The 72,089-nt window shown below is 33.2% G+C and overlaps 1 protein-coding gene across 4 annotated transcripts; it reads left to right on the plus strand.

Moving 5' to 3' along the window:
- Positions 1–18,167: 18,167 nt before the first annotated feature.
- LOC146996572 (uncharacterized) lies at positions 18,168–34,354 on the plus strand. 4 transcript variants are annotated; one of them, XR_015042235.1, is made up of 3 exons: positions 18,168–18,441; positions 28,903–29,015; positions 33,024–34,304. XR_015042235.1 is itself a non-coding variant. In XM_085821007.1 (3 exons), exon 1 carries the CDS (start codon positions 19,234–19,236, stop codon positions 24,574–24,576), a length of 5,343 nt encoding a protein of 1,780 aa, XP_085677133.1. In that variant the 5' UTR covers positions 18,462–19,233; the 3' UTR covers positions 24,577–26,208; positions 28,903–29,015; positions 33,024–34,354. The 4 variants fall into 4 exon arrangements, 1 of the variants encoding a protein (XP_085677133.1); XM_085821007.1 differs by lacking the exon at positions 18,168–18,441 and adding an exon at positions 18,462–26,208 and having other exon boundaries at positions 33,024–34,354; XR_015042233.1 differs by lacking the exon at positions 18,168–18,441 and adding an exon at positions 26,230–27,333 and having other exon boundaries at positions 33,024–34,303.
- The last annotated feature ends 37,735 nt before the right edge of the window (positions 34,355–72,089 follow it).

Below are 72,089 nucleotides of genomic sequence, written 5' to 3' on the forward strand. Positions count from 1 at the left end.
ACATTTAATCCTTTGCGGCGCACTGTACGTTAAAGTCGGAATTTCAGCAAGAAACGTTGTATTCAGTCTATTTAGTCCTAAAGAAGTATACAGGTAAAATGTTGCAAAAATTTCACTTACCGTTTTAATTCTGTGGGTGTTCCATGAGGTGGAACACTGCGCCGCCAGAGCTTATAAAAGTGCGCCTAAGCGAGCATTGCAGTGAAGCACGAAAATGAGTAGAAACGTTTGCATAAGAATGAAAAAACTCTGTATTATGGCTGTATACATGGTTTCCTGGATATACACAATATTCTTGAATATATACGGATATATGAGATACGTATCTATATACACAAGTCCTATATACAAAAATGTTTATAAATTTTCCTATTTCTTAGCTTCGTGAAATTGTTCAAAGCAAGTCACACCTTTTTGATGGAAGCACAAACCAACTAAGATTAAAATAATTAACTACGATTAATATTAACAAAAAAGAAAAATAAGCTTATAATATATAGATACACGAAAAATATCTACACAATTATTGAAAATAAACGGGAATGAGACTAAAAAGACAGCAAAAAATTCGCGTAGGTCTAAGTAAAGATGAGTCAAGCTACTAATGAAATTCCCGCCTAAAAACTACCCCCAAAAATTTCGAGATGCCAATATTAATGCTTTCATAACACAAAAACCACCTCGCCCCTCAATGCTGCTTTGTTTGAATTCATTCCCTCCCTCAAAAAAATCAACGGAAACAGGAAACGAAAACAACGGATGTTCTCTCCTAAGAGCACAGATGTTCTGATTAGTAAGAGCATGAGATTGCTAAAGGCGCAGTGTTCCCGCTAATGGAACACCTGGTTTTATTCAATGATTCTGCGTATGATTTTTGTATGAAAGATTAAAAAAATAATTTGGAGTACAGCCAGCAAAATTATGCCTATTTTTTCTCCAAATAAAATTTTTATATCATTAAAAAAATAGAGAAAATTACTTGAAAAAAAACGGATTTTAATAACACATAATAAATTAAAGTTATGTGTCTCTTTGTGATATGCTGCTATCTACGGTTTAAAAAGAAAAGTTCAAAGTATATTATAAAAGCATTTTTATCTATTTACGGTTGAATTTAGAGGCTTTCGAAGCGATTCAATTTGGGTGTTCCATGTAGTGGCACACTGAGACACAAAAGCTTAACCATATTTTAGAATCATTTATAAAAATATATAAATGTAAAGTTAAATATAAAATATTCGTTTCAAAGCGATCGTTGACGATTCCATATCTCTTTAGTCTTCCGTTGTTGCGGTCATCTTAGGGAGACATTGTGAAATACCTATATTTACTTATTTTCTCAGAAACATCGGTCATCTTAGGATGGTAATCGACAAGAGGATTTATTGTACCTATATTTTCTTTTTGTAAAATTCTGCGTTTACATTTTCTAGATCTAGATCTAAATTTAAATTTGATCTTTCTCAAAAAAATAGTGTGAAAATGAATGCATTTCCGTTAATAATCTATTCCGTTAATAACTCTATCTGGCTGCAGTGGTCCAGAAGTAAAGTCGTTGAACGCTGGTAGCTAGACCCAGCACAAGAACACGCTGCTTGAGAATTTTGTGGTTTTTCTAATGTGTAATGTGCGTACGAAACTTTTCCTGAGAAAGTCCTCCCCAAACGTTTCCCTCCCCTTAGTAAAAGAGCCCTAACGTGCTCTTCCAATAATCCAATAAATATAAATACGGTACTGAAATATTACGTAGTTCACCCTGACTTGTGTCATCACAACTAACGAATCGCAACATGCAAAGGATACTTATATAAAAGGATTACTTTGAAGAAGCTGAAGGAAAAAGAACAAAAGAAGTCTTAATTTTATTCAAAGAATATAATATTAGAAATTTCAGACATGCGTAAACCTTTTAAATATATTTAATCTGATGTAAATGCTCCTTTTCCCTTTTTTAATTTTTTAAAAATATATTGTTCATGAAGAACTGCCAATACAACTTTATGAAAGGACTTAATTAAATAATAACGTTTAATAGTTAAGTACATAAATTTAAAATTCTCTTAAAATAAAAAACTGCATAGCACTCTCATACGTATCATTAATTTTCTACTTCCTTTCAACTTTTCAATGCAAGAGTTCCTTCTTGGATTTTTAGCAAAAAATTATTAATAAAAGGAAATATATGAAATATAGAGGTAAAAATATTCCTCATTCTTACTCGCACCTAGAATTCATTACTCGAATACGCACCAGCACCTTTTAAAAGTAGAAAAGATATATCTGCAGAATAATCGTCATGAGATTATTTTATTTACTCTATTTTATAGGAATATATTTTCCACGACGATATTTTTAAACTGCGAAGTTTTGGAACCGCTTTCTTTTTTTCGTCGATGATTGTTTTCTTCGATGATCCTTCGACAAAATAATACCTGGCCCAGTATGGATTTATGCAAATGTACAGAGACGTATAAGATTATGTAGTTCATTTAAAAATGACTTTTGAGTCCACTTTCATATTAGTTTGATTACCATTAAAAACGAACATGAGAAAGGTGTCTAAAAATTTGCGTCTTAAAATTAGGAATTTTTCAATAAGATTACAATCAATTTTTTTTTTTCTAATGGTTGGCACTTGCCTATGTCGGCATCGTCCTGTCCTAAGGCCAGATCGGTAGTCTCTTTATCATGGAGGCGCCTAGTAGGTGGGCCACCATTGCCTCCTGTGAAAGGACAGACAATTTTACATCCATGCCTTCTCCGGGATTCGAACACGAGCCCTTCGGTATCGCACTCAGATTTCCCTAACCACTATAACGCTAAAAAAGTTAGTCATTATAGTCGTTAGAATATTTTATTTTCACAATCAAATATTGTTTTTTTTTGTTAGCTTGTGCAACGATGATTCAAATTTTAGTGTTTTTCCAGCATCAAAGCGGTGCGCACATTGATTACAGACATGTTGTTTAAAAAAATAAAATTTAAGAAAAAAAAAATGCAGATCAATTTTTGAACAGTGGGAATCAATTTTTCGTAACTATTTCAGTAGTGTCAGTTAGGTCAGACTTGTAGAGATTAATATTAAAATATTAAAACTGAGACTCGGTCTTACAGAAAGCCTCACAAGTACTTTCTCTCTTTCCATAACAATGTATGTTATTGTTGTTATGATTGATCAATACCAGTATTTATCTCTGATAACATTTTAAGAAAATCTGTGATAACTCTTTACCGACTTTTAAACAAAGGAATGAAACTTATACAGGGTGAGCTGTCAAGTACTTCAGAAACTGTGTTCTTAAACGTTTAAAAATATTTCATATCTTTTAATGAAATACATCTGACACTGAAGCATGTCTCCATTCGATGATGCCACCGATGCTTGAAATTATATTCACAGTTTCAGATTGTTTATAATAAAAATTGTAACCAATGTGCTACTCACTAGTTTTCTCATATACTCCTGCGCTTTATGTACTTTAAAATTACAAACGGCTACAACTGTGTCTCTGTTCACCTTGTTTATTTAATCAAACTACTTTGTCTTTAACTGACAGAGGGTTGGCTTTATAGTAATATATACTTCTCATACTTCTGCTGCTTTGTTTTCTGCTTAAAATGTTTCTTCAGTTTTATTTGGACTGTAAACGCTTATAGGAAAGTAATTCAGAAATCTGATTTAGAATGTGCGTGTTGATGACTGACTTATTCAGATGTTTGATTATTTTCTGATTAGATCTTATTTGCGTCTGCAAGAAATGCCAATAATTAGGTAATAAATCTATGCAGACTTTTCGTCAGAACTCTTTGGTATGCAAGTAAATAAAATGCTTGCACAAATGAATAAAATACTCCTCATATTACCATTTCGACGTTTCATATACAGATAATTTGACTAAAACCTGATAATAATTTATATTTTCTCTCTCATTGTAATGTTTCTTTATACTTTTATAAACGTTCTTCCAAATAAATGTTTCCACAAAATTATTACAATAGGTTCTCAAGCATTACCCTCTTAATCGCATTCACGTTCACTCGGCTGGAGAACTCAGCAAAGGACTTCTTACCACAATGCCCACAGTTGGATAATCTTCGGCTTCTGGCAAGTACTATCTTAGCTGGTAAAACGCAGCAGACCAACAATAAAGTGCTATTCACATTCAATGTTCCCATGTTTAGCTATTGTCTATTTTGCCTTTCTGCTCACTTTTCGAATATTTGATTTTGAGTGAAACGATCGTTAAGATAGTAAGTGCTTTGAAATTTATAATCATTCATCCTTTGGTATTTAAATAGGAAAATTCTCATCGGAAGACTCAGTGTGAAAGTAATTCAGCTAACAGAGAAGTACTGCTATATGCGGTAGAATTACATTTGCATAAAGGTATGAAACCGGCCCTTTAAAAGAGCTTCAACGTTTTCATATGAACGTGTATTTCTGTTGAAATTCAACTAATTGCAAAAGCACAAATCTTCATAATTTATTTTGAGATGGTGGAAAAACAGTGCTGATGTGTTATCAAGCTAAATGTACACTGCTCAAAAAGAAAAAAAAAAAAAAAAGGGACTGTGCTATATCTCCCGTTCTACTGGGCCGATTGACAAAATTCAAACTGCGTTTTTCATGTCTCGAAAGCGCGACTTAAGAATATATTAGATTTATACATAGCACTATTCTAACATAGGCATTTTGGCACAAAATAGGACTTTTTCTGAAATAATATATCAATATTTTTCCATATTTCTATTCTACGACTCAAATTATCCCAGAATACCAAGTTTTGTAAAAATCGTACAAGTAGTTTTTAAAATATTAGCTCCTCAATGTTAATTTAATTTGGTAAATAATTATTAATATCTCTTTTTTTTATTAAACTTTTATCATTTTTCTTTCACATTTCGAAATTTAGGTTTATTCCAAATAAAATTTACCCATTTTTTGTGTTTTTTTTTAATTTCTGTTTTTAAAGAATTTTTATAAATTTTTCGAAAACTTTTTTAATTATAACCTATAAAATTTTTACCATCACCTTAAAGTAGGTGTGTTTTTAAGCATATCTTCAAAAAATTAGACTTTTTTATTCAAAACTTTCTAAGATATACCGAATCCCTTCTTGTTGCCACACCGTAAAATGCAAGTCCTTATCCTGTTATCTATATTTCACGTTCTTTTTAAGTCACGATCTTTACAAGTCATGATCTTTACAAGTCATGATCTTTACAAGTCCCCCCACAAGAAGCACATTCGTCACCGTAGAGACAATGCTGCTCAGAGTTCATTGAGAGAGAAAGAGTTAACTGCTAACCTTGACATAGCATCAGCATTCCCATGTGAACTTCCTTTGCGGTATGTCTCAGTCTGCCCATTTTAGAGAATCGCCTATCTGTAGATCTCTGGGTGTCCATTGTCGCTGCTCCAGAGTAGCCGCTGGCTACGCATTATTTCCCTCTTATTATCAGTTTAGCTACATTTTGGCAAAAACCGCAGGTTTCGTCTCGCGCCAATATACTTGAAAATTAAATAGAGGCCATCTCTTTCTCAATCTGTCTCATAATTTTAATGCTACTTTTTTTAGTACTGACTTTTGCTATGATTAAAACGCCAGCGATTTTGCACGCTCTTTAAGCTTACCATATTTAATGTTTTTTAATCATAACAAATAAGAATAGATTAATATTTTAGATTTAATGCCCTTCTAGAAAATAGGTAAAACCGCTTTTATCGTTTACTTTCTTTTCATACTTATGAATAATAAGATTTTATTTTGACATTGTTTTGTGGATGCATAAAATCCTTAAGAATGGTTAACTTTTTCAAAGTGCTTCTATTATGTAGGCAAGTTTGTCTGATTTATCAGGAGATAAATAAGAGACAATTGTATGCATAATAGTTTTTGTGATTTTCATTCATTCAGTGATTGCTTTCAATGATTTTCATTGATTGTAAATTAAATAAAATCAATTTATATTTAGACCCTCTTTTAGGATAAGATCTGCCAAAAAGTATTTAAATATCAGTAAAGCTCACGTTACTTCTAAGTTGAATCAAAACATCAGTTACATTGTATAAAATTTCGGCCAGTTTTATTTGCTGGAATTCTTATACTCCTCAAGAGATAAAGGGAATTCAGAAAAGTTAATAAAAAAAATATCTTTAAAAAATGTTGTTATTTTGTCTGTAATAAGGTGTATGTCAACTTACTATTAAATTTATAAAAATTAGGATTGGATTACGGAAAAGAACGCGAACGCTATCTTAAGGGGATGGATGCTTTCGTGTAAACATTTTTAAGAGAAAATTGCTCGCATTTACGTTCCTGGTGGAAAACTCCACATGTAATCAACCCGTTCTTCGGGTTTGATTGGATTAATTTTGTTCACTTACTGAATTACATCAAAGCACACAACAATTACCTGTATAAGGGGAGTTATGCTTTCGCGGAGGACTTTCTAAGAGAAGCTGGCTTGCATTTACGTTACACAAAAACCGTGAATCCAACTATTTAGCCAGGATTCAAACCCAAGCGAGCTACAAGTGTTTAGCCAACTTTACCGCTCTACTCAAGAGCCCGTAAAAATATTCATGAAGGAAAAGTATTGAAATAACCGGTTTAATTTACTAACCTATATTTCTCAATCTACAGTACATAAATTACGCATATGAGGGGGATTATTTGTGAATAAAGAAACTGTATTGCACTTTTCTCCACTATTTCATATTACGATGGAATTATTGCATTTCAAAGTTATTTCTCATGAATTAATTTTGCTCCGTTCATGATTTTTGATATTTTCAAAGAAAAAATTCCACACTTTAAAAAAAAAATACGCGAGAAGATACTTTATGCAAAATTTGGCTTAAACGGTTTTCTTAATTTTGCTTTGAAAATATTCCAGGGTAATCGTTTTCATTACTGGAAGAAATATGAAAAACAGATTTACTACATTGTGTCAACACCCAGTATATCCTTATTCTTTTGAAAACGTGAAAGATTACTCTTTCTAAAATAAATTAGAAAATATATTATGTGCAAATAGAATGTTCGTTGAAAATGAAATAGACTTCAACCTTTGGATATAACGATGGTTTTAGACGAAATTTCTACCTATGAAAAGAAATTGACGTATAATTAATTCTTCATGAACATTTAAAACTGTTCTCAAAATTCTTTTGATGATTGCATGTATAGGTCACGGAATTTTTTTCTCTGCTAACATAAACAAAAGCCAATTTTACAAAGAAAAATTATCGTTAAAGATATAACTTCTTTGCCTGATAGTCCAATGTAATATTTGTTAAAGTTAAATGATTAAACGCAACCAATGTATCTCGGATTTTGATTTTTATATTATAATAACAAAATTATCGAAAAAAGAAGATTTAAATCTCTGTTATTGTTATGTAAAGCTTTATTATTGCTGTAAGTTCATCTCAAAATCTAATTGTATTGAATCTCATTCTAATCACCTAATGGTAATAAGTATTATTATTATTATTATTTCATTAAATTAGTCATTAACATTATTTTATTAATGAAAATATGTTATTAAAAATCGCATTCCAGCATGCAGACTTACAAATCTAGTCCGTATTTACTATATTTTGTTAAATTTTGTTCTCGCTTTCTAATTTCTAATACGAAAATACTCGAATATAAATGAAGAGTTAAAACAAAGTTAAAAAATTCACAAATTATTTACGAGATTGATTAGAAATAGTGAGTGAAACGTAAACATTACATACATTTTGTTCTAAATAAATTGTGCACTGGATATGCCTCCATTACTGCATATTTATTTATGTACTATTTATTTAGAACTTCATTTAAATGAAAGCAAAATAATCAACGAAAAAATTGCAAATCTAGCACAACCTTCACTATGGGACGTAAGCGTCCGACAAACATGTAAATTTTACTTCATCCATAGAGGGGTACTAACGACTTTTCTCATTAGGAAAATGTCAAAGAGGGGGCAAACCTGTTTCTGATCGCGCCGGTCTGTAGGCTACATGATGAGAATTTTGGCCCGGTTTTAGAAGGTTAAATCACACTAATGAGAGTCAGTAAAGAACAACTAATGTCGGCAGTATAGTATTTTCTATGAAAGTTTAGTCTATACAATTCGTTACACAAAGTGTAATTAGCTCCCTAAAGCTACTTGCAATAACAAATTTTAATCTTAGAAAATATTATATACACTACTGTGAACGTTCATGTCTTGTGAGAATAAATTAATGCCATTAGTTTTTATGATTTTAGTTGGATAACTTATAACACAAAATTCTTTTAATATTCACTGAACTATTCCGAAATTAAAAGTTCAAAATCAGAAGTTTCAAAAATAAATTTCTGAATTTTTGATCGAATAGCTTATTTGTCACCCTTTCTATTTCCTCACCTGCCCCACCCCCGTCCGGCCCTGCTGAGAAACAACTTTAATGTTTTTGTTTTTTGCAGCTGATTGCGTGCTTTGTTTCAAATATCATATCCTGTAAATTTGCTTCACTTTTAGCATAATATATTTATAATTGCTACCAAAAACATTTTGGTTTGATTTCAGTGTAGAAAAGCGTCCGTAGGGCCTATGTAACTACCTAGAGAAAGGAATGCTTTCGTGGAAGACGTGTTAAAGACATACAATGTTCTTAAGAGCGTTAACACATCATGAATCATTTACATAATAAGGCATGATCGGGCAATCGTACATAAAGTTTCCCGTTTTGTTTTAATATATAGGGTGAGTGAGCTTCTTGTAAAATTTTGCATTTCATTAGAAGCACTAATCTACCTTTTGTCCCTGTGATTATACAGGGTGATTCTAAATAGTTTTTACAAATTAGGAGGGATTATAGTACTCATCCAGAAGAGCATTAATTACCATAGAACATTGGGTCGCATTCAAAGCTCTGAGGCAGAAAAGAGGAATATTATAATTTCAACCTAATCTTACAACAATATTGGGAAAGTGAATGAACGAGACCATAAGTTGCTTAATGAGTTTAGTGAAAAACTCCCAGAGAGTGCACAAAACGGATAAAACCGAAAACTTGGCGTTCAAGTGTTAATTCGTTCTCAAACTTTGATGACAAACACTCACATACACATCTTTGGTTCATAAAGATCTCAACCTCGCAAACGATTGCAACAAGTTAATTATCTAATCAGGGGCTGAATACCTTGATATCAAAGTATCAGTTTTTGCCCTTTGCCACCTTCTAACTTTTCCTCCTGGACATACTGTTCTGCGCTCATTTTACTTGAAGCACCCTTCTATGGGACACGAAGTTCTGACGGCCGGAACGCGGCTTGAACATTTCATGCTGATCTCGGCATTCAGTGAAAGTTGGAGTAAGTTCATAATATTAAGTTAGTTGGTAATATTCTTCTTAATTTGTAAACGGGGGCTCAATTAATCCATGATCAGTCTAACTTACAATATCGCGGAGCTATAATCTAAATTAATACCCGTTTTAATAATATATAGTTTAGCAGCTGTTAAGAGTTTGGCAACACGATACAGAATAGTACACTGTATAGTGTACAAGTGATAAAGCTTCGACTTCAAATATTGAACCTTGTTGAATGTTCCAAATGAAAGGCCCATTTTAATTACACAAATGTCTCTAAGTTCTAAAAAGAAATGTTATGCCCTAAATGTAGCTTTTAATTCGTGATTACTTAAATACTTGAAGAAAACTGTTATACTGTATTGCTTTTTTTAATATCTTGTGAGTCAAAAAATTTTAAACTGTACAAAAACTCAAGAATTTAATTGTTCATAAATATTACAAACCATAGAAACTAAATTATCACTTAATTGAAAGAAATTAGTCCTAACTCGGACATTATTAGTATTGGAACTGGAAAAATATGGTTTCCTTTCTATTTGTTTTAGTATTTTTGTAGTTATATTTAGTTTTGACTCATTAGTAAAAATGTTAAATTAATAAAAATAATTTGTTTCTATTAAATAAGTATATAAAAGGAATTAAACATTCGTTTAATTCGTTTTGTATGCACAGCCATTCCTAGCACAGTTCCTTAAATATTCCGACTAAACGTTTGATTTATTTTTAAAAAAAATAAAACTGTGTCTTTCTACAGCATATTAAATGCTCTCTGAAATCGAAGCTATTATTTTTTGTCATAAGGGACATTTCCTCCACTGGATAAAGATTTCGAGAATATTTGATGTTGAAAGTGAAGTCGAGAGATAAATTTTGTATAAAATATTTATGCTTGCTTTTAGCTTTATTTGAAATGCTAGTCTAGAGAATTTGAATACTATTGAAGATTCTTGGCATTGCCAATCATCTTCAATAAAAATTAGCATTTGTTAATTAAAATGGCGAAATTGGCAGACAAAGTAAATATATAAAATTCTATTAGAAATCCCAATTTATACTTGGAAGAATTGAATAATAATCTGTACTGCTATAAAAGAGACTTCATTGATTAATCACACCATTTCGCATTAAATAAATTCCTGAATGAAACAAAACTCTGTTTTATGTCTAGCCTGGGAATGATGTCTCCCCTTTCTAAAAATAGATTTCTAAGAAAAGAATGAGTCATCTTTTTCTTGGAAATCTGCTTTAGAAGCATATTGAAACATGTTGAGACCTGATTCGATCCAAAATAGGGGATGTCAAGTTAATTTTTATGATGTCTAAGACATCATAAAAATTAACAAAAAGTTTTTTTTGTTTTTTTTAAATCTGAGCCAGAGAAAATATTTTTCTGGCTGTCAGAAATTTTTTCCCAGCCGACTCGATTTTTCGATTGGCAAGACAGCACCTTTTTTTTAAGAATGAGCTTTTCCTGATCTATTTATTACTTTTTTTTCATTCTGAGCCAGACATACCCATTGATTTTCACAAGTTTTTTCATTTTGCTTCCCATCTCCTCTCTTTTTTTCCTAAACTGTCATACAAACATTGTAGAATCTCATTTTTCCTTCCCTCCCAAAGCTAATACAGAGGTTCTCCAATCAAAAATGTTACTATAAAGGGATTGGTTTGAATGCATTTATCTGCAAATTCTCTAGGATCCTGTTGAGAAGAAGATGTCATATTATTATTATTGTAGAGTCGTTTTTGGAAGAGAAGCCTAGTTTCATCAGAGGGTCTTTTCTGAGGATCGTCCCTACATTGTTTTTCAGTAGGAATGATTTCTGTCGGATCCTCAAGAGATATAGAAGAATCCTGTTTTGAGATATTGAGCGGTCCCTCCTCCTCCTCCTTGAGGGGTCTTGTCAAAGGGAGAAAAGTTTCGGTTCATTATCCTCGGAGAGTCTTGAAAAATCGAGAGGTTTTTCCTCTTCGAGAGATCTTGACAAAAGGAGGGCAGGTCCTTCCTCATTCTTGAGGGGTCTTGACAAAGGGATTGATTTTTCGTTCTCGAAGGGGTTTGACAAAGGAAGGAGATGAATCCGAACAGAATCCTTCGTGTCCTCTTCCTCATGGATAAGGATAGACTTTTTCTTCTTCTGAACAGGTTCCTCCTCATCTTCATCATCATCGGTGAGAGAGATAGGGTAGCTTTTCAACCATTCTATATTTTCTTGCTCGATAATTTTTTGAAAAGTCGTGGTCTCGCTCAGATGATTGTTCTCGAGAATATAATATGGATTCTTCCCAGTCCTCACGATCGAGAGAGTTTCGTGCAGAAATTTGGGCAACCAATCGCTAAAATGAACGAGAATCCCCTTTTTCTTCTGAAGACAATTCACGTTATGGTTCATTTGCGGGAGGGTTAGAAAGGTAGACGTATAATGATATTTGGCTCCTTTCATCGACAAAATTTGTGAATCCAAAGTTGAAATTTTACTAGCCATGAAAATTTTTTCGTCGGCCAGAAAGTAATGCCGCATCTTGTGGTAGCTCCCCACGATATGATATCCCGCACATTTTGAAAAATCGGAGGCTTTCAAGTAAAGAACGGCTTAGATGATATAAAAAGAAAGTTCAAAATTTTTATATTTCATATGGATACATGTGGTGAGCTGGGGATTCTTCATGATGATCGACTTCTCCTCCAAAAAACCATAACAACTGTTTGACTCTCCTTATTCTATTTTATATATAGAGAGAGAGAAAGAGAGAGTTCCCTCCCCCCTTCTTCCTCTCTCTCTATATATCTCTGGACGTCCTTGGGATAGTGAAAGGGTAACTGAAAAAATAAATTCGGGAAGTTCATGGTAAGTTCTTGATGACTTTCACTTCCGCATTCCGACCCACTCAAACTAAAAACAATGAATGAAACTATGATGTCATAGAGATTCTACGTGTGTGTGTGTGTGTGTATATAAGAAGGCGGAGAGCACTGAGCGAGATGAATTTTTTTCCCATTAGGAGCCATGTCGCTGTTCGATGTTTTTCCGACTCAACCCATTTCGGGTAAAGAGGATTTGAAAACGCTCAAGGAAATCACAAACCTGAAAATCTTTCTGGCATGTCATTCTGCCAAATTTATTCCACATCTACCCACTCATCGAGCCATCGTCTCTTTCAAGCAGGATGTCGGATCCTCTGACTTGCTCGTTCAAAACCTGTATAGGAATTTTTTCCAATCTCAACAAACGAAAGAGGAATCACTCATCTCTTGGTGCCGGTGAATCGAGCTTTGAGACGGCCTATTCAAACAGATCGGAGGTATACGGATCCCCGCATGAGTTTTCGATGGAGGAATATTTTTCTCACGAAAAGATATTTTATGTTTGGAGTCAGAACGACGGCCAAGGACGAAGTGCATATTGTTCAGACCACAGCTTCCCCCATCGTCTATTACGAATCCTCGTCGCTCCATCTCTAGGAAAGAAGTTTTAACATAGCCGACAGGACGAAATTTAAGAAAGATGTTTTAAGACCTTTCCAAAACTATGTCATTCTTCCGAAAACGAGCTGCCTCATCCTCACGATCCAGAAGAGCCTCTTTTTCGTGGATTGATGCCCGTGGACGCTTTGGAAACAAATAAAAAAACAGATTCTTTTTCAAACGCCGATGATGTTTCGAGAGGAACCACGGCCACTTTCTCCCATCCCTCCTTTAGATGATAAGTGGAGATGGATCAAACCGTCCTGGCCGGAACGAGTCAACGGAAAGTAATCGAAATCATCACCATTGAAGATGAGGAGGAGGAGGAGAAAGAGGAGGAAAAAGAGGAAGAAGAAGAGAAAAATTACCGATTAAAAACGGTCGACTTATCGTAACATGCCTGACGGGGAAGATTCATCCAAGAACCTGGAATCTTCTTCTTCTTCTCCAACGTGTCCAGAGATTATGGAGGTCGTCCAACTTCGTCCGGCTCCAGAAGTTCCAAAGTGTCCAAAGGTTATGGAAATAGAATCTCAGTCGGGTCCAGAAGCTTCAACATGTCCAAAAGTCATGGAGATAAAATCTCAGCCGGGTCCAGAAGTTCCAACGTGTCCAGAGGTCATGGAAATAGAATCTCAGCCGGGTTCAGACATCGTGGATCCTCCCACTCATCCTAAAGAGACTTCAAGAGTTTCAAGACAAATTGGGGAGGATCCAGCCTTTCCCGTATGGAAAGATTATATGGACTTACAAAGTTGGATCGATCCTGAAGAAGAAGAAGAAGAAGGAAATAATAATACGAATGGGTGGATCAAAAATTGTTTAGATTAATTCTCTTCTTACTGGTAGGGGAGTGATGTAGGCAACAATTATTATTGGCCATAATAACTACAACTACTTCTACTAGATAATAACGACTTTCACTTCACCTTTAGTTTCAGTTTAGTTTCTAAGGTTGTCATGCCTGAAATCAATAAGGAGTTAGTGAGCGCTACAAAGAATGGAACAGCTTTAGTATAGGTCCTTTTGGCGAATTTTTGATTTGGCGACAAAATTTTGTCGCCGAGGCAGACCCGACAATGACGATTGGAAAAAATGGCGGATCGTCAACACAACCGTTCAACGAAAGATATATCTGGACTAAATAACATTCTTAAAACATAAGCTCTTGATTATATACTCCAAAAATTATCAAAGTAAAAATACCGTTTCGGGACTTTGTAAAAATAAACTCTTGATTATATTGCACAAAATATCACATTGACGGGGAGGATCGCCAATGAAACTAAATAACAATCTTAAAAAATTATCTCTTGATTATAATATTGCACAAATTATCACATTTATAGCGGAATGCCAACACAAATTAGATCTATACTAAATAACAATCTTAAAAAATAAACTCTTGATTATAATATTGCACAAATTATCACATTTAATCACGAGTACAATGGAAAGCAAATGTAAACATGAAATTCATCAAATCATACCCCACTAAAGGACATACCTAAAATTCTCCCAATTTACTTCCCTGATAATTTCCAGAAATGCAATAAACGCATTTATATTCTTCTCCTTGCACGAATGCCTAAACATGTACACAGCTAAATAAAACGAGAAGTCATTTTGCCGATTATAAAACGGCAAAGAACTTTTCACATGCCTCCATGTGCTTTCCATTGTGTTCGTGTGACACTCTGTCACAGGATCCTTAAAAATGGATCGAGTGATTCACGTTTAAGTGATCAAAACCTTCCCTTGAAATAACGTCGTATGCCTTCCAGCAGTCACTGTAAATTAGTGTACCCGGTTCTATCCATTCTCTGATTGCATTTAATAATGTATCCTGTGTTCGATCGGGTACTGCAACTAGAAAAATCTTACCTGATCTTCTTTCCACCCCGCCAAAAACCCACTGACCCTCCACCCAATGCCCTCTATGATACTTCCTCTTGCCAAATTTAGATTCGTCAATTTCAACGATCCTGCCTACACCACCTATTTTCTCGGACGTCAGCTCAACGTGATCGAGATTCACTTCATTAACGAACTGACGTAAGAGTAGCTGACGAGAAGCCAAAATCGTCAACAATATCTCACGTTCGGGTCCCCCTAACTATTTCAAACGTTAAATGAAATATCTCTTCCAGCTTCAGCTTACTGCATGAAAACCAAACCATATCTATAGGACTTTTGAGCCCCACAAACCTTTCCTTCGTTAACTTTCCTACAAATCCAAGCACAACCATCTGAAACGGTCTTTTTAGGATCAAGCTTCATAAGCCCTCCACACTTCAAACATACTAAATTTTCACTAAATCAGCTTCCCTCAAAAAGTCAAGAAATACATTCCTGTTGTTATACAAAGCCGTGACAAAATTCCTATTTGGAAACCCCTGTTTCCCTAAAGTTGGATTGTTATTGGAATAAGTCCAACTAACCGTACTCTGTAGCAAACCCTGATACTTAATAAACACACTTAGAACGGAAGGCATACTGACAAAATAGAAAAATCTTACCTGAAATACAAACCATAAAAAATAATAAAAATCCCAATCGAACGATCCCGAGCTCACTGCACAGAAAAAAAAGGGGAGTACTGAACTGAAATCACGGACTCCTGCTTTAGGATTACCATAAATAAACAGTAAACAACAGGGTTACCATAATTTCTCATTAATCGCGCGAAAAGAAGTCGCCAAATAGAATCGCGCCAAAAAGGACTAATACTAAAGCTGTGCCCAAAGAATTATAAAGATGTCATATATGAAAAAAAATACATTCTTGCTTTTGCTTTTTGCCTTTTAAATTATTATAAAAAGAACTTTGCAAGCAACTACACAACTTGGAAGGCCATCTGCGTTGCATATGAATGCAAGGACTCCGCCCAATCCTGATTGAATTCTCGGTTTTCTTTTCAGTTCTCTTTTTTTACCAGCTGCCATGCTGACGGCGAAGCTGAAAAAATGAACAATAGTTCAAATTAACAGTACAGTATTAATGCTCAAATTTATCTCATCACGGTCATGTTAAGCGTAATTAACGATTATGATAAATAGAAGCTATTGAGAAATTAGGTACTTAAAAATATATTTTCTTATTTTTTAAGGGTTTTCATAATAAATTATTAATTTTTCTGTATGGAACTGGAGAGCCGCAACTTTACATCAAAAGAGACGCAGGTTGCCGACCTTTGGGGTAGACGCTTGTGTGTTTTGTTACTACAACTCAGAGAAATCTCGTGACGTGAGTATCGAATGTATCTTTAGTTGCTGTGGTTCAGTTGCTTTAGAACTATGTGAAACTAATAAAATATGTCCTATGTTATAAAAACCTAATTATATTCAGATACACAACTTTCGAACATGTTTGAAATCTATTATTCTAATCAGAATACTTTGTCTACTGAAAACATTGAATCAATATTAGAAATCAAAAGCTAAGTGAGATTAAAGTAGGAAGAGTCATATCGTCTAACCCATTTTAATTGAAGTAAACGGGTGCTTACTTTATCGTAAAGTGAACACCCGTTTTTCAAACAGCGAATGAAAAAAAAGAGCCCACCAGAGCTCGAGCGGTAAAGTTGCTGAGCACTAATAGTTCGGTCCGGGGTTCAATTCCTGGCTAACGGCTAGCTGCACGGGCGTTTTCATTGTTATTCCCGTGTGTAACTTGCATATGAGTCAGTTCTCTTTAAAAAATCCTACACGAAGGCCTCCCTCCCCGTAGGCAATAGCCTAGTGTGCTTTGCTGTAACGGAATAAACCGAAACTGGAAAAAAAAAAGGAATTGGTGGTGGAAGGTAGTTACGAAACGTCGTTTTAGAAGAATGGGCTACATAACCAAATTTCTATCTATACTCTGGTAAACAGTTCATTATTTGCTCATCAAAAGCCTAAATTTATCTAATGCTCGGCTTAGTTCTTAAATTGTAATTTTAGCTACAGCCCCCAAACAAGACGATGTCTGGTATTTTATTTCATTACTTAGTTATTCATCATTAATTTAAGAATTAATTAAATTTTCATTTGTCTTTAAATTTTTATTGAATTATAATAATAATAATTTAATATTCTAGTTGCTAATTATTTTATTATTGTAATAGTTATTTTATTTTTTATTTATTTATTTATTTATTCATCTTTCCTGATGGCCTTCCATAAAGCTCAGCACTTCTAATTTTAAAAATGACTACAACCTGACTACAACCAATGATTGCGAAAATAAAAGTCAAGTAACTTATTTAGTGATAATTAAATAAAATAAAAGCCAAGGCTTTTATTTTCGCCTTACTTGGCTTTTATTTTACATTTATATATATGTGTGTGTGTACTTTACATTTTATTATAAGGACATATATATATGTACTTTACATTTAATTATAAGGACATATATATATGTACTTTACATTTAATTATAATTTATTTGATATATATATACATATTTACGTTTGGTAGTATTACCGATTGCAATAAAAAGGGAGGTGCACATCTAGATGTTATAACGGACCCATATACAAAATTTCAACGTTCTATAACTAACCGTTTTTGAGTTGTGCAACATGCATACATACGTACTTACACATCACGAAAAAAATCCCTTTCAAATATCAACTTAGGCTCATAATCATTAGTCATAAGTATCAGCTTAGAGTAAATGGGATTACATTTAACAATAAGTTTTTTGAAAAAAAAAAAAAAAGAGAGAGAGAGAGTTTTTCATTGTGTTCGTACGTACAGGCGTCAGCCCAAAAAATAATTCACATGCATTCCGTAATCGTCAAAAACAGATATTTTCGTTAAAATATGATACCCAAAAGTTTTCTCGATTACAATAATTGCTGCGATTTTATTGGATACAAGGAAGTAAAGAACCTATATTAACCTACATATTCTTATATAAACAATACCTAAGTGCAGTATATAAATATTTAAAATCAATAAAATCTGACTATGGCACGCTCAAGGAAAAAAAAAAAAAAAAAAAAGATGAATCATCTAAATTTTCAAATTACAAACATAAATAGCAATAGTAAAAAGCAAATACAAAATAACGCTTCACGCTATCAAAATTGCTCATTTTCTTAAATATCAACAACTAAATAGTATTTCAACTAAAACACATAATGTAAACAAGAGTTTGCCCGATGCCCAAAAAAATTCAAAATTATCTATGAAAAATATGAGTGCATTGTGACACAACCGTATCATTCATATTCGAACAGCAACCGCATCATTCGTATTCGCATAGAAACCGCATCATTCGTACTCGAACAAACCGCATCGTATGACAGATGCGAGTAACGAAATGAATTTGTGAGTACCGAATCGGTACTTCGAGTCAACCGATGTACCCGTTACTCAGTAACGAATACATGCGGTTTGCTCCAGCTGTAGTTTTAAGACGTTAGTCCGCTGTAATTGTTGTCTGACGTGATAAGTTTTGTTTTCGTTGAAACTGATTTTATTATTTGAATAATTACCGCAGTTATAGTTTTTTTTAATGAAAGTGGCTGTTTTAAAACTATGATGTGACTCTTCAATTAAAGTTTACTTCATGCTGAATTGTAATTCATGCTGTTTAGTATTCAAAGCTTGAAAGCCGATTACTTTTTTTCCGTGTAAGCTTAAGAGTTGTTACTAAATTTCTAACGTATCATGTAACTACTTTAACCTATAAATCATTGGGTAGCTACTGTACAAAAATTTCAGGTAGTCGTAACATACCATATGTGACACAGTTTTACAAATTCCTGTTTAAACATGTTTATGTGATTGGGCAGGAAGTCTTATTTTTGTGAACTATAAGAAATAAATTTTCAATTAAACATTATTGTGAATGAAGGCATTCTTAAGGTGTCCTAATAGCAAGCACCATATACGTCACATAAATAATTTGTGTTTATCCTTTTACGAAGAAAAATGCGTATTTACATCAGGCGTGAAATGCTAGAATAAACCAACTTAAAACTACTTTTACCGAAATTTCTGTTTAGCAGCCAGTTTTACATTCCTTCAGAGGATGAAATTCACGAGATACGTAGCAAGTTATATTAAGAATGTAATACAGTTATCAATATAGTGCAAATTGCCTGTTTTATGAGGAGCATGTTCTAGGTTCAGGGTTTGTAACAAAGTAACAAATCATGTTGAAGAGGTAATATTTAAAACAGCACGTGCATATCCATGCTGAACAAAAGCCTCGTATGTATGAAATTTGTATGATGTCATTTAGTCGAAAAACCACTTAAAAGATGCATATATTAATTCAAATTGGAAAGAAAGCTCTTATATGTGAGGTATGTAGACATTTAGTTAAAAGACTAATTCAGACAATCATCTGCTTATTCTCACAGGAGAAGAACCTCGTGTATGTGAAGTAGAAATCATTAAGTCAAAAGTTCAGTTTAAACATGTATGTGCTTACTCACGCAGGAGAGAAACCTCATATATGTGAAATATGTAAGAAGACATTTCGCCAGAAGGGTAATTTAAACAGCCATATGCTTATTCACACAGGAGAGAAGCGTCATGTGTGTGAAGTATGTAAGAAGTCATTTACTCTGAAGGCTAATTTCAATGCTCATGCACGAATTCACACAGTTGAGAAACCTCATGCATGTAAAGTATGTAAGAAGTCGTTTAAACAGAAAGAGCATTTAAACACGCATATGCGTACTCACACAGGAGAAAAACCTCATGTGTGTGAAGTATGTAAGAAGTCCTTTAGTCGGAAGTTTACTTTAAAGAGCCATATGCTTATTCACACAGGAGAGAAACCTCATGTTTGTGAAGTATGTACGAAGTCATTTAGTCAGAAGTCTGCTTTAAATACCCATATGCTTATTCATACTGGAGAGAAACCTCATGTTTGTGAAGTATGTACGAAGTCATTTAGTCAGAAGTCTGCTTTAAACACCCATATGCTTATTCATACAGGAGAGAAAGCTCATGTGTGTGAAGTATGTGAGAAATCTTTTAGTGAGAAGTCTAAATGTAGTAGACACATGCTTATTCACACAGGAGAGAAACCTCATGTTTGTGAAGTATGTACGAAGTCATTTAGTCAGAAGTCTTCTTTAAACACCCATATGCTTATTCATACAGGAGAGAAACCTCATGTTTGTGAAGTATGTATGAAGTCATTTAGTCAGAAGTCTGCTTTAAATACCCATATGCTTATTCATACTGGAGAGAAACCTCATATTTGTGAAGTTTGTACGAAGTCACTTAGTCGGAAGTCTGCTTTAAACACCCATATGCTTATTCATACAGGAGAGAAAGCTCATGTTTGTGAAGTATGTAAGAAGTCATTTAGTCTGAAGGCTAATTTAAATGCTCATGCACGTATTCACACAGTTGAGAAACCTCATGCATGTAAAGTATGTAAGAAGTCGTTTAAACGGAAAGACCATTTAAACACGCATATGCGTACTCACACAGGAGAGAAACCTCATGTGTGTGAAGTATGTAAGAAGTCATTTAGTCTGAAGAGTAAGTTAAACACTCATGCAGTTATTCACGCAGGAGAGAAACCTCATGTTTGTGAAGTATGTATGAAGTCATTTAGTCAGAAGTCTGCTTTAAACACACATATGCTTATTCATACAGGAGAGAAAGCTCATGTGTGTGAAGTATGTGAGAAATCTTTTAGTGAGAAGTCTAAATGTAGTAGACACATGCTTATTCACACAGGAGAGAAACCTCATGTTTGTGAAGTATGTAAGAAGTCATTTAGTCTGAAGGCTAATTTAAATGCTCATGCACATATTCACACAGTTGAGAAACCTCATGAATGTAAAGTATGTAAGATGTCGTTTAAACGGAAAATGCATTTAAACACGCATATGCGTACTCATACAGGAGAAAAACCTCATGTGTGTGAAGTATGTACGAAGTCATTTAGTCAGAAATCTGCTTTAAACACCCATATGCTTATTCATACAGAAGAGAAACCTCATGTTTGTGAAGTATGTACGAAGTCATTTAGTCAGAAGTCTGCTTTAAATACCCATATGCTTATTCATACTGGAGAGAAACCTCATATTTGTGAAGTTTGTACGAAGTCACTTAGTCGGAAGTCTGCTTTAAACACCCATATGCTTATTCATACAGGAGAGAAAGCTCATGTTTGTGAAGTATGTAAGAAGTCATTTAGTCTGAAGGCTAATTTAAATGCTCATGCACGTATTCACACAGTTGAGAAACCTCATGCATGTAAAGTATGTAAGAAGTCGTTTAAACGGAAAGACCATTTAAACACGCATATGCGTACTCACACAGGAGAGAAACCTCATGTGTGTGAAGTATGTAAGAAGTCATTTAGTCTGAAGAGTAAGTTAAACACTCATGCAGTTATTCACGCAGGAGAGAAACCTCATGTTTGTGAAGTATGTATGAAGTCATTTAGTCAGAAGTCTGCTTTAAACACACATATGCTTATTCATACAAGAGAGAAAGCTCATGTGTGTGAAGTATGTGAGAAATCTTTTAGTGAGAAGTCTAAATGTAGTAGACACATGCTTATTCACACAGGAGAGAAACCTCATGTTTGTGAAGTATGTAAGAAGTCATTTAGTCTGAAGGCTAATTTAAATGCTCATGCACATATTCACACAGTTGAGAAACCTCATGAATGTAAAGTATGTAAGATGTCGTTTAAACGGAAAATGCATTTAAACACGCATATGCGTACTCATACAGGAGAAAAACCTCATGTGTGTGAAGTATGTACGAAGTCATTTAGTCAGAAATCTGCTTTAAACACCCATATGCTTATTCATACAGAAGAGAAACCTCATGTTTGTGAAGTATGTACGAAGTCATTTAGTCAGAAGTCTGCTTTAAATACCCATATGCTTATTCATACTGGAGAGAAACCTCATATTTGTGAAGTTTGTACGAAGTCACTTAGTCGGAAGTCTGCTTTAAACACCCATATGCTTATTCATACAGGAGAGAAAGCTCATGTTTGTGAAGTATGTAAGAAGTCATTTAGTCTGAAGGCTAATTTAAATGCTCATGCACGTATTCACACAGTTGAGAAACCTCATGCATGTAAAGTATGTAAGAAGTCATTTAAACGGAAAGACCATTTAAACACGCATATGCGTACTCACACAGGAGAGAAACCTCATGTGTGTGAAGTATGTAAGAAGTCATTTAGTCTGAAGAGTAAGTTAAACACTCATGCAGTTATTCATGCAGGAGAGAAACCTCATGTTTGTGAAGTATGTATGAAGTCATTTAGTCAGAAGTCTGCTTTAAACACACATATGCTTATTCATACAGGAGAGAAAGCTCATGTGTGTGAAGTATGTGAGAAATCTTTTAGTGAGAAGTCTAAATGTAGTAGACACATGCTTATTCACACAGGAGAGAAACCTCATGTTTGTGAAGTATGTAAGAAGTCATTTAGTCTGAAGGCTAATTTAAATGCTCATGCACATATTCACACAGTTGAGAAACCTCATGAATGTAAAGTATGTAAGAAGTCCTTTAAACGGAAAGAGCATTTAAACACGCATATGCGTACTCATACAGGAGAAAAACCTCATGTGTGTGAAGTATGTACGAAGTCATTTAGTCAGAAATCTGCTTTAAACACCCATATGCTTATTCATACAGAAGAGAAACCTCATGTTTGTGAAGTATGTACGAAGTCATTTAGTCAGAAGTCTGCTTTAAATACCCATATGCTTATTCATACTGGAGAGAAACCTCATATTTGTGAAGTTTGTACGAAGTCACTTAGTCGGAAGTCTGCTTTAAACACCCATATGCTTATTCATACAGGAGAGAAAGCTCATGTTTGTGAAGTATGTAAGAAGTCATTTAGTCTGAAGGCTAATTTAAATGCTCATGCACGTATTCACACAGTTGAGAAACCTCATGCATGTAAAGTATGTAAGAAGTCGTTTAAACGGAAAGACCATTTAAACACGCATATGCGTACTCACACAGGAGAGAAACCTCATGTGTGTGAAGTATGTAAGAAGTCATTTAGTCTGAAGAGTAAGTTAAACACTCATGCAGTTATTCACGCAGGAGAGAAACCTCATGTTTGTGAAGTATGTATGAAGTCATTTAGTCAGAAGTCTGCTTTAAACACACATATGCTTATTCATACAAGAGAGAAAGCTCATGTGTGTGAAGTATGTGAGAAATCTTTTAGTGAGAAGTCTAAATGTAGTAGACACATGCTTATTCACACAGGAGAGAAACCTCATGTTTGTGAAGTATGTAAGAAGTCATTTAGTCTGAAGGCTAATTTAAATGCTCATGCACATATTCACACAGTTGAGAAACCTCATGAATGTAAAGTATGTAAGATGTCGTTTAAACGGAAAATGCATTTAAACACGCATATGCGTACTCATACAGGAGAAAAACCTCATGTGTGTGAAGTATGTACGAAGTCATTTAGTCAGAAATCTGCTTTAAACACCCATATGCTTATTCATACAGAAGAGAAACCTCATGTTTGTGAAGTATGTACGAAGTCATTTAGTCAGAAGTCTGCTTTAAATACCCATATGCTTATTCATACTGGAGAGAAACCTCATATTTGTGAAGTTTGTACGAAGTCACTTAGTCGGAAGTCTGCTTTAAACACCCATATGCTTATTCATACAGGAGAGAAAGCTCATGTTTGTGAAGTATGTAAGAAGTCATTTAGTCTGAAGGCTAATTTAAATGCTCATGCACGTATTCACACAGTTGAGAAACCTCATGCATGTAAAGTATGTAAGAAGTCATTTAAACGGAAAGACCATTTAAACACGCATATGCGTACTCACACAGGAGAGAAACCTCATGTGTGTGAAGTATGTAAGAAGTCATTTAGTCTGAAGAGTAAGTTAAACACTCATGCAGTTATTCATGCAGGAGAGAAACCTCATGTTTGTGAAGTATGTATGAAGTCATTTAGTCAGAAGTCTGCTTTAAACACACATATGCTTATTCATACAGGAGAGAAAGCTCATGTGTGTGAAGTATGTGAGAAATCTTTTAGTGAGAAGTCTAAATGTAGTAGACACATGCTTATTCACACAGGAGAGAAACCTCATGTTTGTGAAGTATGTAAGAAGTCATTTAGTCTGAAGGCTAATTTAAATGCTCATGCACATATTCACACAGTTGAGAAACCTCATGAATGTAAAGTATGTAAGAAGTCCTTTAAACGGAAAGAGCATTTAAACACGCATATGCGTACTCATACAGGAGAAAAACCTCATGTGTGTGAAGTATGTACGAAGTCATTTAGTCAGAAATCTGCTTTAAACACCCATATGCTTATTCATACAGAAGAGAAACCTCATGTTTGTGAAGTATGTACGAAGTCATTTAGTCAGAAGTCTGCTTTAAATACCCATATGCTTATTCATACTGGAGAGAAACCTCATATTTGTGAAGTATGTACGAAGTCATTTAGTCAGAAGTCTGCTTTAAATACCCATATGCTTATTCATACTGGAGAGAAATCTCATATTTGTGAAGTATGTACGAAGTCATTTAGTCAGAAGTCTGCTTTAAACACCCATATGCTTATTCATACAGGAGAGAAAGCTCATGTGTGTGAAGTATGTGAGAAATCTTTTAGTGAGAAGTCTAAATGTAGTAGACACATGCTTATTCACACAGGAGAGAAACCTCATGTGTGTGAAGTATGTAAGAAGTTATTTAAACAGAAAAATTATTTAAAGAAGCATATGCTTAGTCACACCAGAGAGAAACCTCGTGTGGGAAGTATGTAAGTCATTTAACCAAAAAAATTATTTAAACAGGCATTTGCTTAGTCACACCAGAGAGAAACCTCATGTGTGTGAAGTATGTAGAAAGTCCTTTAGTCAGAAGTCTCATATAAGCAGTCATATGTTTATTCACACAGGAGAGAAACCTCATGTGTGTGAAGTATGTAAGAAATCATTTAAACAAAAGGATATTTTAAACAAGCATATGCTTAGTCACACACAAGAGACGCCTCATGTAAAGTATGTAAGAAGTCATTTGGTCTGAAGGGTAATTTATACCCATGCACTCATGCACATATTCACACAGGAGAGAATGGTCATGTGTGTGAAGTATATAAGATGTCATTTAATCAGAAGAGTAGTTTAAACAGTCATACACTTATTCACACAGGAGACAAGACTTGTGCATAAAGTATGGATAAGTTAATTTTTAATAAAGAATTATTAAGATATGCATATCGACAGAAGAGAGAAATCTGTCATGTATGTAAGAATTCATTTGGACAGCAGAATAATTCAAAAAAATATTTGTTTATCTAAGCAGAAAAGAAGCTCTTTTGAGGAGATGTTAAATTAGTATCAAAATTTTATTTATCAGTGTAGTAAAGATTTGTGTACACAGCAAAGAAATCTGATTTTTTGCGGTCAGGTCAGTTTGAATCACAACAGTTGTCAGTATTAATTGATGGGAGAATTCTTCTTAATAAGAGCCATTCAGTGGCAGAATTTTAGATTTGAAGGTAAATTGGGTGTTGCTGATGCTGTGGAGAGGTTTTTTGAATTGTCATTTGATACTAATAAATCATAATCTAATTATTTTTTTTAAAAAGCAAAAAACTATATTTATGCAAGTTTTTACCTCAATTGCATTTTTAACTAATGCTGACTTGAAGCTACATTTGCTTATCTATCCTATCTTAAAGAGTCTAAAACTGCTTATACCGACCTTGATTGAAGAAGCTGGAATTGTTGTTTTGTTCAGAATATGCCATGATGTGTTTTGTGTTTCTTCCACCTTTTCGGAAATTTGAATTTTTGACCCTTGATATAACTTTTCACAGATTTTCGTATCGCTCATATTCAGTGCTACATCTGTTAGCTAGTTAAATGCACTGTAGGGAACATACGATTGTTACCAATTTGACATACTTCTGAGATGCAATTCTGGAGCAGGACTAAATGCTTCATCCTATATGTGTACTGTAACTTGTATCTTCTTTGTGCTGAAAATATTTCAGAGTTTAACAATCAAAGCTATTGAATTAATGATAGAAATGCCTTTCTTGTACCTGTAATGAAATAATATATTAGGTGATTTCTTTTTTGTGTTAAAATACTAAAGACCTGCAGTCAAATTAGACAGGTCCATTTTTTTACATATTTTTCATCTAATTAAATCTATTATGAGGAAATATTCTCAGTATGACTATCCAGCTGCATTATCAAATGTCTCGAGTGTATAACATTCTAAAGCAGTATACAGTTATTACATATTATAGTGATAAAGGGAAATGAGGTCTTGTAAGATAAAATTCTTTCAAATCCTGAACATATCAAGTAGAGCAGTTCCATGTGTGTAAAGTACCTAAGAAGACATTTGAAAAAATAAATCTGTATTGTGGTATTTCTATGCAGGTAAGAAACTCAAAATATAGTATATATATATTCAGAAACTAGATAGAAGTTAGAATTGGTTGCCCCCTTTTTTTTTTTCTTTTTGCGATTCCTTTTTGATGCTAAGATCGGTGCCAGGAAAGCACAATTTTAAGATGGTCGCAACATACACAAAACCAAAATAAGAAGTCGAAGAATTGCACAAACCTGGTGTCCATGTACACATCGCTTTATTTTCACTTAAGAGAATATTGGAGAATTGCACAAACTAGGCATTGTGCACTGCCTTAGCTTTGTCCATGTACACATTGATCTATTTTCATTTACAAAAATCAGGATGCTAAATCAATCAACGTTAAAACAGTCATGGTAAACAGAAATTGGGTTTCATCGCCAAAATTGAAGAAAATTTGTTGCTAATCAGAGGGCACCAAATTCTACACTAGAGCCAGAAACTGTTCTATGCTCTTTAAGCAGTGTTGAAAGAAACTTGATTTTTAATTTGCAACAGTTGCACACTTTATAAGCATGAACATGTGTGTACAATTTAAAAAAAAAAATCTTCACTTATAACTGTATCATTCTTGGCAAAAATCATCATTATAAGCATCTCGGGCATAAAAATGAAAGTGTCTTAAATGGTTCCCATAATAATGCAAATTCGGAACGGAATAGAAACTAGCGATATATGGCACTTTGCCACTATTTTTATAATTTCTAATTCAAGGAAAACCTTTTTCTGGAAGCTATAAGATGTGCTTGTAAAGCAGGACTCTCATAGAAATTTGCTATGTTACTTTAAAATTTTATTTCATGGAATTTATTGAAGTAACTTTGCTGTTCTTCAACCTGTTGATTTAATAAACTGTATTTTTTAATAAAATTATAATCATAAATGCTCTTTTATAGTTTAATTAGTCTTAAGGGTAAAATGGTAAAAAATACTAAAATTATGAAGATATTAAATTAAAATTTTTTCGGCAGTTTTCAGATAACCGGCGCTTGGCGAAATTTCGGATTTGTTTACATCGGAAGTGAGCGTATGTGCGCCAGAATATGGTAACCCTGATAATTGTTGCAACCCACACAGGGAATTTTCCTGAAGGAGGAAAAGGGAAATTTTCTGTTTACTTTTCGAACATTACGGTAAGAGAAAATAAAGTTTGAAAATCGCAAATCATTATTAGTTCATATTTTCGCAAAACGTTTATGGGGTTTTGGGAGTTAAAAAATAAAGTTTGGAAGGAGGAAAAGGGAAATTTTCTGTTTTTATTTTTCGAACATTACGGTAAGAGAACAGTTACTTATAGTATGTAATTTTCCAATGCAGCAAATTATTATTATTAACATAACAAAAAGTTCAGCTTTTTTAGGTATTATATATGTTATACATATTGCCATGGCCATGAAGACGAACTGGGCAAAGTTAAAATGAAACCAACAACAGCATTTAATTTATTATAGCTTTGTTCTTACTTTTACTAGAATTCTAATGATAAAATGATTAGTGTATTTAAATACATATTAAATGAAAATATTAAAATAGATAAGGAGATGCATTAAATATCATTTGGACTAATTTAATTATGTATTATTACATATATAGCTATGCACATTTAATTTTTCTCAATAAAAATAATTAAGCTATCCTTATTATTTTTATATGTCTATACATTTTTTAACTCTGCACATAGCTACTCAGAAAGAAAGATGTATGAGTAGGATATAAGAAGATAAAAATTATTAATCTTCCCTTCAAAGTCAAATGGATAGCTGTAGTATACGATTTCAAAAACAGTAAATCATTAGAATATTAAGCTGAAAATATAAGTCTGAAGCAAAGAGATTTTTCTTAAATTCAAACTGTGCACAAAACATTTCAGACGCATTCAAACTCTGAACTGGAACAAGTTAATTTACTGTTGTGGAACTAATATGAAAATAATATTGTTGACAGTATAGTAGTGTACCACCAAAGAATTTATGCTGGGAGAAGAAGCAAAGCTACCACAAAGCCAAATGATAACTGGCTTAATTTTTACTCTTTTTATGCATAAAATGTCATAGTTGTTAGTATCTCGTTAAAATGTATTTTCTAATAATATAATGATTTGCAAATGATGGAAATTTACTTGTCATTAAAACATTTTGTTCTAAAAATGCTTATCAAAGAAGTTAAAGCTATTCCAACCTATCCCTCATATTAAAGTTTTTTTGATTAAATCAGGTTCATGTCTAATGCATCAAAAATATAAATAAACCTTCTTTAGTATTTCTCAAACATCAGTTCTCATGGCTTTAAATTGGATGCAAGATTTATTTCACAAAGTTATGTTTTCACTTATGGGGCAAAACTTTTAAATTTGTTATTTGAATCTGTTACATTAGTCTTTATTTTAAAGAATATATTGTATGTCATATGGCCATGAAGGCAACCTGGTTAAAGTAGAAATGAAATCAAACTTTCTAATTAATGTGATTTGAAGCCATTGTTCTATACTTTGAGGAATATGTTATATGGTAAATACTTTACGTGTGCTCATGTTTTTCCTGGAAAGTGCATTTTTTTATTGAAATAAATTACCAACTTAAATCTATTGTCATGGCAATTAAATTTTTCTGAAAGAGCAGGATTATTTATAAGCCGAGTGCTAAACCTTTATATTGTTACCCTGATCATGAAATTTTAAATGGTGATTTAATTTCTTTTTTCAGGTTGAACTGCCCTTCAATGAAAGCTTTTGCTCGATGAAAATGAAAGCTTTGTAATAGCAATAAATGGGACTTTTGTGAACTGAAATCTGTTAGGCTTTCCAAAATCCAGAAAGGTAAAGTTTAACTTTTTATTTAAGCCTAATGTTCTTAAAATACAGGGTGATTATAATTAAAGTTTAAGTTTAAAAACGCTATAAAAAAAGAACCACTGATGAAAATGATGTGAAATTTGAAAGGAATGTTATTGAAGAAGGCGGAAAGCGTATGGCAGAAGAAAAAAATTAGTTTCGAAAGTTAGCCACAGATGGCGCTGTAAGCGGCAGAATCACGAGGAGAAATGATTCGTAAAACAATGGCTAAGGTGGAAGTTACACATTAAAACGTATTGACAAATTAGAATTGTTGAATAATTTTATTTGCATGACTGTACATATCACATCGAAAGGGACAAATCGGTTTCAAGAGTTTTGCGGCGACGTACCGCATAAGAACCATTCATCAAAGAAGTTCGGAACTGGCGCAAAACATGTTCAATATGGTGTCCACCATTGTGTGCAACAAGTTGAAAGCGACAAACAGCATGTTCCACAACGGATCGCAGTGTCTCCGGGGTGATGTTCAGAATGTGTTGTGAAATGCGTGCCTTTAATTCCGCTAATTTGCAATTGGAGCACGGAACACAACATCCTTCAGATATCCCCACAGCCAGAAATCACACGGAGTAAGATCAGGCGATCGGGACGGCCAGGCTGTAGGGAAATGACGGCTGATAATTCGAGCATTTCCGAAATGGCGCCTCAGCAGCTGCTTCACGGGATGTGCAATGTGCGGAGGAGCGCCATCTTGCATAAAAATGATTTCATACACACATCCATGCTGTTGCAGAGCTGGAATCACGTGGTTGCGCAAAAGAGACGCATACCTCTGACCACTGACGGTTGCGATAACAGGACCGGAAGCACCCGTCTGCTCGAAAAAATATGGTTGTAGGATGAATGATGCCATAAAGCCACACCATACCACGACCTTTTCAGAATGAAGTGGTACGGGGTGCGTTGCCAATGGATTTTCTGTTGCCCGTATTCGACAATTCTGGGTATTCACGTATCGTGTCAGATAAAAATGGGCTTCATCTGTCCACAAAATTTTCCACGGCCATTCATTATCCACTTCCATGCGAGCCAGGAATTCTAACGCAAACGTCTCCCTAGCTGTCAGGTCAGACGGAAGCAACTCCTGCACATATCCAATTTTGTACGGATAGCATTGCAGGATGTTTCGTACAATTTTCAGCACCGTGCTCGTAGGCCTGTCTAATGTTCGGGCAATTCCTCGTGCACTGCACGGTTGCACACCACCGGCCAACCCCTCCTGTAATGCTGGGGCCACTTCTTCAACTACCGTCGAATGCACTCGTTTTCTCCCTCTACCAGACTGCGCATCAAGCGAACCTGTCGTTTCGAATTTTTGCATCATTTTCTTTAGACCTACGACACTCATTGGACCAATGCCTTCTTTTATACCCTTCAGTGTCCTGAATTTTTGCAGAGCTACTCTTGCACAATCATCATTCTTGTAATACAGCTTTACCAGCAGAGCGCGGTCCTGCAGTGAAACACCCATGGCGAACGTCTGAGACGCAAAATGAGGAACAGCCTGGTACCTGACGGCTTTATAACACTGAAATTTAATTAACATTTTAATTTACGTCTTCTTCCGCTTGCAGCGCCATCTGTTGCTAACTTTTGAAACTAAATTTTTTCTTCTGCCATACGCTTTCCGCCTTCTTCAATAACATTCCTTTCAAATTTGACGTCATTTTCATGAGTGGTTCTTTTTTTATAGCGTTTTGAAACTTAAACTTTAATTATAATCACCCTGTATATTAGAATATCCATAGGTGACATTTCATTATTGTTTAATAAAGACACCATAACAAAATAAGCTGATTGAATCGCCAAATTTGTAACTTGTAACTTTTAAATATATCCAGACTCTGTCTGCTTTAACAGGAAAGTAACATACAGTGCATATATAGTAGTGTTTTTTATCATTTATCATTTTATTCTGTTTTAAGTATGAGTTCAGCAATGCTCCAACATAAGGTATTCCAATTTATATGAGCTTGAAGTCATACAGCTCCTTATTTTATTTTGCATATTTATACTTGTTTTGAAATTGTCAATAATTCATAAAATGCTGATGAACAAAACATTACTATGCCTATCTATAAGAATTAGCTTTAATGAAATAAGAAGCATCAAAGTATATGCTAATTGCGCTAAAACTCCATACTCTTCTTCAAAACAGTACTTCAGTTATAATTGTGTTAACAGACGATGCAGTTGTTCAACATTTTTATACACTGTGCTGTTACTTTCATACTTTGGTTCAGGAAAGTAAATGGGATTTGATATTCTATATTTCTCCTTTTTTCCCCACATTATAATTATGAATTGAGTTATCAGAAAAGAATGATTAATTTTATGAAACCATTAGCATCAGAATAACTTCATTTCTTGCACATGTACTTTTTTTTTCCAATGGCGGGCGCTTGCCTATGCCTGCATTGGCCACGCCCAAGGCCAGATATGGTGGTCTCTTTATTATGGAGGCACCTAATAGGCATCCCACCTTTGCCTCTTATGAAGGGACAAACAATTTACGTCCATGCCTTGTCCGTTATTTGAACCCGGGTCCCTCGGTATTGTACTCAGGCTTCCCTAACCACTATACAATCCGGGCAGCTATGAATTTACTTTAATATGCTATTTTGTATCGATACGTAATAGGAAAACTACATTTTTTATTATGTATTTTTAAAACAAGTGCTTTTTAGTCATTGGTTCTATTTAACTAGAATTCACATGTATTGTTTTATATGCAAAATAAATACGACCCAGACTAATTGGGATCTGACTTCAGAGCTTTCACTCGTTGCATCTGTCACATAGCTTCAGAGCTATAACTGTGTTATATTTAATCTTTAGTACAAATATTAATTATTTTAACAAATATTAATTTGTTAAAGTTAAAAACTAATAAAGCTGAAGAATGTAAATGTGATATATTTCTTAACAATAATGTGCAGTAGTCCCTCTTTAATAATGGTTTTGATTATCTGCAGACACTGAAAATTGAGAAAGTTATGAAAATTAGATTATTTTGTTGAATTCAAATTGGCCAAATGATATAGATATACTTGCATATAAATCACTTCTGCATATGATTGAAGCTTTACAATATGTGCTTGTTAACTTCAGTTGTCTATAGTACTATTATTATGACAGTTTAACACTGGATATTTGCACCACATTACCTCAGATTGGAACTATAGGATAAAATGTAGTTGAAAACTTTGGGAGGTTATAAATGAAATAAACACAGAAGAAATTAACTCAAGCCATTACCATTGTGAATGAATAACAGAGCAGCTAGAAAATTTATTATAATTCAGAATTAATGTTTAATACTGGCAAAGAGAAAGTGAACAGTGTATTAAGTCAGATAGTTTTCACAATAGAAATATTAACTGAAATAAAAAGTAACAAAACTATAAATTTCCCCTCATTAATTATGAATATTTTTATTCAGTTATGTTTCATTATTAAACATGTTTATTACTTCTGTATCCTGCCAAATAGACTAGCTGCATGGAAGTTTTCATAATTTTCTCTATGTGTGACATGAATTTATGCATCCAAAATACTAACCTTTGTATGCAACACTCACTCATTTCTAATGCTTTAAAGTCCCAATACCATGGGCGTAGCTAGAGGGGGGCATCTGTCCCCTGGTGCAGAATCCAAGGGGCGCCAAACTGATGTTACGACATTTTAGAATTAAATGTTTTCCATCCTTGGCGAGCAGTAGGTTTCACGAAATCTTCAGTTGTCCCTGGGCGCTGAAAACCCTAGCTACGACTCTGCCCAATACTCGTTTAATTTATCATTTGCAGTATCAGTATTGTTACACTATGAGTATTACTAATATTTTAATTCAGTGCTGCTTTTTAATTACTTTAACATTTATTTTATTCAATAAATAAATTAACTAAAATATAAAATTTATTGTGAATTGATTTTGTAATTATTTATGTTTATAATTTTTATCCCTTCCAGCTGATTAGGTGTGCAGAAGCAGCAGACTTGTAAATGTGAAGGAGCTATTTGCTTAGTTATGCAGTAAAATTCACCACCCTGCGGCAAGCTTCATTTTAGTGTCATTAAGCTGTGAACAGCCAAGCTAACCATCTTCAGGGCAAGTGGCTGCATCAAGCAAACCCAGTTCCAGTTTATTTTGACTGACATTCCTCTTTGGAATAAATCTCGGAAAATCAGACAATTAAGCCACAAATCTTGTGACCAATTTTCCAGTTGCTGTGCTTAGTGCCATAAAGTTAGATGCCAATAAACTGAAAAGCTATGGGAGGTATTCTATTGGACCCTTTAATGAAATCAATTTAAAGCAAGCTTATCATATGATAAGCAAAATGATTGCATCATTGGATATGAAGACTATGGTAATAATTGCATTACTGGGTATGCAGGCTGTGGCCAAATGTAATATCTCAGTATGCTGTGACTATTAAAATTATAACTTATGTATTATTACTTCATATTGGTCATATTAGGTTCCAAAATGGATGCTCTTTTTATATAGAACTATATAAATGTAGAAAATCTGAGAAGTTAATTTTATATGGAAAGCCTTCATGCAAAATTAATAGCATCTTGTTAATTTCATATATGTTTTGTGAAAGTAATTGCTGCTGAATCTGGAATTAATGCATTATCTGAGATTTGAAACAAAATACGTTAAATTAGAAGATAGTAAAATAGATAAATAGGAAATGAAACATGAAATTTATATATTTAATATTGAAATAAATATCTCAGTAAAGTGGCTGTATGTAAAGTATAATGATGCAATTTTTATAATTTTTTACTAAAATGCTAAAATTATGTGCTATGAAAATTTTATTTTCATTAATATTTATAATTTTTCCCTCGCAAATTTTTATCCAAGGTGTGTAAGTTTTAGCTATTTTAGATTTTTCCGTTTTAATGTTAAAAATGTCTTCTTTATCAGCATTACATTAAAATCCATCTCATAATCATTTGAAAACGAAGGAAATTTCATTCTTTTCAATAGTTTAAGAATATTTTCATAAAACATAATTATAGAAAATATGAACTGATACATTTATAGTTATATATATATGTAAAGAAAAATTTTTTAGAAGGATCCTTTTTTCTATACCAGAAACATTTCATGAGTTATATTAGTTGACCTAATATGTAAAAGGAATGTTTAATCAAATTATTTTGGTTATGTTTTTATAAATATCACTATAATTTTAAAAGTTATTGAATTTTAAAGAAAAGGCTATAGTTATTTCCAGATTCTTTAATAAAACAATTCTTTATTCTTGTATTCTCGTATGAAAATTTTCTGTGTATTTAACATAAAATTGTATGCATGTAAATAAATTTTTTAATTTATTATTATTATTCTGTTAGCTTCAATTTTATTCTCAATAAATTTGATACATGTATTTAATATTCAGCTAAGTTTTATTAACCGTAACTTTAATTCAGGGCTTAATTTCTAAGATTAGAAGTACCGGAGTCCTATGGAAGATTGTCAGCAAAGAGGAACAAGAGTAAATAAATAAATAAAATGACTATTAAACTCATTAATAATTTTAAAATTAAAGAGTTAATTATTATCAAATTAATTATAAATTGTTATTTAATCAATAATTATTATATAATTAATTAATTATAATTTAATTGTAAATTATTAGATAATTATTATTTATTGAAATAATTAAAGATTAAAGTAATTAAATAATTAAAATTATATAAAATGTAAAGAGATAAGTTAAAATTTAATATGCGAATGGTTTTTATGCGAATGGGGTTTTCATTGGCATTGCAGATGAATTAATTAATGATGCAGGGGATGGAATTAATTTTCGGCACTTTTGTGAAAAACAAGATCTTTCTACGGAAACGCTTGTCACACATTTCTCAAAGGGTACATTTATACAAAGTCCAGTGAAATGAATTTGCATAAAGGTGCCGAAGATTTATTTGATCCTTTGCTTAATTAATTAGTCAGCAGAGGCTTAGCTAGGGTTTTCGGCGCCCGGGGACAACTGAAGATTTTGCGCCCTTTCTCTGTGTCAAGAACGGAAAACATTTCATTCTAAAATTTTGTAACATCAATTTCACGCCCCCTGAATTCTGCGCCCGGGGATAGATGTCCTCCCTTGCCCCACCCTAGCTACTCCACTGTTAGTCAGTAATGAAAACAAAAATTGAACTTACATAAGGATGCACTTTTATGAAGAGTGCTTTTCTGAAGTTAGTAAATGATACTCATCAGGGACGTTCGTCTTCAAGGCAGGCGCATTTCTAACAAGGTTTCTTTAGGTAACAAGGATTATCAAACAACCACGATTTGCACAGGTGTGCAAGTATCTTTATGATGCAGGGCCGTTCCTAGTGAGGGTGGAGAGCGTAAAAGTAAGCGGGCTTCGAAAATCAGGGGCGGCCGGACTTTCGCGATAACTAAATATTTCAAATTCATTGTAAATACTTCTCATATGTCAGTACTTGTTATACAATTTGTCATATGTAAGTACTTAGTGAATATGAAATATAAATTTTATTAATCATTGAGCATTTTGTTTTAAATTTGGGGGGGCGGCAATCTCGAAAGTACTCGGGCATCTAATGGCCTAGGAACGGCCCTGTTATGATGTACTCCTTATCAAACCATCTTGATTCAAGGCAAACTAGATATCTAGTTGGCTTGCTTGATTCTTTTAACAGAGCCCTTGTGATCTAGAATTTCGAAGCTGTATTTATAGATGATAAAGTCCAGTAAAGTGAATTTGCATAAGGTGCCGAAGATTTATTTGATCCTTTGCTTAATTAATTAGTCAGTAATGAAAACAAAAATTGAACTTATATAAGGATGCACTTATGTAAGGTCAATTTTCCTCCTTTCTTATAAAAAGGTCTTCGAGATCTCAGCGCAGACTGTGGATCCAGATGAACTCACTGCTACTCAGTCCCATGTTGCTTAACACCGCTTCGCCATTTAATATGTAAGTGGATGACTGTTTACTGAGCCTATACCTACTACTACCCAAGATGGGAGAGTAAGATTTTTGTAGGCGAGATTTCACATGATTTCTGAAGATAATCCCATGACTCTGAGCCACTGTTTATGATTCCAACCCGAGTAGCTCCAGCCCATTACGTCATTCATGCATGTGAGTATTAAGTGAAATTTTGTAAAGCAATGGGTTGGGGCATGATGAACCTCTGTCGAAGCTCCTGTACTCACATGAATTATTTAGCACGAATTCCTTTCTGAGGAAGACACAGAGCTAGATTTAGACTTGATAAGGCCCTAGGCTGTTTGAAATATGGAGTCCTTTATAAGTCTGTTATACTATATCTTAATTTTAGGGGGGGGTGAAGAAAGTGGGGGCACTAAGCTATATGTAATAGTAGCTTATATGTGTAGCTGATACTTAAATCCAGCATTGGAAAGACACTTAAGACCAATGTGCATTAAATGGCTGTTGTTTCTGATGTAGGGCTGGCTGGAATAACTGCAAAAGTGGCTACTATTAAGCTACGAAATTGAAGGTGCCTTTATAAATATTTGGCAATCCATGTGGCGTTAATGACGGGGATGCATTACAGAAAATTAGCTGAAATTTGAAACATCGTTTTTAAAACCCTATTATGCGACTACAATTTTTCTTAGCTGGTCTTTTTACGTTTATTCAATCGGGTCAAAACTCTATTTATACTGTTACTAATGTTTGATAAGCCAGTAATAATATTTGATGCACTGTGATAATACTGATAAGTAAACTGGAACCATTCTAGCTAATAAATGAAGCTTTTAAAAAAGTTACATTTTCATTAAAAAAAAGTTTTTTAGTCTTGAATTTAATTTTTCTTACCAAAAATGTAATTTAGAATTGTAAATAGGCAGACAGAAGAGCATCATGGATGATTAATAACTGCTCGGCGCTAAATTCTCAAATGTACATAAATAAGTATATTTAGTATAATTGTTTGCAGCGAAATAACCTATACCATTCTGTTTGAAATAATTTACTGTATTTTATTTTAATCAAATTAGAAAGCAGTATTATTAATTATACATTCTGAACTGTAAAAACAAGACCTTAAATATAATCAAATGTAGATTGTGACTAAATATAAGAGTAGGAATATAAGAAAAATTATACTACATAACAAACATTTTATATTTGTTTATTTCATATTTGTTTTTATATTTGTTTATTGGCAGTAAATAGCAGTTCTAATTTCAATAATTCTATTTACAAAAACTTACAGAACTTCTTAATAAATTTTACCAAAATTATTAACTTAACGATCCGAGTTCATCGTTCACTGCAACCATAACTAGTAACTGTAACTTTGGGCGTGCGTGCTAATTTGTTATTAATACAATTTAATATTATTATTTAATATATATTATGATCTAAATTAACTTTAATTTCATATATTGTCAGAGGATGCTAACGAGAATAAAGTAAATTCTTAATTTAACACGATTGCTCTTATGCTTCCATTCAGTCATGTTTAGCCTTTTTCATATAAATTATAATAATTAAAAAGTATTATATGAAATTAGCCTTTCATCTAAATTAAAACATCAATGTTAGATAGTTATTTACTATTATACTTCTTTTCTTGCCACAGTTATTAGGGTTGCTGCAATTATTTTTGGCAGCATTATCATCGACAATAGTTTGGCAATTTTTTACGGCCCTCGAAACCGAATAGTACCTTTGATTATAATGCAAAACAGAAAAAATTCAATAATAATATTAAAAAGTATCACCATTGTCCTTGGATGGTAATGTGAAAATATTTTTTATTTTCTTCTGGTTTATTTACATTATACAGCACAAAGTCTTTAATCTGGTCTTTAAAGACTTCGTGATTCTGGATTAGGGTTTTTTCCGGATTATAGATCATCAATTTAAATCTGGTAAGATGGCATGCAGAAATGATAAAATTAAAAATATAAAACAGTAATTTATGAAATAAAGAGCAATTATGATCTAAAGCAAGGATGTCAAACTCGCGGCCCGCAACAAATATTTTTGCGGCCTGGCCAATATATCGGCAAATAATAATATAATAACATGTCGACGAAGAAAAAAATTAAATGTTTACTGCTAAGTAATTAATGATAATTTATTCAGTGTTGTTAGATTACTCACAGCGAGCTGACACACACACTACTTAAATTACAAATGCGTGTGAGTAGCTTGTGTTCAGCTACCTTCGGCTTTTGGGGAACACGTGCACTCAGAACTTGTACGCATCCCCCGATAGCCGAATGTGGCCGAACTCATGGTCTGTTTTCCAATCATAGTTTTGTACGATATATTGGTGCATGCATGTGCATGCACTTTGCTTTATTAATAATTATTACTTAATTCATATTGTTACGGATTTCATAGTTATTTATTTATTTACTTTTTTTTATTTAGAATTGTAATTAGATTTGATTTGCTTCATGTTGCCGTACAGATGCGTGGTACTACCACAGGAGAAGATATATTTACTTGTGTTTTTGGACTTCTGCAGAAATACAATCTACCTTTGGCAAAATTAAATTCTGTAGCTACAGATGGCGCTCCATCAATGACCGGGAAAAACAAGGGCTTCGTAGCATTACTAAGAAAAAACTTAGTGAAATTCACGGTTCAAACATTCATCATATCCATTGTATTATACATCAAGAAGTTCTATGCACGAAAGTAATAAATATGGAGAATGTTTTGTCATATATAAAAAAAGTTATAAATTTTATAAGATCTCGAGGTTTAAATCAGCGTCAATTCACTGCTTTGTGAAGTGAGTTAGATAGTGAATATTCAGGTTTGTCCTACTATACCGAGGTACGCTGGATATCTTGCTCCAAGATTCTCAAACAATTCTGCGATTTGAAAGAAGAAATATGTCAGTTTTTAAAAGTGAAAAATCAAGACATAAGTTTGTTTTACGATCCAATATGGATACAAGATTTATCTTTCTTGGATGATATAACCAAACACTTAATCGATTTAAATTTATCGTTACAAGGAAAAGATCATATCATTACGAACATGTTTGACATAATTAAAGCATTCAAATGTCAACTACTTCTTTGGGAAAAACAACTTAAAAATGAAGATTTGATGCACTTCCCGACGTGTAGCATGAACAAATCAAGTTTAGATGATACTTGTTCGTATCAAAAATACTCAGAAAAAATTGCAAATTTAACAACTGAATTTGAAACGAGGTTTAATGATTTTAGTTCTCTCGAAGACAAATTTTTTTTTTGTTTTCTTCGATTTTCTCAATAAGTATTGACTCAGTACCCAGCCATATGCAAATGGAGGTGATCGAGATTCAATGCAACTCAAATTTGAAAGCAAAATTCATTGAAGTGGGCGTGCCTGAATTTTACAAATATTTACCAGCCAGGTTTGAAAATACTCGAAAATTCGCATATGAAATTATTTCCATGTTTGGTAGCACTTATCAGTGCGAGCCGTTATTTTCAGTCATGAAAGGTAATAAGTCTCCTATTAGAAACCGTATTAATGATGCTCACCTTGGGCCAGCGTTGAAAGTTATCACTGCAAACAAAATTCCTCCGAAATAGGAAAGATAATAGCAGAGAAGAGATGTCAAGTATCTGGACATAAACATTAAATTTTTCTTGTTCTATTCTATATAAATTATATATATATGTTTATTATTGTATTATTCGAAATAAATCTACGTTTCTATGAATATTGATTTTTTTTTTTTTGTTTTTTTTTTGTGGTTTAACTTAAAAAAATGGATAAAGGCATGAAGAAAGTGACTTTTTTTTGAAATTTTAAGTTAAACCTTGTTTGTTTGACCCAAGTGTACCTATGAGTTTGACATCCCTGATCTAAAAAGGGTATCAAAATTTACAAAAGCTTAATATTTATTTGTTTACTTTTTAAACATTTCTTTCAATGTAAGTTGTTTAAGTTGCTTCGTTTCATGTGTTAATACTTTCTCTTTAGTTCTATAAACAGGCATAATTTCTTGTTCAGTAACAAAGTTCGGCTGATCTTTAGAATATGGTAACTGGTAGTTTGGCGACATTTTGGAGGCGATAAAGGTTACTACCTGGAACTTCGGGTAATAATGTGAGCAGTACTCAGTTCCGATTACGCATTATTTTGTGTGAGGGAAATGAGAGATCATGGGATATGTCATGTGATATTAATGGACGAATTACGGTTCTTTAATCGGAAAAGGGGGGAATTTGGAAAAATATATGTGGCTGTATATTATTTTGTATTAAGCTTCATTGTGTGTTGTGTGAAGTAGGGTTGAATAATTTTGGGATTGTATGGCGCTGTCTAAGGTGAAAAATCGTATGAATGTTTGAAAGATGAAGGTTTTAAACATCTTGCTGTGAACCACAAATATTATTTTAAAGATCCGGAAACAGGTGCACATACCAATACAATAGAGGGCACGTGGAGTGCTATAAAAAGCGCCATTCCGAGGCATTGTGATAATTTTGCTTTTTATTTAGCGGAGGAAAAATTCGCAGAAAAAATCGTTCAATAATTGTATTGAATACATAATAAAAGTGTATCCACCATGTAAGCAAGATTCTGAAGAAGATTAGGTAAGTTAGAATTTTTAATTATTTGAGGATATTATTTTTATGCATGTAAATGTAAGGTGGAAGTAAAGTAATTTGGTATTATTGGGAAAATTGTTATTAGCAATGATTTAGTTTAAACTAATTAGAATTGTAAGCTAATTTTTATTAATTTAATGTATGTGCTTATTTATATTTCAAGTAGTGTTTTTGAATTTAATTTTATTTTAATTAAATGATAGTTATTTTGTGAATTTTATGTTTGTAGGAATTTGGTATACGTTTTAGTTGAAGTAAACGTGCATGGAAATAATTTAAATATTTGACACTAAGTATTTGTAATGTTTGCGGTATGAATTCGTTGGTGACATTTATAATATAATAGATGATGTAGAGGTAAAAGTTTTTGGATATTTTATTTATTTTATATGTGGAAATGTTCATATTTATACTTTATCCCGATCAGGTAATTTCATATATGTTCTTTTTACCGGGTTTAAAGATTCAGAAAATTGTCATGCATTTTCGTGAAATTTTTCTAATTTATGAGAAAAAAGCAGTGTACATGGATATGGTGAAGAGTGTGCGCAATGCCATTTTTGTGCAATTCTGAGATTTTTTTTTAAGTAAAAATAAGTCGACGTGTACATGGTTTAGTGATATTTTAATTAAATGATAGTTATTTTGTGAATTTTATGTTTGTAGGAATTTGGTATACGTTTTAGTTGAAGTAAACGTGCATGGAAATAATTTAAATAGTTGACACTAAGTATTTGTAATGCTTGCGGTATGAATTCGTTGGTGATGTTTATAATATAATAGATGATTTAGAGGTAAAAGTTTTTGGATATTTTATTTATTTTATATGTGGAAATGTTCATATTTGGAAAGGGTATATACTTTTTCGCGATCAGGTAATTTCATATATGTTCTTTTTACCGGGTTTAAAGATTCAGAAAATTGTCATGTATTTTTGTGAAATTTTTCTAATTTATGAGAAAAAAGCAGTGTACATGGATATAGTGAAGAGTGTGCGCGATGCCATTTTTGTGTAATTCTGGGATGTTTTTTTTAAGTAAAAATAAGTCGACGTGTACATGGTTTATGTGTATGTGTTATTTTGAAAAACGCGTAAGGAGTATGGTATTGTGCACTTTTTCCCAATTTTGCAGTGAATATTTGTCATGATTAAGCAGTTTTGTTAGATAAAATTTCTAGCATAAGTGTAATTCGGCTAGTAGATTGTTGGAAGAAGTGTTCTGGAGATAAAAAGAAAAGAAACATGTCTTTACTTCGTGAAGACAAAATGGCGGCGGGGGAAAAAAAATAGAGGGTTGCTGTAGGAGAGTTGGTCGCCAAATTTTCGCCAAAAAATCGCCAAGTTACCATAATCTAAAGATGACCCAAAGTTCCTTTGTTCAAGTCTTGTAATTGCTGTGCCGAGAATACCGACTAACTTGTCAATCTAAATTTTTTTGTTTTTGTTTTTGTTTTCACTAACCTCTTTGTCACTTTCTTCATGCCTTTATCCATTTTTTGCAGCAATTCCACTTTTTGTTTGATGGACATCAAAACATGCTTTCGCTTTGTATATCCTTTCGCAGCTCCAGAATCGTAAATTTTTTTTGACATAATCGAAAGTTCAAGCTTACTTTTTATAAAATTGCTCTAACTGTCTGCAAAAAATAATGAGCCGGATCCAATTAGAAGATTAAGGAACAATGCAATCTGCAACATTAACTGAAATAAATAATTAGATAATTTTAGCCTAGCTTATGCCGTCCGTTATCCGCGATTCAATTCACCTATAGATGGCGTTTCACACATTAGTATGGCGGATAAAACTCGGTATTTTGATTTGTGATCTGACTTCGTACATTCAAAAATGGAGTTACTTAGCTCTTCTGAAATGTTTGATTTTGTTCAAGGAGGCGTAAATTCTCGCTGTAATACTGAAGCAGAGAGCATTTTAAAAAGCTGATCATTTGGTAATGCACGGAATTTTACTTGAAATCCAATGTACAAGTTTTGGCTTTCTATTTAAGGATAAGTTCTATAGCGTCCTGATCGCATGAAATCGAAGGACATTTCACTGTTCAAAAAGGAAAAATAAAAATTAAAAAAAAAAAAAAAAATTCTTGTTCATGTAAAGGAGGAACTGCTGGCTGTTGTAGGAAATTGTGTCGCTGTTTTATTGTATTGTGACAGGTAGCTGATTTTAACGTTCACTGATTGTAAACAAATGATTTCATATGTGTTTTACTTGGGATTTCTAGAAAATCTGTGCAGTCAAAAGTGTCTTTTTTTCCCATAAAAATGATATTGAATCATTATGTGTATACTAAAATATATTGATCTATTATATGCATCTATTGTATTTATTATACACATGATAGCACTAATCATCAAATGCAATTTTGAGAATATCAACAAGCAAAGCACTTAAAAATTAAAAAAAAAGATACTTGTTATAGAACTATTAATATTCTGTATGTATTATAGAAAATACATGCAATGAATAATACCATGACCAAACATTTCAAAAAAAAAAAAAAAAAAAAAAAAAAAAAGCAGATTAAGTATGAGAAAGCAATCCTGGCATATAACATGCAGATAACTTTTGATTACATGATTTTACAAGCATTTTATTTAGTTTTGTCCTACAAGTGGTTTAAACAACTCAATACTGGTAGTTTAATCTCAGCTCAAATCCTGGTGAACAAGCTGGCTGTGCAGTTTTTATTTTTTTGCATGTGTTTTGTAAATACGAACCAGTTTTCCCTATAAAGTCCTTCAGGCTGATAACCAATGTGCTTAGCCATATTCAAATAGCCTAATCTAACCTTACCTTTTCTTTAGATTCTATATTCACATGTTATATCTTTATCTGTTAAGATTTGTTCATAACAGGATCACCAGGCTTCTACCAATCTGGCAGGAGCATACTCAAAACATGTCAAAACCATGTGATTTATAACAAAATCGATCATGTTGTCCTTGCAAACCTTTATAAATGTTCCAAATTTTCTTAATAATCTTATTATTTAGAAATGTGTTTATTGTTGTTTTTATATGAACAAAAGCATTTAAATATATCAATTTTAAAAATAATGGAAGTGTTCTTTTAATCAGTTTTGCTTTTCTAATGCTGTTTGTAATTAATAACTTTATATCTGAGCTAAAAATTCAAGAATAAGTCTATTAAAAAGGTCTGTGTGATAAGTCTATTAATTAATTACATTGTATGAACTTCAACATCTTTGAATATGAAACACCGAACTAACACTTTGAATATGAAACATTCTATATGAAAACACCGAGTCCATTCCAATCTAATAGAACAATAAATTATACTTACGAATTCACAGTACGAGCTTCTCTGTATTATATTACACAAAGATTAGAAACCAAGTCTCCACATAGGAAATCTTACACTGATATGATGGTCTTGTATTGAAACAGAATTGTAGCAACATAGATGATGTGAATTACATTATGCCAAAGAATTATTTCATCCTAAATAAATTATAGCATTTAGTTTAACCAAAGACTCACAAAACAAAATTTCAGATTTGGGTTAATCTTTGGATTATGGTAACTTAACGATTTTTGGCTAAAATTTGGCGACCAACCCTGCTACAGCAACCTGCTAGTTTTTGTTCGGACGCCGTTTTGTATTCACGAAGTAAAGGCAGGTTTTTTTTTTTTACTCAACATTTCCAACATTTTTTTCCAACAGTCTGCTAGCCGAATTACGCTTATGCTAGAACTTTTATGGAACAAAAGTGCTTAATCATGACGAAGATTAGGTGCGAAATTGGGACAAAGGGCAGAATAGCCCACTGCTTGCCGCGTTTTTACGAATTGCATATACACGGTATCATCCATGTACACGTCGACCTATTTTCACTTAAAAAAACATCCCAGAATTGCACAAAAATGGCATTGCGCACACTCTTGACTGTATCCATGTACACTGCTAAAGTCCTAACTAGTAACCTTTATCACCTTACCAAAATGTCGCAAAACTACCTGTTACCATATTCCAAAGATTAGCCCAGATTTGTTGTAAAATTGGTGTCATGTTTTTCCCTATGCTATAATAACTCCACACATTATCTACATATTTTCTTGTCAGTCAAGAAGATTGATGGAAATATTGTCCTTTCAAAAATTATTGTAACAGATATTTCTTTTTAAGTTACTCAACAGAAACTATAGAGATATAGCATATAAAAATACCTTGAAAAATTATTTGTGGAAATTTGGGAGGAACAGATGCTATTTATTTGGTTAGATAATCAACAGATAAAAGTGGTTTATTAAGGATTTCTCAGTGTTATATGAAACCACCAAGAATTTATGAGTATGTTTTGATATCATGCTTATCTATTATTGGGGCTAATGTACATTGTTATCAGTTTTTGTTTGCCAAAAATGGTCGAAAGTAGAGTAAAAATATTAGGAGTTTGACGATAATCATCAGTATACCATAATGTATTTGCATAGAAATATAATACCCAACAGCCAAAAATAAATTAAACTTATCAAATGAATTTTAGTATGCCATAATGGTTTTATAAGAAAATATAACATACCTCTTAAACAACTACAATCATTATATACAACAGCCATTTCATTATAAAAAAAAGGCATAAATTATTTTAATCAGATAAAATTTTTTATAAGAGCTTCACTATCTGGTTATAATTCTTAAGCAAACAAGAAGCCATTTCCAGTACCATAATATAATTTTCATAAGAACTATCCCATTCCATCGCAGAATATTAAAAGCGTTTTGGTAGAAACAAGAAATTTTATGGTAATTTTCCAACCATATTCTAATATTCAGATTGTAGATTTTAAAATTTTATCATTTAAAAAGTACAATTTCATAGAATGCAAATTTTGGTACATTTCCGTTTCGCCAGCGCAAATCTCGCCAAGCAGACTTTATTAGCGACAACACACAGTATACACATAAAAAATATAGACAAATGTTAGTTCTAAGAATTTTTTATTTTAAAGGTATAAACATTTAAATGTCATTTAAAATTTTGTAAAAAAGCCAATAAATTTTCAAAAAGACATTAATTTAAGAATTTACTATGCTTTCATGGTAAAACATCCTGATTCGCCGGTTCACATCACATGACCCCAAGTGATCTCATTTCACGTAAAGTACCCTATAAAAATTCAATTCTCTCAGTAATTATCTACATTAACTTCAAGTTAAATCTTAATTTGGAATACAAGTTTAAATGCAAGAATTATTTCAGTTTGTACGATTTCAATAGCTTAATCAGAAATTATGTAAAACCACAGTGCTTTAATTTGCTAGTGCATTCTGATTAGAATTAATGAATTTAACCTTTGACTTTGCCTTTTCTATATTTTTGCCATCGGGTGAGCGGTATGATAGCATCCTAATTCACATAATTACCACCCGCGAAGACCACCAGCGGCCGAGCGGTAACGCCGCTGAACACTGGTAATTCGGTCCAAGGTTCGAATCCTGCGAACGGGCTGGCTGCATGGGTGTTTTCGTGGTTTTCCCCATGTGTAACTTGTATACGAGCCAGTTTCCCTTATAAAGTCCTCCACAAAGGCATCCCTCTCTTAAGGCATATAGCCTCCAACTAAGTTCTTAGAATGAAGATCTTCATTTTTTTTAGATAAAATGTTTGTCATTTTTTTATTATTAATTTCTTAAAAATAAAGTTTCACTACATTTAAAAAATATTTTATATAATTTTTTTACAAATAGATTATAGATCTTATTATTAAAGTCTCATTCAGAAAGTTTACTTTTAATTAATGGATAGAGCCCTATTTCAATGAAAATCATAAATATACGAACACTTTGGGAACCACTGTAGTTCTATTAGCAACTTGAAATATATATTGTGATATATTCTAAAAGCAAAATCATGTAAAACATAATGATATAAATTAAATGTATATAACAATTATATAAAGCTCTATAATGAATAATGATCATAACCGTATAATAAATGTGAACACACGTTATATCACGGTAAATAACACTGCTGTGAAATGAAGAATATTTCATTAGAAATTTACCTTTTATATATATTTGATAACAAACTGTTATGAAAACAGGTTATGCAACTTAAGAAACAAGTTATATGAAATGCCCGTTAAATTACTGCAATATCATGACACCATAAATAAGCATATCATAAGACATATTACCAAGATAAATATAATTTGTTCCTTCTTTTACATCAATAGTAAGTTTTTCTTTAAAAATTTTAGCACTAAATGCCAAAACAAATTTATTATCGGTGCCTTTGATGCAAGGTCACACGGAGATAAACTTGATTTAGCAAATTTCTGAAAACATTAAAATCAAAAGTGTTAAATTACAGCAACATCTATTAAACTATTTTTTTAAGCAATTGCCTGGTAAATTTTAACTTTTATATAAAAACTGAATTAAATTACGAATAAGTGACTAAGCTTGTACAGTATTCAGGTTCATACATTGGAAATAAATTGCACTTAAATGAAAGAGCTGGAAATATAGTCTGCATGATGCATAAGATATGATCAAATCTATTTGTTAAATATTTGAATGAATGCTTACTTTCAGGGATGTAGCTAGAGAAGGACAGTTTTATATATCACTAGCGGGCAAGTCCGCTACATGAGGGAAGGGATGCTTTTGTGGAGCGCCCGCTTTATTCACGTTAGGTCACTTGATTTATGTATGCAATCACAAGATATACGCTAGCTCGCATGATTGCTAGCAGGTAAGCCCACCATTTGAGCGGCCTGAAGCCTGCTTTCGTTGGCCTTTATTCGAAAGTTGGACTGAACCACCAGTGAAGCCCGCTTTCATTCGACGGGATTTGAAATTTGAAGGAAACTACCAGTGTTCAGCGATTTTTTTTCCTGGGCTGCGCCCGCTGTATTCACATATGCATCCACAATTTCTGGACAGTACGCCGGGATTCAAAAGTTGGACCAAACTACCAGTATTCAGCGATTTTACCTGGGCTGCACCCGCTTTATTGACGTTATGCATTCACAAGATACTGCCAACATGTTACACATGCAGAAAATCACGAAAACACCTATGCAGTCAGTCCGCTTGCCGGGATTCGAAAATGGACCGAACTACCAGATTTACGCTTTATTCACGTATGCATACAGAAGATAGTGCTTAAACGATACACATGTGTAAAATCAAGAAAACACCCATGGAGTCAGCCTGTTCGCCGGGATCGAAAGTTGGACGGAACTATCAGTGTTCATCGGTTTTGCACGAATATGCATCCAGAAGACACTGCATACACGATACACATGCAGATTTTTATATATCATTCTAAAAAATAACTTAAGATTGATTTGCAACACTTGGTATAAATATATTTTTACCAAAGAATTAATATTATTTTCAGACTTTTTACTGTCGCACTAAATGTAGAAGCTGGACAATTTGAATATTTCATCTAGCCTCTTCATTTAATGATTTAATGTATTTTTACTCCTCCGAAATATTTTAATGACAAATTTATTCATTCATTTACAATGTTTATCAGATAATATCAAATCAATATGTATATCTGGTGTCACCAAAGGTTTTATTATCCTTAGCATTTTTTATATGTACTTTAATTTTCTTAGTAAAAGTGCTGTATGCAAACAATTACATACTGGCAATGAAAATTTTAAGATTGTGCCAGAAAAAAAAAAAAAAAAAAATCGCTAAATCTTCTTAGCACTGATGAGGCATCCAATATGCATATATTTTCGATGAGGCTTATAGTTACAGGTATCAACACTGCATAGAATCGACAGCAATTCTAGTTACGAACATATAAGCAACACGATAAAATCAAAATTTTTTTAATGACATAATAATAGGTAAGAGAATTAATGCATACTTGCCCCAGAAATACAACTAAGATAGAATATGTTTGAGATAATAAATATGGTTGCATCTTTAAATAACTATGCAAAATCTTATTTCTTGCAACTAAAAGGCTGTGTATTCATGTATTATTCTTATTCTACTAAATGTTCTACACATTCTTATTCTACTAAATAAAAGCTTGTTATAAATAAAACAGGAATACATAAACAATCTAATAAATTACTGAACTGATCCAAATCCACTGTCTTTTCTTTTATTTGCTAACCTGTATATCTGTATACACATGTCTGTGCACGCTGTTTAATTTACTCCAAAGTTATTTAGTTATATGCAATCATATTTTGAATAATGGCTGAGAAATTAAATTACTTAAAAGTCTCTCTCCCCTATCAATATTTATCACTGAACAAATACTTGGGTGTTTTACATTACAGAACAACAGATTTTCTCGAAAAAGATACATGTGCCCGTTTGATACTTCAAGTGAGAAAAAATACTTTTATCATTAGCTAATTTTCACCATGGATAAATTTTTTTAAGCTACTTTAGAAACTTTTTATTACTAATACTTACTTCAAAACGAACACTGCTATAAAAGATAAGAAAAAACATTTAACTGTGCTCAGCGAGTAACAATGGTATGTATATCATTTTATAAGAAATTGTTTGGTGCATGCTATTCTATAGTGGAAAAGATTTGATATCTGTAATACTTTTTATACTATTACTCATACTAGATCATCATACCTATTTTCTGAACTGGAAATTTTTTATGCTAACTATCCTGAACCACTGTAAACAGTTCTAAATAGTTTAACAGGAAATGACTCACACACAGAAGTTCATCATTAACGTTAAAATAATTAATTTTTACTTTTATATATGTCATTCTATAAATTTTCATTTAAATCATTGCTAACATAAACTGAAACACAATTTAAATTTCTGCAGGTAAAATATGCAGGAAAGCATAATTGTATATGTATTAATAATATTTAAGAGATTAATGAGCTATAATGATTTATACTTCAATACACAAATATGCATGTTTACTTTCGAAGAATACACATACACGTTTATATGTATGATACACGAGAAAGAAAGTTTGCATATATAAAGAAAACTTTTCTTACGAGAAAAAATGTAATCAGTTTTTTTTTTTTTTTTTTTTTTTTTTTTTTTTTAAATGCTTAGAACGCACGTTCATATAATGTCCCACTTTCTTTCCAATTCGAAATACGCGAATCCACCCTCTTCGCTTTGCTATCTCGTTTGATATTTTTCGAACCAAAAATGCGATAGAAGCATAATAACTCAGGTTCCTTGCAAGCTCGTGATTTACACTTATGTACACAACAAAACATGCGGTCTGTACTTCTTTTTAAGTTATACATATGCCCACAACAATAAAACATAAAACGTTTAATTACTTTTCTATTACAACACGCTTCACAAACTAGGTAGCATTGTCAAACGTAAATACCGAGCTTTAATGTTTCCACCTTTTAGCCACTAGATGGCGTATCAGAGCGCTGGAATTGCGGATACATTAAGGGCGCATGCATAAAGGTATTATGCGGAAGCTTTCAATTCTGGATTATGGACGTCCGGATTAAAGACTTTGTACTACATAATAATATAGATTCATGGACTAAAATTTTAAAATGATAGTTATTCATTTTTAAACATCTTTTCTTATAGAATTCTTAAACCTGCTTTTTTTTTTATGTTATAAAGCTTCTCTTTATTTTTAAGCAACAAAGTAGGTATCTAAAAATAAAACAAACTGTAGGCACATATTTTTTGCACTCTTTTTCTGTTTAAGAACAAAGGCATGTTGATAAGTAGAACTGAGATATTGTACTAAATTGAAGGAATCATTAGGAGCTCTAAAGAGCCCTTGGGGATAAACTAAGAGGGGTCCAGCCAATTTGATCATGAGAAAGTGATATGTTACGGATCGGATCTAACGTCTTCGAAAGTTACTATGTTTCTTACAAATTTTACTGCGTGTTGTCTAATTGGAAGTAACACTTTAATTTGTGTTGAGTTCGCTTAAATCGCTAAATATGGGAAGCCTGGAAAAGATGAATTAGAAAAAAGTGGAAAATTAGTGTAAAAAAATTTCAATTATTGCAAGTTTTTCCTGGATTATAACTTATTTACAAGACTATCAACGCTGAAATCGTACTCAAGAGCATTTAACGTGCAAGTGTTATTACTCAAGAGCATTTAACGTCCCTTCATCATCTTCTACAGAGAGATTTTTTTTCCTACATACTTGCCCCCGAAACCAGTTGCGAGGCGACCTTGAACTGTATCTGTATGTCCCATGGAGGTAGGAAGTAAGAAGGAGTCGCCCTAAACAAGTTTCTCCGTACCCTGCTCTGAAGCACCGGCGATCCCTACGTGGTGACCAAAACATTGGGTCATTTACCATTGAGTTCTATGGGATTTGACGCGTTCGGGTGTAAATATTTTGTAATTACGTCGCAAATATACATATAAATGTATATATTTTCTTTTTCTACAACACTTCAGAGTCCTAAGTATGTGAAAACAACATATTTTTAAACAACATTTCATTCTGAACGGAATTAAATGCTATACTTTTCACAGGACAGTTTTCTCAGAATGGTTTAATTTGAATGAAATATTTTCACAAGTTTTCGTTAATTACATTAGAAAAAAAAATTAAGGTAATTCGATTTTATTCGGTTAAGGTACAAAAATTAAGATCAAAGTTTATTGCATTATTAATATTAAAATTATGCATTAATTCTTTTCTATTTATAGAGCTTCTTCCTAAAATACTTTCTTAAATATGACATGATTTTTTGGCTTCTTTTAAATCGAAAAATGTAAGTCAATTTATAATTAATGCTCTATTCGGTTCATTTTAAATTAGAGAATTATTAGGAAAATAGTATTTGACTTTCTCTGAACATTTCTGAAAGGGAATAAAATAAGTTTTTTTTTTTTTTTTTAAGTATTATTTAAAACTTGTAACTGAGTTATTATAAAATGTAAAGGGAATAATTCTTTTAATTATACTTATCAGATTTTTTTTTACCCTTCATTTCAACAATACATATTCCAAAACTCTTTATTACGTTCTTAAGTGCGCATCTCATAGCATTTGCTTTACAATACCTTTTAACAAATCGCTTTCCGATATGAACAATTCTTGCTTAAATAGTTTTATAACGTATTTGTCAACAGGATTTCAATTTATGTTTACAATTCAATATTAAGATTATTATATATTTAGATAACATTTATAATCATTATAAATTAGATACATTTAATCATTAGATTTCTTCACAGTACTATCACAGTTGTTTATAAGTGAATAAATTCTTCATTTCAAATACATTTATAAATAATTTAATGAATATTTAAGTATTTTGTCAAAGGCAGATACATGCTTTTTGCAAGCACATGCATAAATACCCATACATATTTCCTATTTATCATTTCCGGCATGTGCAAATCTTTAATTTCTGTGCATTCACTATATTTTTCGTGTAAAGTAATTTACACTAATTTAGCATACACCCGAAAGTTTTACATAAAAAATATATATGAATATAATTTGAATGAAAATTATAAGTATTATTTTTAATACCCACTCAAAGGTCAGTTTTTCTTCAAAATTCCTCCACGATGGCATCTCTCTCTTTAGGCAGATAGCCCTTGCATGCGTTACTCTATTTAATAAAAACTTAATCTGACCTATGTGCCTAATTACAAATATTTTAACATACATAATTTTATATTTACATTTAGCCATCAAGTTTCAAACTTTTCAAATCTTCTAGAAAATAAATTTTGGCAGATCTCTTTTAGCAATTTTCTTAAAATCTATATTTTTGTAGTGCAGCTTAGAATTTTATAAAACAAATTCATAACCAAAATCGCTGTTGTTAGTTATCGAAAAATAACCAAGATGTGATTTTTGCGTAAATGTCAGTAAACTATACAAATTGCTATTATCCATCACACTATGAATGTTTCTTTCATGCGAGAGTGTCCCTTTTTCGATTTCTATGGAACTGTCGTGTGTCGAAATACTATCAGAATTTTGTCAAGCGAGCTTCTGAATGTAAACAAAAAACACCCCGTCTGGTGACCCAAGCTTCAAAGCAGTGCTTCACTTCTAGCGCGGAATGGCCCCTCCTCCCTTTCCTACCTCCATGGTATGCCCACGACCGTGCTCTATTGTTACAGTTCTAAGAAGAACAGCGCCCTTTTATTGCACACGGCTTTCTCAGTTTCATCGGCGGAGAATTTTTGCCCAATTTCAACAATTGTGTTTTAAATCTTTAACCAAAGTTCTAAAAGGATAAAAGCACTGAATGAAACGGGCTCAAATACTGCATGTTCACAGATCATCACATTATTAGTTTGATACCATGCGCTTATCTTTCAATTAATTAATTCTTGAATCACTATTTTTATTCACTTGCAAGCAGAACTCTGCACAGTTTACCAGTTTTCACGGTATATTTATTAACTCCTGCAGTCTTGGACTTTAGGAAAGAATATACTTTTTTTTTAATTCTTTTTTAATATTATTTTATTTTCACTACAATTATTGTTATTATTATTATCTGGTATTTAGAATCGTATGTACATGTGTTAATGTAACTAGTGTGTCTTTTCATACTTATTTATACTCTCCTAACCTATCACATTGTGTTTTGTGTGTTTTGCATAATTCTGAAAAGTTTCTACATACTGGTGTATCTGTTTTCTAAGTATAATACTGATTACTTAACACTCACTTGCAGAAATACCTGTCTGAGTAAGGTTTAGAATTCCTCTTAACGACTTAATACAATGTATGTCTGACAACTCACAGTTATTTAATTAATTAACCTTTGGTTAAGACTTGACATAATATAGTATTGTCAACAGATAATTCTTTATTTTTATTTATTTTTTGTTTCTTTCTTTACATATATATTCTTTTTCCTAAGAAACATTGGAACTGTATAACACCTGAATTTAGAATTATTTTTGTCAGACTTTATGTGAGTAATAACATTTATTCTAATAAGCAATTATTCATTACTATTTACTTATTTATTTATTTTTGTTAACTTCATGTACTAGAAATTTTGTGCTCTGATTATGAATAGCTTCTGATTTATTGTCATTTTTGTTTTATGTGCGCTATGAAATTGTAAACTCTTATCGACGGCTTCTAAAGATAGGTCTTCCTCACCATCATTATTAAACATCTTCCATTCATTAACTAGCAATCCTGAAAATGCTGACTCCTCCAGATTGAATGATATTCTACAAATTGCTGATAAAATTAAAGATCTTCTAAACATTGACAAAATTAGAAAACTTAATACTCAAGAACATAAAGATATTTCTGGCCATTTAACAGCTCTTCGTCAAATAGTGGAGACCAAGAACTTACTCTAGCGAAGCACGAAGGTACAATTTCGGAACTGAGAGAACAACTGTCTCTTCAGCGTTCAAATACTATAGTTATTTCTGAAGTGAAGGAACATTTGCAGCAACAACATCATGAAGTTAAAAAATTATTCGAAACAAAGTTTCTAGAACAAACCCCCAATTCTTACGCTGTTGCTGCCGCCAAAACCATTTCTTTGAAACAGACTAGAAAAAGTCAAATCAGAGATCATATTCTACTCCTGAAACCTAAAGATTCAGAGAGAACACCTGAAGATATCAGACACCAACTAAGTTCGACACTTAATCCACAAAAACTGGGTATTCATATCAATAATATTCGTACAGTCGGTCACAAAAGTATTCGAACACCGGCACCCATTCAGAAAATTTACTTTTCCATTGAGAAACAAAATTGTCTCCAGAGTCTATCTTGGTTCGATAGAAAAAAAAACAAAAGGATGGCTCATGTCCAAACTTGGCTAGGTGCATGAAACAAAATACAACATGACTTATCTGGGTGAGATGGGAAACAAAATTTCTGCTCACGTGATCCATTATTGCACTCAGAGAAAACGCAAAGTGTGGCTGTGGCTCGTCTCGGTTCGCGAAGAGTGAAAACCCAAAACGGTCTGCAGTGTCTATCTTTGTTGGATGAGAAAACAAAAGGATGGCTCATGTCCAATTTATTTAGGTGTGGGAAAAAATATAACGTGACCTATCTGGATGAGATGTCTCCAGCGATCCAGTATAGACTATTTCCACATCTGCAATAGGTGACATCTATAAACAATTTCATTGAAATCTCCTCGAAATATAAGAAACAGCTAGCTCGTGAAATTGTAAGGTATTCCCAAAAAATTCCACTTCTTGAAGAAGGAAAAACATCCTAGCTGCAGATGAGGTAGAGAGAGAGAAAAAGCATGTTGCACCATGGAGAGCCCGCACGGTTCTGAACAGAAAACGTGGAATGCTTTTATAGAAAAGAGTTGAAAGTGAAAGTAAAAGCCGATTGGAAATTTTTCACTTGGTTGCCGACTGGGAAAAAATTTTCAGAGCTCAGAAAAAAAATTGTGAGATGTTAAAAAAAAAAAAAAAAAAAAAAAAAAACTTTTTGTTAATTTTTATCATGTCTTCTAGACATGATAAAAATTAACCCTACCACCCTTTTGTGTGGGAATGTTGTCTCGCTGTTTCTAAAAATAGACCATGACTCATTCTAGGAATTATATGTTTTAGAAAGAATGAGTCATAGTCTTTGGGTTTCTCCATTCCTAAGTAAACAAAGTGAAGACATGAATTTAATAGAAAAAAAGGAAGAGTTTTTTTTTTTTTTTTTTTCAGCTTTGGAAATATTTTTCCCATTCAACAGCCAAGAAATATTTCCAGCCAATACAATTTCATTTTTACTTTCACTTTCAATTCATTTCTTATATCTATAAGAACATTTCATGTTTCTGTTCAGATCAGTGTGGGTTATTCAAGATGCAACATCTTTACTCCATCCCACAACCAGGAAAAAAAGATGTTCTTTCATGATGAATTCTTTTGGCTTTCGAAAATAATGATGACATGATGATTGTAATACATTTCTGTTCTCATGTCCCATGATTGAACTCAGAATTATTTCCAGAACTCTGAGAATTTTTCCTAGTCAGCTCGATGAACCAAATTTCGTATATTTATTTTTTAAGCCACTCGAGTTTCGACTTCCCATCCGTGTGTGCTGTGCATTCAACCTAGACACACATTCCCTGAGCTCTAAGAAAATGTTTCCCAGCCCACTCAATCGCTGAAATGAATTAAAAACAAATTCTTTCATACATTTTTAAAGCTCAAGCGTGTTAGCTGTCATGGAAAGAACCTTTTTATCCCTGAGCTCTAAGAAAATGTTTCCCAGCCCACTCAATCGCTGAAATGGATTAAAAATAAATTCGTTCCTATATTTTTAAAGCTGAAGCATGTTTGCTCTCATGAAAAGGGCCTTTTTTTCCCCAGCCCACTCAATAGCTGAAATGGATTAAAAAGAAATTCTTTCATACATTTTTAAACCGCAAGAGTGTTAGTTCCCATGGAAAGAGCCTTTTTTTCCCCTGAGCTCTAAGAAAATGTTTCCCAGTCCACTCAACCGCTGAAATGGATTAAAAACAAATTCTTTCATATATTTTTAAAGCTCAAGCGTGTTAGCTGTCATGGAAAGGGCTTTTTTTTTTACCCCAGCCCACTCAATCGCTGAAATGGATTAAAAATAACTTCTTTCATACATTTTTAAAGCTCAAGAGTGTTAGCTGTCATAGAAACTGAAATTTATGTCATGGTTTGTGTCTCACACGTCGTCAACGTTATGGTTTGAAGTGAAAATTGAAAACCCGGTATGAAAAATCTCTTTAAGTTCACTTTAGAAGAAGCTGTGGGATAGAGAGATTTCGTCATGGAAAAATGTCTTTCAATGTCTTTCAATGTCCGTCATGGAAAAATGTCTTTCAATATCATGACATCTCCTTTCAAATAGGATTGAAGGATTTTTCTGAAACTATGTTGAAATCTTTTTGCATCCAAACCACGGATGGGAAATTCTGATTCATGGATGGATCATCCAATTTCGCTAGAACCTGATAAACGGTTGCTGATGAAATCCAAACGAGGGGTCCTAGCTTTTCAAAAGGGAAACATTTTCCCCTAAACAGAAGAATGATTTCTATTCTGTGAGACATTAAAAAGTGGAAAGAAACTTGTGTTCACAGAAGCTCTTTCTAGAAGAATGTTCCTGGGTCCAGATGAGATAGAGAAAGAGAAAAAGCATGCTGCACCTTGGATAGCCCGCGCAGTTCTGAATAGAAAACGTAGAATACTTTTATAGAAAAGCGATGAAAGTGAAAGTAAAAGCCAAATCGTCTTGGCTGGAAAATTTTCACTTGGTTGCCGACTGGGAAAAAATTTTCACAGCTCAGAAAAAAAAATCTGAGATGTTAAAAAAAAAAAAAAAATTTTTGTTAATTTTTATCATGTCTTCTAGACATGATAAAAATTAACCCTACCCCCCTTTTGTGTGAGAATGTTGTCTCACTGTTTCTAAAAATAGACCATGACTCATTCTAGGAATTATATGTTTTAGAAAGGATGAGTCATAGTCTTTGGGTTTCTTCATTCCAAAGTAAACAAAGTGAAGACATCAAATTAATAGAAAAAAAGGAAGAGTTTTTTTTTTTTTTTTTTTTTTTTTCAGCTCTGGAAATATTTTTCCCATTCAACAGCCAAGAAATATTTCCAGCCAATACAATTTCATTTTTACTTTCACTTTCCGTTCGTTTCTTATATCTATAAAAACATTTCATATTTCTGTTCAGATCAGTGGGGGTTGTTCAAGATGCAGCAACTCTACTCTACCCCACAACCAGGAAAAAAAGATGTTCTTTCATGAGGAATTCTTTTGGCTTTCGAAAACAACGATGACATGATGATTGTAATATATTTCTGTTCTCATGTCCGATGCTTGAACTCAGAATTATTTCCAGAGCTCTGAGAAATTTTTTTAGTCACTCGATGACCCAAATTTCGTATATTTATTTAAGCCACTCGAGTTTCGACTTCGCATCCGTGTGTGCTGTGCATTTAACCTGGACACACATTCCCTGAGCTCTAAGAAAATGTTTCCCAGCCCACTCAATCGCTGAAATGGATTAAAAATAAATTGTTTCATACATGTTTAAAGCTCAAGCGTGTTAGCTGTCATGGAAAGAGCTTTTTCTTTTCACAGCCCACTCAATCGCTGAAATGGATTAAAAATAAATTCTTTCATACATGTTTAAAGCTCAAGCGTGTTAGCTGTCATGGAAAGAGCTTTTTCTTTTCACAGCCCACTCAATCGCTGAAATCGATTAAAAATAATTTCTTTCATACATGTTTAAAGCTCAAGCGTGTTAACTGTCATGGAAAGAGCCTTTTTTTCCCCAGCCCACTCAATCGCTGAAACGGATGAAAAATAAATTGTTTCATACATTTGTTTAAACCTCAAGACTCTTAGATGTCATGGAAACTGAAATTTATGTGACGGTTTGTGTGTCACACGTCGTCAACGGTATGATTTGAGGTGAAAATTGAAAACCCGGTATGAAAAATCTCTTTAACTTCACTTTAGAAGAAGGTGTGGGATAGAGAGATTTCGTCATGGGAAAATATCTTTCAATGTGCGTCGATGAAATCCAAACGAGGGGTCCTAGCTTTTTAAATGGGAAACATTTTCCCCTAAACGGAGGAATGATTTCTATTCTGTGAGACGTCAAAAATTGGAAAAAAGCTTGTGTTCACAGAAGCTCTTTCTAGAAGAGTGGTCCTGGGTCCAGATGAGGTAGAGAGAGAAAAAGCATGTAGCACCTTGGACAGCCCGCACAGTTCTGAACAGAAAACGTGGAATACTTTTATAGAAAAGCGATGAAAGTGAAAGTAAAAGCCAAATCGTCTTGGCTGGAAAATTTTCACTTGGTTGCCGACTGGGAAAAAATTTTCAGAGCTCAGAAAAAAAAATCTGAGATGTAAAAAAAAAAAAAAAAATTGTTAATTTTTATCATGTCTTCTAGACATGATAAAAATTAACCCTACCACCCTTTTGTGTGAGAATGTTGTCTCACTGTTTCTAAAAATAGACCATGACTCATTCTAGGAATTATATGTTTTAGAAAGGAGGAGTCATAGTCTTTGGGTTTCTCCATTCCAAAGTAAGCAAAGTGAAGACATCAAATTAATAGAAAAAAAGGAAGAGTTTTTTTTTTTTTTTTCAGCTCTGGAAATATTTTTCCCATTCAACAGCCAAGAAATATTTCCAGCCAATACAATTTCATTTTTACTTTCACTTTCCGTTCGTTTCTTATATCTATAAAAACATTTCATATTTCTGTTCAGATCAGTGTGGGTTGTTCAATATGCAGCAACTCTACTCCACCCCACAACCAGGAAAAAAAGATGTTCTTTCATGAGGAATTCTTTTGGCTTTCGAAAACAACGATGACATGATGATTGTAATATATTTCTGTTCTCATGTCCGATGCTTGAACTCAGAATTATTTCCAGAGCTCTGAGAAATTTTCCTAGTCACTCGATGACCCAAATTTCGTATATTTATTTAAGCCACTCGAGTTTCGACTTCGCATCCATGTGTGCTGTGCATTTAACCTGGACACACATTCCCTGAGCTCTAAGAAAATGTTTCCCAGCCCGCTCAATCGCTGAAATGGATTAAAAATAAATTCTTTCATACATTTTTAAAGCTCAAGAGTGTTAGGTATCATGGAAAGAGCTTTTTCTTTCCACAGCCCACTCAATCGCTGAAATGGATTTAAAATAAATTGTTTCATACATTTTTAAAGCTCAAGAGTGTTAGGTGTCATGGAAAGAGCCTTGTTTTCCCTGAGCTCTAAGAAAATGTTTCCCAGCCCCCTCAATCGCTGAAATGGATTAAAAATAAATTCTTTCATACATTTTTAAAGCTCAAGAGTGTTAGGTATCATGGAAAGAGCTTTTTCTTTCCACAGCCCACTCAATCGCTGAAATGGATTTAAAATAAATTGTTTCATACATTTTTAAAGCTCAAGCGTGTTAGCTGTCATGGAAAGGACCTTTTTTTTCCCAACCCACTCAATCGCTGAAATGGATTAAAAATAAATTCTTTCATACATGTTTAAAGCTCAAGCGTGTTAGCTGTCATGGAAAGAGCTTTTACTTTTCACAGCCCACTCAATCGCTGAAATGGATTAAAAATAAATTCTTTCTTACATGTTTAAAGCTCAAGCGTGTTAGCTGTCATGGAAAGAGCTTTTTCTTTTCAGAGCCCACTCAATCGCTGAAATCGATTAAAAATAAATTCTTTCATACATGTTTAAAGCTCAAGCGTGTTAGCTGTCATGGAAAGAGCTTTTTCTTTTCACAGCCCACTCAATCGCTGAAACGGATCAAAAATAAATTCTTTCATACACTTGTTTAAACCTCAAGACTCTTAGATGTCATGGAAACTGAAATTTATGTGACGGTTTGTGTGTCACACGTCGTCTACGGTATGATTTGAGGTGAAAATTGAAAACCCGATATGAAAAATCTCTTTAACTTCACTTTAGAAGAAGGTGTGGTATAGAGAGATTTCGTCATGGGAAAATATCTTTCAATGTCCATCGATGAAATCCAAACGAGGGGTCCTAGCTTTTCAAATGGTAAACATTTTCCCCTAAACGGAGGAATGATTTCTATTCTGTGAGACGTCAAAAATTGGGAAAAAGCTTGTGTTCACAGAAGCTCTTTCTAGAAGAGTGGTCCTGGGTCCAGATGAGGTAGAGAGAGAAAAAGCATGTTGCACCTTGGACAGCCCGCACAGTTCTGAACAGAAAACGTAGAATACTTTTATAGAAAAGTGTTGAAAGTGAAAGTAAAAGGCGAATCGTCTTGGCTGGAGAATTTTCACTTGGTTGCCGACTGGGAAAAATTTTTCAAAGCTCAGAAAAAAAAATTAAGATGTAAAAAAAAAAAAAAAATTTTTTTTTGTTAATTTTAATCATGTCTTCTAGACATGATAAAAATTAACCCTACCCCCCTTTTGTGTGGGAATGTTGTCTCACTGTTTCTAAAAATAGACCATGTATACCAATATACTACAAACGGACTTGAACGCCAAATTTGAAGGTAAAATTAAAAAAAAGACATCTTTTTGGGGAAAAGGGAGTAAATTTGTATAGGAATATACTACAAACGGAATTTAAGGCCTGTTTTCGGTATATAGCTATACAAATTGGAAGGTAAAAAAAATAAAAAAAGACATCTTTTTTTTTTCGGGGGGAAGGCTATGAATTTGTATAGGAATATACTACAAACGGACTTTAAAGCCTGTTTTCAGCATATAGCTATACAAATTGGAAGGTAAAAAAAATAAAAAAAAAGACATCTTTTTTTTCGGGGGGGGGGAAGGCAGTCAATTTGTATAGGAATATACTACAAACGGACTTTAAAGCCTGTTTTCAGCATATAGCTATACAAATTGGAAGGTAAAAAAAAATTAAAAAAAAGACATCTTTTTTTTTCGGGGGGGAAGGCAGTGAATTTGTATAGGAATATACTACAAACGGACTTTAAATCCTGTTTTCAGCATATAGCTATAAAAATTGGAAGGTAAAAAAATAAAAAAGACATCTTTTTGCTGGGAAATTAAGTGAATTTGTATAGGAATATACTACAAACTGACTTTAATGCCTGTTTTCAGTATATAGCTATACAAATTGGAAGGTAAAAAAAAAATAAAAAAAAGATATCTTTTTTGGGGAAAAAGAGTGTATTTGTATAGGAATATACTACAAGAACATCAAGAAAAGAACATCATGGGTCCAAGAATTGAAACTGAAAGTCCAAAAACGAAATGTTAACGACTGGGAAGAAAATTTTCAAAGCTGAAAAAAGATTTAAAAAAAAAAAAAAAAAAAAAAAAACTTCCTTTTTCTTTCTTAATTTGATGTTTTCATTCTTTTGACCTTGTAGAAATAAAAAAAGTAAAGACATCAAATTAAGAAAGAAAAAAGAAAGTTTTTTTTTTTTTTTTTTTTTTTTTTTAAATGTGTGAAAATTTTTCCAGAGCTCTGAGAATTTTTCCCAATCGGTTTCTAGAAGCAACTCGTTAATGTATTTAAACCACTCGCGTTTCAGTTTCAGATCAGTCTGTGCTGTGCACTCAACGTGGATACACGCTTCTCACTCTCCTGGGAAGAGCTTCTGTGAAGGTATGTGAACATTTTTTTCTTACTCTTTTGTATTTCATAGACTACAAATATTTATTGAGTCACCCATTTTATAGAAATGTATTCTTATTTCTTTTCAATACTTTGAGGTAGGGTAATATTTTCCCCCCTGCTACTGTTTTTGTTTTTCAAGGCTAGAAATGTTTTACTCAATAGCTGTTTTTTATAGAAAACATGCTATTATTTCGTATACTGATATATTTTGTGAAACTTTAACAAATCCTTTTCAACAAAGCAAGATCATGTGATCCACAGCTGGCTAGACACGTCAGTGTAATCGGATCACGATTGTTCCACCCTATACTGATATATTTAGTGAAACTTTAACAAATTCCTTTCAAGAAGCCAAGATCTCATGATCCACAGCTGGCTAGACACGTCAGTGTAATCGGATCACGATTGTTCCACCCTATACTGATATATTTTGTGAAACTTTAACAAATTCCTTTCAAGAAGTCAAGATCTCGTGATCCACAGCTGGCTAGACCCGTCAGTGTAATCGGATCACGATTGTTCCATCCTATACTGATATATTTTGTGAAACTTTAACAAATTCCTTTCAAGAAGCCAAGATCTCGTGATCCACAGCTGGCTAGACCCGTCAGTGTAATTGGATCACGATTGTTCCATCATATACTGATATATTTTGTGAAACTTTAACAAATTTCTTTCAAGAAGCCAAGATCTCGTGATCCACAGCTGACTCCATTAGTCAGGAAAAACGGATCACGATTTTATCAATCGTATACTGATATATTTTGTGAAACTTCTTTAACAAATCCTTTTCAAGAAGGCAAGATCTCGTGATCCACAGCTGGCTAGAGCAGTCAGTATAATCGGATCACGACTGTTCCCTCGTATACTAATATATTTTATGAAATTTTAACAAATGACTTTCAAGAAGGCAAGATCTCGTGATCCAGAACTGACTCAATCAGTCAGGATTAACGGATCACGATAGTTCCATTGTATACTGATATATTTTGTGAAACTTCTTTAACAGATGACTTTCAAGAAGGCAAGATCTCGTGATCCACAGCTGACTCAATCAGTCAGGATTAACGGATCACGATAGTTCCATTGTATACTGATATATTTTGTGAAACTTCTTTAACAAATGACTTTCAAGAAGGCAAGATCTCGTGATCCACAGCTGACTAGACACGTCAGAATTAACGGATCACGATAGTTCCATTGTATACTGATATATTTTGTGGAACTTTAACAAATCGTTTTCAACAAGGCAAAAGATCCCATGATCCACAGCTGACTCCATCAGTCAGAATAACGGATCATGATGGTTCCATCGTATACTGATATATATTTTGTGAAACGTTAACAAATGACTTTCAAGAAGGCAAGATCATGTGATTCAATAGAATTGTTCAATCGTATACCTGGCATATTCTGATAAAACAACAGAATGATCCAATTTTGAATACGATCCCAATATGTTTTTATAAAATCCATTTCATATTTTGTTAAACGTGAACGACTGACTTTGAAGCTGGCTGCATGGGTGTTTTTTTTCGTGGTTTTTCCCCATGTGTTACGTGAATACGAGCCAGTTTCCCTTCCAAAGTCCTCCACGAAGGCATTTCTCAAGGCAAATAGCCCTCAAATACTTTGCCGTCATCCGAATCGACTTAACCTTTCTCCAATTTCCACGGTGTCATTTGAAATCCATTGAACCAACCCATCAAGACCAGTATGAAACGAAACACACACACACACACACAAAATCTGTGGCCACTTTCCCGAATAAGGAAACGTGGGGAGTCCACAGCACAGACTGAGCCGAAGTGAAACAAGAAATGCTTCCAAAGATAACCGAAAGTTCAGTCTGAAAAAATAGAAGGGTGTCTCATCGATCGAGTCGGTTGTTGGAAAAAAATGTCTGACATCTGAAAACAATATCTCCACACACCTTCACAAAACCTCTTTCCAGGAGGAAGAAGGGTGTATTCAGCTCCAGTGCACAGTACAGACTGATTTAAAGCTGAAACGCGAGTGGTTTAAATAGATGAGAACCCTTTATAGAAATAATTTGAATATATCTGGTTTTGTGAATCAAGCCGACTGGGAAAAAATTCTCAGAGCTCAGAAAAAAATTCTGAGATGTAAAAAAAAAAATCTTTTTGTTAATTTAACATTAACTCCCTTCTCTTTTTGTCTGGGAATGTTGTCTCACTCTTTCTAAAAATAGACTATGACTCATTCTTGTGGAATTCTGTTGGGATTTTACTTTCGATTGGCTTTTGACTTTGTTTCAGTTCCCCAGTTATCTATAAAAGCATTCCGCGTTTCACTTCAGATCCGTGTGGGCTGTGGAAGAGGCAACACGTCTCTCTCTTTACCCAATCTCATGATATTCCTTAAGAATTTCTTAGCCATTTGTCAAAGAAGGGGACTATAATTGAAGAATTTATGAATTTGGGAACATGTCACCCATGGCAAATCTAAAATCTTGGCACTGGATACTGGAAAGCCCCGCTCTGATTATAATTCTGAGTTCTAGCATGGGACATTTTTTAAATCAATAAGTTAAACTATTTTTCTAGTCTCATATTCTCTCGTGACTAGGGTTCTAGATTTGGGTAGAGAGAGACATGTTGCCTCATCAACAGCCCGCACTGTTCTGAACAGAAACGTGGAATGCTTTCATAGAAAAGTGAAGAGTTGAAAGTGAAAGTCGAAAAACGAAATGGGATCGGCTAGGAAAAATTTCTCAGAGCTCAGAAAAAAAAATTCTGAGATGTAAAAAAAAAAAAATCTTTTTGTTAATTTTTATCATGTCTTCTAGACATGATAAAAATTAACTCCCTTCTCTTTTTGTCTGGGAATGTTGTCTCCCACTTTCTAAAAATAGACCATGACACATCCTTTCTAAAGAATAGAATTCCAAGAAAAGATTGGGTTCTGGTCTATTTTTAGAAACGGTAAGACAACATTCCCAGATAAAAGGGGGATGAGTTAATTTTTATCATGTCTAGAAGACATGATAAAAATTAACAAAAAGGTTTTTTTTTTTTTTTTTTTACATCTCAGAATTTTTTTCTGAGCTCTGAAAATATTTTCCCAGCCGATCTCATTTCGTTTTTCGACTTTCACTTTCAACTCTTCTCTTTTCTATAAAAGTATTTCGAGTTTCTGTTCAAAATACTGTGGGCTGTTGAAAAGGTAACACGTCTCCCTCTCTACATTAATGGGGAATCGAAGATGTTCTAAAGAAGAATTCTTTGAGAATCTCTTAACCTTTCTGAACTTTAGAAGAGCTAGCTGGATATTTCTTCATTTCTTTTTCAAGTATGGGTTCAAAGGATTCTTTTAAATAGTTGCAAGTAAGACGTTGTATCATTTTCTGTTGATCATGAATCTATTAAAAAAATTTCAATGCCTAGTTTTAGGGCTACCTATACCCAACATGATTCATATGTTTTACTCTACGTTTTAGATGAGACCCTCTCTTAAAAACATGATTTTCCGATTCAAAGTTGAAATGAGTTTCCAAAAGCTTGATCCTTTAAAAAAAACATGTGTGTTTGTGTAGGTGTGGTGGGATGGTTAGCTTTCTTTCTTACGAGATAGTCATCTCCACGAGATGTGTTTTGGATATCTTCTCCAGTCTCTCTCTTTACCCAATCTCATGATATTCTTTAAGAATTTCTTAGCCATTTGTCAAAGAAGGGGACTATAATTGAAGAATTTATGAATTTGGGAACATGTCACCATGGCAAATCTAAAATCTTGGCACTGGATACTGGAAAGCCCCGCTCTGATTATAATTCTGAGTTCTAGCATGGGACATTTTTTAAATCAATAAGTTAAACTATTTTTCTAGTCTCATATTCTCTCGTGACTAGGGTTCTAGATTTGGGTAGAGAGAGACATGTTGCCTCATCAACAGCGCGCACTGTTCTGAACAGAAACGTGGAATGCTTTTATAGAAAAGTGAAGAGTTGAAAGTGAAAGTCGAAAAACGAAATGGGATCGGCTAGGAAATATTTCTCAGAGCTCAGAAAAAAAATTCTGAGATGTAAAAAAAAACAAAAAAAAAAAACAATCTTTTTGTTAATTTTTATCATGTCTTCTAGACATGATAAAATTAACTCCCTTCTCTTTTTGTCTGGGAATGTTGTCTCCCACTTTCTAAAAATAGACAATGACTCATTCTTTCTAAAGAATAGAATTCCAAGAAAAGATTGGATGAGTCATGGTCTATTTTTAGAAAGTGGGAGACAACATTCCCATACAAAAGGGGGGGTGAGTTAATTTTTATCATGTCTAGAACACATGATAAAAATTAACAAAGAAATTTTTTTTTTTTTACATCTCAGAATTTTTTTCTGAGCTCTGAAAATATTTTCCCAGCCGATCTCATTTCGTTTTTCGACTTTCACTTTCAACTCTTCTCTTTTCTATAAAAGTATTTCGAGTTTCTGTTCAGAACACTGTGGGCTGTTGAAAAGGCAACACGTCTCCCTCTCTACATTAATTGGGAATCCAAGATGTTCTAAAGAAGAATTCTTTGAGAATCTCTTAACCTTTCTGAACTTTAGACGAGCTAGCTGGATATTTCTTCATTTCTTTTTCAAGTATGGGTTCAAAGGATTGTTTTAAATATTTGCAAGTAAGACGTTGTATTATTTTCTGTTGATCATGAATCTATTAAAACATTTCAATGCCTAATTTTAGGGCTACCTTTACCCGGCATGATTCATATGTTTTACTCTACGTTTTAGATGAGACCCTCTCTTAAAAACATGATTTTCCTATTTAAAGTTGAAATGAGTTTCCAAAAGCATGATCCTTTTAAAAAAAACATGTGTGTTTGTGTAGGTGTGGTGGGACGGTTAGCTTTCTTTCTTACGAGATAGTCATCTCCACGAGATGTGTTTTGGATATCTTTTCCACCCTCTCGTGGTCACTGAAATCTCGTGATGGCTCTCAAGTGAAAAGGGTTCGTTTATTTTGACTCACAACCACGTTATATTTTTTTGGATATCTCCTCCAACGACTCGTGGAACTCTTTTCCCCAGGTATGTTTAGCAAGCCCTCTGAAGTGAAGCTCGGAATACTTTGACAAATCCTGTCGAGTGGATTCTGAAACCATTTTTAAAGGATCTCAGAGAAACACCTATGAAGACAATACCAACGTGTCTTTTTTTCGTAAAGGATGAAGCAGGCTCATGGTGAGAGATGTTGCTGTAAAATGTTTTTTTTTCTTAGAAATTTGAAAAAAAAAATAGAGAGTAGTAAGACACAGTCTCTTTTTTCGAAACTGAGTAGGAGGGTCATTTTGAGATGAGCTGGAAAATATTTTCTGATAGATTTAAAAAAAATTTTAAAAAATTAAAAAATATATATATTATATAATATATATATTATATAATATATATTATAAATACTTTTTGTTCATTTTTATCATGTCTTCAGACATGATAAAAATGAACGACATCTCTCTTTTTTCTTTGAAACCTCTTTCAACCTATGTCGTTCTGTTTCTCAAGTAACATTTCTTTCCTGAAAAGCTAATTTCTTTAGAAACCTAAGACAACTCCTTTCCTGAAAAGTTAATTTCTTTAGACACGTAAGACAACAGGTAGAGACATACTTCGAACCAAAAAGAGAGTAGAGATCCTTTTGAATAATGTCGAATAGACAAAAGACGAGTAGCCATTTCCGTTCTATGCTTTTTCCTAGGGACGATCCACGAAGGTTCCTCTTTTGTTCACGACCCGTGGTTAACCCATGAATTAAACACGTAGGCTCGAAACTTTCTAACATCTCTACCTCCACGGTGCAGTTTCAAAGGAAGGTGACCCACCCATCACCCCAGCTATGAAATGAAACGTCAAAACAGTGCACACGTTCTAGAATAAGAACCCTTGTAGACATTTGGGGGCTCTACAGCACAGGCTCAACAGAAACAAAACGATAAAATCTTTCATAGATCCCAGAGACTGGATGCTTGAAAATAAGGTGATGTCTCGTCGATCAAATCAGCTGTAAATAAATGTCTAAGAGCTGTGAAGAATGGATGGCCTACCTTCACAAAAGCTCTTTCTAGGAGGGAAAAGTATGTATCCAAGCAGAATACAGAGCACAGACTGATGTTAAGTCGAAACTGGAGCGATTTCAATACACAAGTATGAATTCGTTCTAACCCTTTAGATAGGTCTTGTTTGACTCATCGAGTCGAGGGGGAAAACATTGACGTGTTGCTTTTCCAACAGCCCACACTGTTCTGAACAGAAACGTAGAATACTTTTATAGATAAAAGAAGAATTGAAAGTGAAAGTAAAAAAACGAAATCGGATCGGCTGGGAAAATTTCTGAGCCGAGAAAAAATTCTGAGTCAGAAAATAATAATAATAATAATAATAATAATAATAATAACCCTTCCTTTTTTCTTTATTAATTTGATGTCTTCACTTTTTGACATTCTACAAGGTTGAAAGAGTGAAGACATCAAATTAATAAAGAAAAAGGAAGAGTTTTTTTTTTTTTTTTTTTTTCAATCTCATAATTTTTTCTGAGCTCTGAAAAATTTTTTCCCAGTAGATCCCATTTCGTTTTTTGACTTTCACTTTCAATTCTTCTCTTTTCTATAAAAGTATTCCGCGTTTTTGTTCAGAACAGTGTGGGCTCTTGAAAAGGTAACACGTCTCCCTCTCTCTTTACCCAAATCTGGAACCCATGATGATCTTAAGCAGAATTCTTTAAGAATTTCTTACGATTCTTGAACCTTAGACAAGCTGAATGTTTCTTTTTCGTATTTCGAAGCTATTGATGGATCAAAGAAGAAGATTTCAATGGAATGACTTCATCGTTCTAGGATAGAATATTTTTTCGAAATCTCTTCCTACTTTCGTCTACACAGAAATGCTTTTCACGAAAGTTTGGTCCTCTTTTACATTTACTTTTTAAATAGTTGTTCAAAGGGATTTTCGTTCTGCTGATTCAGGTTTCCCGCGCTTCACGCTACCCATCCTCACCCATTTCTAAAGGATCTCAGAGAAAATTAAAAGGCAAAGAAATAGCCTCCAGTGAACACAACTCCAACAACGACAGTGGATAGTTTTTTTCTGTCCTTCCAGACATATCACCGGTGACCGATAGGTTGTTCAGCCACACGGGTGTCGTGAAAAGGCACACCATGCCTGTTTCCCTCCCAAAAATGTTTCTTCGGAAAAGGGAAAGTTTTTTTCCCACCCCTTTGGAGATTCCTTTTCCGCATCGAAACCCAAACCCATCGGCCAGAAAAATAAATTTTTTTAAGAACCTTTCTACTCTTGAAACCCAATATAAGATACGTATTCATTGTAATATTTTTAATAAATTATGCATACATGTATTTTACGAGCTTATCTATTATTTCTTACAATGCTTCGTCAATCTTACGTAAAGTAGCTTGGAAGAACCGTATTATTATTTCTTTCTTCTAACCTCTTACAACTATATTGTTTAAAATTTCTAAGGAATTTCTAATACATTGTATATACAATTTAGCTAAAACCTGTGATAAGATGAATTTAATTCCCCCCTCAAAAAACAATTTATATACAGTTAGTTTGAGTTAGCTGGATCCGTGTAAATAGTTAGATAATACTTATGTCACGTAAATTATTTGCTAACATAACATATTTTTCCTTTTTATCATGCTATTTCAACCATTTTGTTTAGCAATCATCCATCTCAAATAAAAAGGATTTGACGAGACACAATATACTTAAAAGATTGATGAAAAAACACTAAAATCTCATGTTGTTGGAATCATTTAAGAAATTTAGAGTTTACAGAATAGTTCATCCAATGAAGGTAAAATATTAAAATGAATACGTATGTTTGTAATATATTTCAGAAACCTAATGTTCTTAAAAAAAATTTATTTTTCTGGCCGATGTGTTTGGGTATCGATGCGGAAAAGGAATCTCCAAAGGGGTGGGAAAAAAACTTTCCCTTTTCCGAAGAAACATTTTTGGGAGGGAAACAGGCATGGTGTGCCTTTTCACGACACCCGTGTGGCTGAACAACCTATCGGTCACCGGTGATATCTCTGGAAGGACAGAAAAAAACTATCCACTGTCGTTGTTGGAGTTGTGTTCACTGGAGGCTATTTCTTTCCCTTTTAATTTTCTCTGAGATCCTTTAGAAATGGGTGAGGATGGGTAGCGTGAAGCGCGGGATACCTGAATCAGCAGAACGAAAATCCCTTTGAACAACTATTTAAAAAGTAAATGTAAAAGAGGACCAAACTTTCGTGAAAAGCATTTCTGTGTAGACGAAAGTAGGAAGTGATTTCGAAAAAATATTCTATCCTAGAACGATGAAGTCATTCCATTGAAATCTTCTTCTTTGATCCATCAATAGCTTCGAAATACGAAAAAGAAACATTCAGCTTGTCTAAGGTTCAAGAATCGTAAGAAATTCTTAAAGAATTCTTCTTAAGATCATCATGGGTTCCAGATTTGGGTAAAGAGAGAGGGAGACGTGTTACCTTTTCAAGAGCCATTTTCATTTTTTTTAAATCTTTTTTCAGCTTTGAAAATTTTCTTCCCAGTCGTTAACATTTCCTTTTTGGACTTTCAGTTTCAATTCTTGGACCCATGATGTTCTTTTCTTGATGCTCTTGTAGTATATTCCTATACAAATTCACTCCTTTTCCCCAAAAAAGATATCTTTTTTTATTTTTTTTTTTACCTTCCAATTTGTATAGCTATATACTGAAAACAGGCATTAAAGTCAGTTTGTAGTATATTCCTATACAAATTCACTTAATTTCCCAGCAAAAAGATGTCTTTTTTATTTTTTACCTTCCAATTTGTATAGCTATATGCTGAAAACAGGCTTTAAAGTCCGTTTGTAGTATATTCCTATACAAATTCACTGCCTTCCCCCCCCGGAAAAAAAGATGTCTTTTTTTAAAATTTTTTTTACCTTCCAATTTGTATAGCTATATGCTGAAAACAGGCTTTAAAGTCCGTTTGTAGTACATTCCTATACAAATTCACTGCCTTCTCCCCCGAAAAAAAAGATGTCTTTTTTTTTTATTTTTTTTACCTTCCAATTTGTATAGCTATATACTGAAAACAGGCCTTAAATTCCGTTTGTAGTATATTCCTATACAAATTTACTCCCTTTTTCCCAAAAAGATGTCTTTTTTTTAATTTTACCTTCAAATTTGTATAGCTACATACTGAGAACAGGCGTTCAAGTCCGTTTGTAGTATATTGGTATACATGGTCTATTTTTAGAAACAGTGAGACAACATTCCCACACAAAAGGGTTAATTTTTATCATGTCTAGAAGACATGATAAAAATTAACAAAAAGTTGTTTTTTTTTTTTTTTTTTTTTTTTTTTTTTTTTTTTTTTTACATCTCAAATTTTTTTTCTGAGCTTTGAAAAATTTTTCCCAGTCGGCAACCAAGTGAAAATTCTCCAGCCAAGACGATTGGCATTTTACTTTCACTTTCAACACTTTTCTATAAAAGTATTCTACGTTTTCTGTTCAGAACTGTGCGGGCTGTCCAAAGTGCAACATGCTTTTTCTCTCTCTACCTCATCTGTACCCAGGACCACTCTTCTAGAAAGAGCTTCTGTGAACACAAGTTTTTTCCAATTTTTGACGTCTCACAGAATAGAAATCATTCCTCCGTTTAGGGGAAAATATTTCCCAGTTGAAAAGCTAGGACCCCTCGTTTGGATTTCATCGACGGACATTGAAAGATATTTTCCCATGACGAAATCTCTCTATCCCACACCTTCTTCTAAAGTGAAGTTAAAGAGATTTTTCATACCGAGTTTTCAATTTTCACCTCAAATCATACCGTTGACGACGTGTGACACACAAACCGTCACATAAATTTCAGTTTCCATGACAGCTAAGAGTCTTGAGGTTTAAACAAATGTATGAAAGAATTTATTTTTGATCCGTTTCAGCGATTGAGTGGGCTGGGGAAAAAAGGCTCTTTCCATGACAGTTAACACGCTTGAGCTTTAAACATGTATGAAAGAATTTATTTTTAATCGATTTCAGCGATTGAGTGGGCTGTGAAAAGAAAAAGCTCTTTCCATGACAGCTAACACGCTTGAGCTGAAACATATAATTCCTAGAATGAGGCATGGTCTATTTTTAGAAACAGTGAGACAACATTCCCATACAAAAGGGGGGTAGGGTTAATTTTTATCATGTCTAGAAGACATGATAAAAATTAACAAAAAGTTTTTTTTTTTTTTTTTTTTTTTACATCTCAGAATTTTTTTTCTGAGCTCTGAAAATTTTTTCCCAGTCGGCAACCAAGTGAAAAATTTCCAATCGGCTTTTACTTTCACTTTCAACTCTTTTCTATAAAAGCATTCCACATTTTC

This window comes from Stegodyphus dumicola, chromosome 7 (genome assembly GCF_044657685.1).
Source record: "Stegodyphus dumicola isolate Sdum_Otavi_A_Nest chromosome 7, ASM4465768v1".
Lineage (NCBI taxonomy): Eukaryota > Metazoa > Arthropoda > Arachnida > Araneae > Eresidae > Stegodyphus > Stegodyphus dumicola.

Bases quoted from the DNA above. Each gene is read 5' to 3' on its own strand.
- LOC146996572 (XM_085821007.1), top strand. From the start codon at position 19,234: ATGTATGTGCTTACTCACGCAGGAGAGAAACCTCATATATGTGAAATA.